This window comes from Adelges cooleyi, unplaced genomic scaffold, assembly GCF_023614345.1.
Source record: "Adelges cooleyi isolate 19-005CV unplaced genomic scaffold, UGA_ACOO_1.1 ACOO_flye_CR_arks_rails_tigmint_CR_PRNA_9, whole genome shotgun sequence".
NCBI lineage: Eukaryota > Metazoa > Arthropoda > Insecta > Hemiptera > Adelgidae > Adelges > Adelges cooleyi.
Genome location: NW_026096579.1, coordinates 13,889,521 through 13,961,609, shown reverse-complemented (window position 1 = coordinate 13,961,609; position 72,089 = coordinate 13,889,521). Strand labels below are relative to the sequence as shown.

Here is a 72,089-nt window from a genome sequence, read left to right as displayed (position 1 = left end):
AGATAGGTTTGACATGATAATGTTTTTTGTTAATCGCTCGAATTGTTCACACGTTTATTGGATTTGTTTACTAATTGACTCACGTTCACATATTTTAGCATCACGGTAAACCTACTTGTTGTTTTAATTATACCTGTTATTTTGAGCGTATGTCGTGTGCACCGGAAGGGGGAACGTTTGAATTTTACAATTATTAGTATGGTTCAACAACATTCGACATTTATTTAAAGTAGACTAAGCCAACCGAACCGTTTGCAATACACGTAGGGTAAATAATAATTACAATACAAGCACTTGGCACATCCTAACCGGACACGATACTGAACATTGTACAACGGGCACTCTACCACTCTACTTGGATTTTAAAAAAAAAATGAAGTTGTTATTCAGCTACGACCGTATGACTTGTGGGTGCGACGAATGCTAAAATTGCTATCGTATAATTAAGGTCTGAGACCTTATTTAATTCAATAGGCTTTTATTATTACTATTTATTAGGATCTTAGTCAGACAGTATGATTCATAAACATTAAACCGCCAACGGCATCACTGATGTCAACCAGTAGAAGGGTCAAGATAAACTGGACGGTGCATTATAGTGCTTACTAAATTATATTAACGCCAGCTAACAGTGTAGGTATTCATTGCCCGTGGGGACGTATGACGTTTTTCTACAATAAATTAGAATTGTATAATAATATTTCGAATCCAAAAACAAGTAAAATCGTAGATAAATACGTTATTACTTCTCTTTTTAAGAATATACATTTAACTATGTATTATATAGAACATATCCGTGGAATAGTGCAAAGGTGTTTTGGGCACTTAATAAACGCAGAAACAAAGCAGAGGACCATCGAGTGGAGATAATACCACAGAATAGATAAAAGCAGAAGAATCAGTTTCGATGTAAACAAAAAAGTGACGACCATTATGTAAAGACCTATTTAGTATTAATTGTTACATCTTTACACAACTAAAAATAATAATGTATAGATGTAACATTAATATTTCATAGACCTATAAATCTTTCATTATAGGTCTATGGTAACATTATAGTAGTGTAGCCTTAAGAAGATGGCCGCCGCCTTTTTGTGTGATAACTATCGTTTAGTCGGGGAACAAAAGATTGAGATACATTGTGTTGCCTAACTGAATTGACTAACGGCGTATTGTTTTTGTGTGTTTCATCATGTCCGCCAGAAATTATATTTTATGTATAAATAGTTTAACATGTTTGTTCAACGTGTAAAAGACCAAACTAATTTGGACGATTGCCTACCAATGGACTAATTGCTAAAATATAGTATTAAGTATATAGGGCTAAAATAACAACAACATGAATTAGCTTGAGTGAAGAAGGTGGTCAAGGGTGGTACTCCTTGACTCGAAGACTAGTTTTTAATTAGTCGTAATATTATTGTTTTATAAATACATTTGATTTTTACTCGTGTTTCAAATAGTAAAAAACTTATTACAACTAATTATGTTGTATAATGATTATGGAATAACCTACAAGTACACGGTAGATTATTACGACATTTAGATCAATACACATTATAGTGTCAAATGTCAATACACGTGCAATATAGTTTGTATCACTAGTTACATCTCTTTGATTACTCGCAGCAGCTCCTAAAGTACATATAATTTATTGTATTTATTTTTGTAATTGCTATTTAATTAGCTTCGATGTAGAGCTTAGAAGTAATTGTAAGTGTTAATATTTATTTTTTTTAATATCTAAACCAACCATATTATATTTTATACCGCTTAGCTATTTTTCTCATGTAGCAATTCGAATGATCAATAAATAGAAATAAATAATAGAATTCGTACCTGAGAGTTACATTATTGGGCCAAAAATTTAAAATGTTCAACCCAACTTTAAAATCGAGTAAAACACCCAAAAAAAGTTTACTTATTTTAGTTTCGATATTTTAACTTAAATGACGGCACGCTATAACATTTTTTTTAAATTGTCGAATTAGTTCCAAATTTGTATAGAATATTCATTAGAAATAGAGTAATCAAAAAAAATTGACAAACCAAAGAAATATCAAAAACTCTTTCTTCCCAGAAGGGTTAGAAACTTTTTTTTTACTTGTTTTTGTCGAGCGAAGTTCTAGGACTAGATCTCTGAAAATTAGACTAACGGTAGATTTAACAAATATAATTTTCTCAAAAATCTGTTATTAAAATGTCTTATTTATTTAAGAAAAATAAAAAAAGGGAGGAGATCACACGTTGGCTGTAATCAACTTCTTGGTTATGTCTATGTGAGAATGAATCAACAGTCAACATGTATCTGCAAAATAGTTTACTTTATTATAACAGTACTAAAATACATTTCAGTAAAACCAACAAAATTGACAAATCAATTTAATTGTCACATGGTATAAGTACTTATATATCAGCGTTGAATCAATTGATGTGGTAATTAGATGCTATTCGCAAATATCTTAAATAATAATAACACAATCTAAACACCGTGTGCATTGCTGACAAATTGTATATCGAGTGACACTTGAACATTGTGAATACCTACCTACCTAGCTGTATTGTATTCGTTTAACATTTGTAATTAATAGTTAATTATTAACAAGTTTTTAACTTTTTTTTTCTAAATCGTAATGCTTTTTAAAGTGAGTTCAAACATCAACGTGATGAACGAAACTAGATATCCGCCGAATAGAAATAAAAAAGCGAACCACAAATCGTACAGTGAATACGCTTTTAAGGTTTTCTGTGTGCTTTGACCCAACGGCTTATAATACTGTTCTTCTAGTTTTCGTATGTCCAATTTCCACTTATCGTTGAGTCCTGCTTCGTGGAGACGTTTCAAGACGTCATTAAGTTCGTCTAAGAATGGAAAATCTAAAGCGACGGCGTAAGTCAGATAGTATTTGAGTGGGCATTCCTAAAAATTAAACATATTTCTATATTAACGAATTGTGTTATTGACCTTGACGGTAATATGTATATATATATTACCTTCAAAAACCAGTATAATATACTGTATAAACTATAATGTATATTATACAATATAATAGTTAATATAATACACAGAGAGATCAATTTAACGCAATACACTCTAGTCTCTAAACTATTATTATGGAAAAAAACATAAAAGTTGGTTTACCTTAAAAAAGCTTGTAATCAGCGATTTTGTTAATTTATTCATATTGAACAAAAATTATTTTATATAATTGTCGTACCTACATTAAACATTGACCTGTATAAAATATGCGTGTTACTGAATTTTTAAGCATAAACATGTGAATTTTACATTTTCAAATTGTGTGCAAAATAACTTGCGTTTGTACACTTTACATCGACTCTAGCACATAAATCACTAAATTATGGACCGACTACAAACACAAACATTTTATGGTATACTCTGAAGATCTCAGTCTGCATGACATCATTTCATAATTCATATACGAGTATGCCTACCTGAACCACGTGTAACTCGATGCTGTTGTTCATGAATTCGGTGACGTAGTTTGTGAAAACTTTGAACCTGAAGCTCATCACGCGCACAGCGAACGAAAACTGATGTGTCAGATAGTCGCTTCTGTCTTTGATGGTTTCGATTTTGTCGGCCAGCGATTTGGTCAACTCGTACGTGGCCAATGATTCCTTGACGCGCGTGATCGACGTGCGTATTTCTATACCGCTTTGGTCGAGCTCCTGTAGGGTGTTGATGTTGTCCCGGACAGGCGCTACGCTGAGTTTAGTCACCATGGACGCCTGGAACAGGCTGACGACAACGAAAAAAGCCGCCGAGCACGTGACGAACAGCAAGCGACCCGTAATGTGTTTGGGCAAATGAGGCGTGCTCATTCCCAACAACACCTGGAAAATCATATTTTCCAAAGGAAAGTAGGTCGTGACCACGGCTTAAATTTACTAGGTTATTGCATCTGGGGGTTACCCCCCTCTATCGAAATTTTCCATGATAAAAATAAAACGCATTTTATAAACATACTATGTATATATTTATCAAAAAAACAATGATGTAGCCTTATGCTGCCATTTAGTGAATTGATAATATAATAAAGTGGGGATACGCAATAACCTAGTATATTTAATCCATGGTCGTGATTTTGTGTATAGATATCTAACTAACCTGAAGAGTGGTCATGGACGGAACGGGTATCTTACGTTCGGTGGACAAACTGCACTTGTTCCAAAATCGAAAAGACACGGTGACGGTCACGTAACAAATAAGCAAGCACACCCAAACTTCGACCGTGAACGTTTTCCAGATCATTTGCATTCTGGACGCGGGTTTGGCGCGGGGCACAACGAAACAGATAAAGTCCAGCCCGGTGATGAACGAGTATCTGTAAGGTTTGTGTTCCACCGGATCGTCTAGGAACCGGCTGTTGATCGCTATATCCGCGCGACCTTTAGCCACTTCACCAATAGATCCCGTGTACGTGCCGTTGAATGTGCTAAATCATAGCGATAACACTTATTAGATTTCTGGTAAGGTCAAGTGTGAAGTTCTTTGCTTTATGATGCTTTTTGTTGCTTGTCTTACATTTTAATAAAGCTCACCTCTTACGCAATCAAAAATGAATGTAAAATATTTTTAAATAGACCTAGAGCAATAAGGACGGAGTGCAGCAGAAAAGTTGGAATAACTAAAATAGATTATGTCTAAACGTTTTAAAATCATTGCAAATATTTCAATGAAAACTGAACAGAGGATGAGTGTAATGGAGATGAGAATGCTAAGATGGACGAGTGGAGTGACTAGAGCGGATATAATAAAAAATGAATACATAAGGAAGAGTTTAGGAGTTGCATACATTTTGGAGAAAATAAGAGAGAATAGGTTGGAGATGGTTCTGTCATGTTATCAGGAGATAAGACAGTGAGAGTTGTTATGTTTGAATGTAGAGGGAAATAGAGGAAGTGGAAGACCGGAGAAAAGATGGATAGACGGAATAGAGAATGGTACGAGGATAGCTGAAATGATTGAACGAGATGTAGAAGATCGAGCTCTATGTAGGTGTAGAACTAGGGTGGCTGACCCCATATAGTTGGGAGTGTAAGGCGAAGATGAAGATAAAGAAGGTTAAGACGATAGGGGCAGCCTTGAGGCCTGATTATTTATATAATACTGTAACACTTATATTTTATCAGGAATCGGCACGAACTTCACTTAGAAACTATTTCGTTTAGTTAGGTACCGGCCAAATCCAGCACGATCTGGCGGCTCGTAGGTGTTGAGAGTAAAATTCATTTTCCGCACAAACATTTGTAATGACTCCCAATCCGGTCCGTACCAGGTACCGTTAAAGAACAAAAGAGTCGGCATTCGGTTGAACATGACCACGTTTAAGGGGTAGCCCTTGGCGTTGTGCATGCCGTAGTTGAGTTTTTGAGATATCCGGTATTTGTGAAACGATTTATCCAATATTTTCAACACTTGTAGCTCGTTCTTGTGTAGCAGAGAAATTTTGTAAACTTTAAACGTCTCCCATAGTTTTTTCACGTACGTCCATATAAACCGCATTCTCACTTTGCGCTCGCTCACTATCAGATATGTTTTTGTAGTGTGCCAAAATCGTCGATCAAGCTCGGTGTGGTTAGTGAAAAAATGTTCGTTTTTAATATAGATAATATAATAGTTACTCTTAGAAAAATCCCCATCCAACGTGTTGTGCACATAAAAAGTGGTATGGAACGCTCTGAAACATTTATTAGTTAGTAATCATATTTTTTTTTTACACGTGGTATAGAGTTTGTTTAAATAATCATATAAATGTATAACTACAGCATAATCAACAAAAACCTCTTAACAAAGTTACACCCATTACAATCACGCGATCTTAAGATAATAATTAGCTTTTTTTATCTTTGTAAACAACAATTTAATTTGTTAATTTGATCAGTTATAAATAAAGACTAATAACTTTGTAACCCTGCCATATAACGACTTAATTTACTATCCGTTATTACACAATTAATCTTTCAGGCACACGCTATAGTGGTAGATGATATTGTCACATATTATAGGAATATGTAATTTAATATATTATGTGTAATATGAGTACACGATTATTGTTAATTACCCGAGTAAGGCCTTGTAAAACGAGGTTACATGTTCATCTTCCAATAAGATCACATGTACTCCGGTCCAGTGGTCACAGTAATGCCGAGCAACCTTTTTTAATACATTTTCATCCACGTTGCTGATGGTGTCGTTCTTGATGCTGGTAGTTTTATTAACAATTACACTTGTGTTAATCGAAATCAATTGATAAAAACAAAATACGAATAGCGAAGCTAGTAAATACATTTCTAAAGGTTTAACTACACTAAACTTACATGTGAGAGGGTTAAATATGGGAATTAATAACGAAGCCATCGTCATTTTGAAGTGTAAACAGTAAACCTAAAAAGTTGTCACACGTCGTTTGTCATTACAGTAATGTCTATCATAAACTCGTTGAATAATTAAGTGGATTCGATTGAAGACAAATTTTAAGGAAAATAATATTGTTATGTCTCTTTGTTTTACCATTTGGCAAGTGCTATTGTGGACATCTTTAAATCTTCAATACAAACTTAAAGTTGCGAATTTGTCTATCGCTATTATATTTTTTGAAGTAGGTATTATGGTTGAATATTTTGATGGACAACCTATCGTCAATTGTTCATAATGTTTGTATTATTTTCTTAAACATTTGGTGTAAGCCCGATTTTTTACAAACATGAATATTATATTATTATCAATTGTAAATATGGCTGTAATACAGTAATCTACAATATTGTACATATTGACTGAGTTAACGTCATAGTGTCATTATAAGTTACATGGGCTTATTAACACAGTTTATGATGTTAGTGTATTTATAGGTCCATGTTAAGAGGACTTTACACGTCGATTTGTATAATATGTAAAACTAGCTATTTCTTCAACAACTGACCTATTTTGTTTGTAGTTGGCGTAAAGTTTTGAAATTTTGGAAATTAATAGAAAACAATACTATGTACACCATAATAATACGTAGTTGCTATCTTTAATAGGACCATTTTTATTAATTGTTTAAATGCATTTTTCTCTGTTTTTAGTAACCTCAATAAGAACGCATTCAATTCAATTATCCAAAATAACCGACAATTTACGTTGTATAATACTGTTTTTTTAAGTGCAGCTAAAATTGTAAGACCACTACAGGTAAAATAAGACAATTAAATAGCTAACGAAGATAATAAAAAAAAATTGTTAGAAACAAACGCTATAAAAGTCGAATTAAAAAAAAATTGTTCACAAAGAGTCGTCGTTACTGTATTAATAAAAGTACATTCAAATTTTACTATTAAATGAAAATTTCAACAGAATTTGCCTATACCGAACGCCTTAAAAACTACAGTAGAAAAATTGGCAGGTTCTTTTACGCTAGGTTGCCAGCCCGTTCAATTTAAGATCACTATAAGGTTCATCGTTTAGACAGGAAGTAGGAACTGTCCAGAAAGTGAAAAAAATCTCCTTCTCCGAGCCTCAAACTGGTTTAGACAATGAACCGGCTTGACAGCAGCTATGTATAGAATAATATAGTCTCAACACGTCAATTATATAAAAATCGGAAATCCCATCTGGGACGATCTGGGAATAAACGTGGAAATTAACTGCACTAACATAGCAATTAAATTAAAAAAATTCAAAATATATGTTTACCTATGGGCGTAACACAGTGATTATCAGAATACATAAGAATATTTTGATGATCGTAACCACTATTCAAGTATACTAACAATTGTACTCACTCTTTACTATAAATGTACAAATGTATAAATGATTAGTAGGTAAAAAAATACCATAACAGGATGTAGACCATGAAAACAAAATTAATAATTCATAATGTTTTAACTATTTCGGCTAGTATTAAAATAAGCTATAATTTTCGTGTAAGAATTTTAAATTTGTTTTGTTTTTATACATAGTACATTTCAGACGGCCTTCATATTACATTTAGTTATTAAATTAAAACTAAAATGATTGGTATTTTTATGGAATGCCCTAGGGGCAAGTTGGACAAGCTAGATTCAAGTTCAAATATAATTAAATAAATGTATTTTACAATTTCATCAGATTATTAATAAAGTATAAATATATATAATATGAGGATCGATAGGAGGCTATGGTATTATAGGACACAAAAAGTGTAACTGTACTATATAAGCTATTTGTAACTTGATGTTACATTTTAAAATACAATTATTTAATTATATATTTGAACATAACCTTTTAAATTATTTAAAATACAAATTTTTATAAAAACTAAGTTTTTTCCGTTAGTTTATAATACACAGATTTTTGTTTTATTTAAAATAAGTCCATATGGACTTCTCATTATTACATTACCAAATGTATGTAACATGTATAACCTTGTAAAGTTTCCTATAGATAAATCCAAATAATCGGTAATAATTATTACCAATAATACTAATACTAATGACAAAGTAAATGTATAAATAAATAAATGTACAAAATAAAAATCTCGACACTCCCCAGTAAGCAGGGACTAACTATAAAGGATTTAATGACATCTTTGATTTGTAAGTGGTGTTGGATATGTACAATCATGAATAATGACATTCAGAATATCTATTATACAATACACAATATACTGTATCAATATTGTGTTCGGCGAACATGTTTGAATTCCCGTTAATATAAGTTTTGTTGGTGGGTAATAACATAATCTTGCGTCACTATCTAATTAAGTTCTATTCGCCACCGACACTCGCAACTTAATTTCAAAATTCATTCTAACATAATATATCAGCAAACAGCATATTATGATGTAAGTAGTAATTAATATGGCACACACTAGTGTCATAGTAACCGCAGAATTATATATAACAAACAAATGTAGATGTTTCATATTCTATATCAAGTTAAACTTTTATGTTTGATAGTCACTTGAGTTCTTCAGAGTACAATACGTGATACCAAGCCAAGTGTCTTTGTGCTCGGTATCGACGATTATTATAGAATTCACTCTTGTTGTCCGTGTCAAAATTTGAATTTCTACCTACTTACATATAGTTGGAATACTCGACAATTTTGCAATATGATCGGGCTCTGAAAAACTATCTATTGCGAATTTACTGACTAAAAAAATGATCTACTTAGTAATAGCATTAAAAATCCATACTATTTGTAGCTAGAATAAACTGTACAAATACACGGGTAATAAAGAAAGCTTATGATTTGAGTAGATGTACGCTATTTAACCTTGACGGTGTAGCGTTAGAATATTATATTATTTTAAAACCCTTCACCGTTCACAACACACAAAAAACATGAATACATAATGGAACAACAACAAATTAACAGTGGATTTTATAATATAAAAACTTCTTTTAACTAAAAATGTATTCAGTATTACTAATTTTTAGTTAAACCACTATTAAATCTCATTGGCTGTATAATATTAAATGTATATTTTAATTAATTGTTTTTCCTATGTTTGCGTAAAGTTAGCACGATGGTATTATTCACTTGGGTAGTATAATTTCGGATAATTATGTACATATATATGATATATCCTATTGACAACCTTGTTTAACACCTGCACATGTGCCTACAATATGCTAAAATCCAGGACACTCAACGTTCTTTTATTTGCAAAAAATACTATTTTTATTAGATAAAACTGGTTTAATACATCAGTTTTATTACAATAATTATTTATGCGGAAAACAAATATAAACTTCTAGATGGATGGTATAAATTATATTGTTTATGTGCGTACATTGAAATTACGGAGTTGTTGACTTAACAATTTTAATTACTTTTTGAAAAAAAACTGTTAAGTTTTATGTAAAAAATATTTTTTCCGTGTAAAAGTTTTGAAAATTATTTTTTTTATGGTTGTGATAACCCTTAGACTTTTAAATGTCTTGGGTGGAAAGAGGTACATATAAGGTAGATAGTAATTTTATTTTTTTCTCGCTTACAATTCAAACATACTTCCCTCGTCGACATTAATATTAAATAATCGGTTATCAAAACGTATCGATCAATCATTGTTTGTATTATATCAATATTATCATTATCATTTAAATAAGTAAATATTAAGGTTATTTTTTGACGTATTTTTCAACTAGGGTTTAAAAAATAGTAGAATTTGTCCCAAATTTGTATGTAATATTTGTTTAGGTATGATGCTACTATATACCAAACAAATATCGAAAATTCTATTCCCCCAAAGTTGTGTAAACTTTTTCTTTATTTCTTTTTTTCGAGTGTAGTTTTAGGACTTATGGTCTAAGTCACTAAGTCAAGACTCTCAGTCATAATAATACCTCAAGGAAGACCTGTGACCACCCCGTTTGGCAATCCTACTAAGCTTGCTAGTTGCTTTTGATTTTGTAATTTTGCAGGAACGACTGTTAAAAATTGAATTATGCTATATCATTCAATGTATTTTATGTAATCGTTGACTATCAATATTTGTACACAATATAAGTAGAAGGTTATTATTAGGTATCTATTGCTAATTGCTATACATAACTCAATTTCTAAAAAAATACAATAATCACATTTTCGTACAATGCCATCTGGCATCTATTCAAAAAAAATACATCATGCGTAGTATACAAAGTTATCAATCAACTACCATATTACACTTCGTTGAATTACTTTGATTTCTTATTACACACCTTGTGAATTCATTCCATTACGTGTATTATACAAAATTGAATAATTTTACTGTGTTTAGATTTAAATATCTTTCTAAACATCTGTTGAAGTTATGTTTTCCATTTGTGAATTCATCATTGAACTACACTTTTTGAATAATTCAAATGTTTATAATATTTACATGGTTTGCAATTACACCTATATTTATAAATTGGCTTTACCAAGATTTCGAAGCCTTTCTTAAGGGCTGTGTTGCTCCGCTGCTGCTTATTGACTGAAGCGATTATCTCCGTGTAGTTGATATACGTAGATATGCCTATGCGAGTTTAATTTAGTTATTATGGTAAATTATATGAGTATACTGTATATTTTATAAGTACATATACTAATTTTCAAAAAAAACTTAAACATTTTTTCCACATAGTTATAAGATCTTTTATTTGAAAATAAATCAGTATAGAAAAAAGTTATATCTACTTACAAGCTAAAATTAAGACTCATTAGTATCCTATTTTTGTTAGAAGTCGAGAAGAAAATATATACATTAAATTGTTTTTCCATTAGTCCACACATAAGCAAATTTGTTAAATTCCACCTCTCTTTAAAAAGGGAAAATTAATAATTAAACTTGAAAGACTTTAAAAGAATTAATTATTGCAAAATACAACTTTTTTTATAAATCAAAAAAGCAAATATATAACGTTAAAAATTTAATATGTATTTTAAATTCAGGACTTTAAACCCGACTTATTTATTTGGATTAGGGTTATTTGGGTAATATGTAATCATATGTTTTTTTTGTTTTATGGATTTTAAGTATAGCATTTTTAAAAGATGACAATATTTAAAAAACCATGATTGAAAACAATTTTAAACACATTTATAATAGCCTAAAATCGTGTTTCTTTACAACTAAAGATTTGGAAAAAAACGAAATATGCTGCACTAGTTCTGAGATCAATTGTAAAGTAAGACATTTCTATTGTTTCATGTTTAAAAAAAAAGTTTAAATTTTATTGCACAGTGTTATAATAATTGGCGATGCACATTTACTTAATTTTATTGAGAATTTCATTGTGGAATACGAATTTTTGTCATCGAATTCTGGGTTGTAAACAATAATGTTGTGTTACCCACATTTAAACTGAGATACCCTCGGGTGTCTACTGTCAGTGTTCAAAAATCTGTACGGCATAATCGCATAAGACATCCAAAACAAAGGAAGCCGTGTAAACAAATATAACTAGAGTAGCATTCAAAGTGGAAGGGGAAAATTACTGAGATGTTACAAAAAAGTTATATTTCACCTCGTTTTCCATTACGAAACAAAGTGGAGAAGGCCAGTGACGCTGATTTTTTTTTAAAAATGTAGTACTCAACCTTATCTACGTGGTACGTGGTAACAAAATAATGTAAAAATAAGTAAAAATCGTGAGGCCGCCGGTCATATTTTTAAAAATCATTTTAGCAGGGGCCCGGCCTTAGCATTGATCAAGGCGCCGTTAGAAGGTAGTTGTATTATGATATTTATTTTTTGTTTGCCAACTTACAATTAGTCGTGTCCCGTGGCGTAAAATTCTTCCTAGTTCCGACTATAATAATTGGAGTCTCGACTGTTATTAGTTAAAATAAAAACTGCGGTCAATTCTTCAATTATTTAACGTCAACAACGTTTTCACCTTTCATAGTTACACTTACATGTCATTTTCAGACCGGGTGTTATGGTCAATCTACACATAGGTTAAAAAAATATTTTAACTCAATACGTTGTTTGTTTAGTTATAACTTTTACATAGTACATACTAGTTACATAGTACTTGTATTAATAATATTTTGTACTCAAATTCAAGGTTGTGTTTCTCGATAGTGTTTAATAATTCGAACATTTAGATTCGTCGAGTAACGTTGAAATAAAAAATATTTTATCACTTAACGAGTCATTTCAAATCTGTACAAACAATAATTTTCCAAAAACTGTGAAGCTGTGTTTCTGACGATTTTTTATGGGGTTCTCTAGATTAAAATAATGAATTACTTTTTTTGAAAATAGTATTTAATGTTTTCTAACTATCTACTTTTGATGCGCTATCTTCAAACATTTAATGAAAATTGTTAGCGCATTTTATGAGTTTTCAGCGTTGTGTCCAAAGATGATAAATTTACGCTAAAGCATAGTTCGAGGAGAGACCAGTCTAATGCCAGATGACTCAATCTTAACTAAAAATGATTTACCTGTTGCTCTTGTTTTTTTTCTACTGTCAATTTTTGTGGCGTGTAATTATGATAACTAAAAAATATCTTCTGGTTTCCGAAGACAACGAAAAATATTGTTCGAACATTACAAATCAAAGTGTGGTGATCACAAAAAATTGTTACGAATCGTTTGCAAAGACCTTGATGAATACCAAAGTTTAATTTTAGTAAAACGCGTGACGTTTATCCTCGTTCCAGTTACAAACTTAGAAACTAGATTATGTAGTAAATTGTTTGTTTTCTGTAATAATTGTAGGAATAATATGGCGATGACAAAAACAGCATCTGTAGACACGACAGATCACATTAGAGCACGACAGTAGCATCTTTAGATGAAGCCTATAAATAGGCGAAAAAGTTATTTGAAGGAAATATAGAATGAAGGAATATGGAAGATAGCTCTGGGAGTATAATTTATGAACAAAAATACATGGAAAAAAGACAGAAGAAAATGCGTTGAAGTTAGACGCTGTGTTATAGTTAAGACCGCGTGTGATCTAGAATTGAAAATAACTTGAATGAAACTTAGATGATGAGGTACCTACTTAATAGAGCATCGGAAAGAATATCATAGTGGAAAGGTAGCAAAGGTTCCAAGATAAATTTGTGATAAAAAAAAGGTAATTGGGTGCTCGTGAGTTTTTTTTTTTGGTAAAAATTTGAAAACACAGAAGACCTTGAAATTAATTGTATAATGACTGCCACAATATACAAATTGTACATTTGGCAAGGTTGCATTTCTTTATTGAGCATTCACTGGTCTTTCCCATATTTCAGGAAGCGTGAAAAATGAGCTCTACAAAGTTTGGTGATGCGACTGACAGCTATATATGATGGTTTTTCGTGCACATAATATCTAAATCATAGTTTTTTTAGAATCTACTGACACACGGGTTTACAACTTGAATGATGTGTATTAGTAATAACAGGCACTTACGTTTGTTTGTTTGTTTGTTTGAAATATTACAACTATGACGAAACGCACAAAGTATCTTTTTAATTACTTGTTAATTATTTTTTTATGTGCATTTTGCCAGCATACAAATTTCTTGTTTTAGTTAGGTACTACACTACCACGCATACAATAAAGGTGTTAAGAACGGAAGAAACCCATCAACACCATTAACGCAGTAGATTATACTACAACCAAATATAATTACTACCCTTGAGCAATTAGACACCAAAAGTCTTGTTCATCGTTGTAACGCATTAATTGCAGGTACTTAAGGTACTTTCTAAGAGAGTAAAATAAACATAATAAATAATTATACATACATAGAAATGTTTTATTTTTTATGAAACTTAAGCAATATAAACATTTATTGATAACGGTCGTCGTTGCAACCAATCGAAAGTTAAACTATTATTCTGGTATACTCATTTAAACATTTATATGCGCCACATTTCTATACCGCAATTAACAATCGCAGAAAAAATATAAAAATGGTGGATTCAATAAAATACCACTATGAGTCAAAAGCTTAAATTAAGAGTTAACTCGAAGAATAAAAAAAACACATAAACGGATAATAGTGGTATAAAATGATTAGGTTTATATTTTATTGAGGAAAATCAAAACACTAAATTTGTAGTATATAAATTAAACTAATGAAGGTACACGTTTAAGCATGCAAGTATATAATATAATATCGTGGTCGTAAAATACATACCTACTATTACTTTGTAATTTGCTAATTAAATTTTATGAACTATTACAAATAAATAACAAGTTAAACTCAATATAGTATTCTATTATAAGCCATGGATCGCCGACAATTTTCTTACTCCTTAACTGATAAGCTATAATACTGGTGTACTAACTGATAAATAGCAAAATTGACTATCCCGAATTTTTAACAAATGGTAACAGCCATAAAGCTCATTCTCGCTCCATCCAATCTTCAGCCTCCATTTTGAAATTCGTCATTCCATTTCGTTTAACCTCCTAAATACCACTCTTATAATATAATATTTAACATAAAATGAAAACAGTCTTTAAAAAAAACAATCAGATTTTCATAATTTAAGTACTTTCAGCTTTATCATCATTTCCATTTCAATGATTTGCTCTGATAACTGAACGGAAAAAAAATACTTATACAATTTGGAAAACATTAAACATTTATTTATTCTTAATCTAAAGCTAAATAATAAATATTTATACTTAGTGTAAATATTAAATACATTTTTATTGTGCATTTCTTATGGGGAAACATTTTGGTATATAGACATTCAAAAATACTTTGCAAAAGTTTTCAGGAAAATACATTTGGGTTTACAAGTGATTCTAAGTATAATAGTACTAAATTAATTTGTGTAGTTAGTTGTTTTTAAAAATATAATTTATCGTCTTTGAAGTGTAAATCATGTTATTACAGCCAATAAAAACGATAAAAATAAATTACAGATGAATTTATTTCTTTTATGCATTTAGTCAATGAAAAAATGTAATTATTACTAATTTAATGGATGTTTTATACTCCGGTCACTTTAAGAAGATACCTTGTTTCGTCGGCGGCTGCAGACAAGTTTTGGTCTGCTGCTCGGGTATAGTGACCGGAGTAGAGTTAATTTTTTTTTAAATATTAAATAGAATTAATTATTACACGCAGAAAATTAGTAAATAAAACCAGTTATTCTCGATTAAAATTGGTGTTACTTTTCCAATTTTCGAGAAAATACAATTAAAAGTTTTCAGCAAAATCTATTCTTCAATATTAGCATTCATACTAACAATCATACCTTGATAGTGAAAGCATCCAGGTATACCATATTTTATCACTTTAGGAAAACATATCGGTGTAATTACACCAAAATTGAATAAAAAGTGACACATTAATTTTTGTCATCTTACCACACATTTGTAAGGTGCACGAAACCCAACCGCTGTCTTAACGTAAATTATACCGGGATATAGGTATGCAACAAATAAGTAACCGTTTTATTGTAGAAGTAAATGTTAAGTATACTTATATATTACACCACTGCCTGGGTTCTAAAGCGTTCTCTGTAGTTAGTCCAGGTAATGGCGGAGTTGGGCGGACACACGAGTAGGGTTAAAGTTAAAAGATATATTATAAAATAGTTAAGTAACACAAAATAAGAACTAATGGTTTGAGATTTATTAGGCCGCGGTCCTTGGGGTATTGTCGTGTGTGTTCGCTGTCTCCCCTGCCGTCTTACGTGCTAATTGGCAGAAAATGCAATTATTGCATATTTGGAGGCGAGTGGTAACGGGCGGCTAAATGTTACCGTTATACAATATCTACATACAATATAATTATTATATAATAGCAATTTTATCCCACCACAGAAATGATTTATATACGCCTGCTATTCCCCTGCTACTCCAGAGCTCCCACAACAAAGTTTATTACTTGTATAAATAATTTTTAAAATGACTTATAAATAATTAGAATTAGTTATAAGAATTAATTGACTCTATCAAATTAGTAGAGAAGTACATTTTTATTAAATTGTGGGCTGTGAAGGTTAAAATATAAATATAATGTTATGGCAATGGGCGAAGTTATACCTCGGTAAATATAATGAATTCCGAAATATTAGATAACATTTTAAATTTATTAGCCGTGACATTGAATTTTTACTCATAACTTGAGAAAAATGTAATAATATATTAACTGTACTCAACGAATTAGTTTTATAATATAGTAGTTTTATATATTTTTGACCGTCAAACAATCATGTTCTGAAACCAAAATCCGTGTTCTGCCCTAAAGGTATTTCTGATCTTATGAAATAGTTTGCGATAGACATTGCTTTTATCGCTTGTAGGATAATTGTTTCCATGTTTCCCAAGTGATCTTGAACAAATGTTTTGTTTTATATAAGGTACCATACGAATGGCAATTGACAACTGAGGTGACCAATGACCATTGCTCCACACCATTCCCCGCAGTATATTGTATTGTTTTTACAATGATGTGTTTTTATTTTTTTCTTGTGTATTTGAACCTACGGTATCTTCTAAACCGCTGCACCGATTTCTCCGTGTAACAACAAGTGTATAGACCAAAAATCTAAAAGATACTTCACTGTGCTAAAAATGTAAAAGGTTCACCCCTTTCCCTATAAACCCGAGAAAAACACGCAAAATCTTTACATATTTTACAATAAATATCTCTAAATATACCTACGTTGACAAACCAAAAACATAACAAGAACTAATCCCCCAAAAATCACATTAATGCCATATTAAATTTCTAGACTCTACGTGTAAATGAATCAACAGTCATCCTAACAGGTATCTGATAAAATTATATTGTTAATTACGTTTTATGGGTAACAACAAGAAAATTGTATTATAAACAGACGATCAACCCCAAACGTATCCACCATAATACTAAAAATGCAGTTATTGTCTTTACAGCAATTTTCATCGAATTACCTAACATAATAATTTTTGAGCTAGTACATTTTTTAGACAAGGCAATTTCAATAAAAAAAACCTGAGGGTGCTTAAGCTCTGTACTTTCCAGATGTTTAAATTTTAATTTAAATTAATAATGTTAATGTTTTTTTGAGCTAGGATATTGTGTAACAATTTCACATTTAACACTTTGTTTGTTATCATTTTAAAAATTATAACAAAAAATAATAAAAATGAATACAATATTACAACTCACAGATATTTTACACAATAGTTATATGCCTTTTATAGTCTGCAAATACGTCTATAACTTTGTTTATGTTAATTAAATTGGTCATATCTTTTTGTATTTATAATATTGACAAATCTATAAACCTGCCTTGTTCTATTGAAACCCTAAACTAAGTATTTATCTTTCTTAGAGCAGAAAACGAGCGTTCACAAATTGCTGAACTATTGGGAAGTGTGACAGCCATCTGATATTGATAAATGATACTGAATAATAAAAAATACTGTTATAGTTTATATTTTACAAAAAGTTTTTGGTTTTTCCAAACATTTTTATAAGCGGTGGTTTTAATACATAAACACGAAAAATATTAGGGTGCTAATTTTAAAATTGGGGATGCTAATAAGTAATTTATACTTCCTAAGCATCTCTGGCGACTATAACTACTTAACGGTCGAAGTTTTATGGAAAACTGGACGAACTAGGTCATTATGGAAAGCTTACGCACATGTGTTTACCATCAGTATACTATTTGTAAACATAATGTAATAGTAACAGATAATTTCTGTAGTAACGTAGAACGGTAATGCCCACTGCCAAATAGCCAGTAAGTCACTTGCCGAACCATTGTCGAGGATGCCCTCCTTGTGCGCAAACGGCTCGTTGTGTCAGTGTGTATATGTGTTTTCCATCCGGTCGGCATGAGCGTGTCATGCGACGACGCGACGGTTGGGTGGGGTGAGCGGACGGAACGGAAAGGCGGCAAACTAGTTTATTCAGCCGAACCGCACGGCGGTCGACGCGACAAACAAACCGTAGATGCTGTACGCGTTGTATCGCAAACGGGTATCCACCGGCTTTTTCCGGATTTCAGTGTCGTGAATTAATTTACAATAAAATACAATTTCAAACGGACAACTCAAAATACTGTGAAACCCGTAAAAAGTTATTGACCGCATTTATACCGTTTTTACCGTCTACCAAAGTTTACTAACCTTTGATACCTACTATAACGTTATACCGTCGACCGAACAGACAGCCGTCGCGACACCATGACCGTACAAACGGCCGACGAACCGGTGCCGTCCATGGGCCGAGTCAAAAGCACCGTGTCATTTGCAGCGATGATTGACGACGACGACGACGACGGCAACGGCAGCAGCACCGAAGAGGAAGAGAACGGCGTGGCCGACGACGGCACCGGCAGGAACAGAATGTTCAGCATGTCGATGGACCGGCCAATCACCAGGATTCCTACCCGGGCCGAGATGAAGACTTTAACGCACAAGGCAAAACGGCCGGCCGTCGACATCGAATTCCACGACTTGACCTATTCCGTGGACACTACAGCAGGTACGCCAAAAAAATGTGTTACATACATTGCGATTATCGTGGCCGAAGATAAATAAATACTCTTAAGATCCACATACCTTTGATCCATCTCGAATTTCGGCCAAATCTGCTACACAATACACTGTTGTGCCTTTTATAAAAAAATAGTAAACTCTGTTTTTTTCCCTCAAAACTCTAATTGAGAGCAAACTCAATGTAATATTCATTGGTCAAAACTTGCTGAGCACGAGAATGACTATTTTAAGCGCCAAAAGTATAGATAGATTAATAACCAACAATACACTAAGTAAACAATATTATCATAATATGTGTAAGGCGTCTGAAATGTTTTGACCAATATTATATCAACGCTTTGTAAGTAGACTAGTGTATTGACGCCAGCGACCCAAGTTGCTCACGGTGGTTGTACAAATTTATACATAGAATAATATGTAATAAACGCTTCTTATTTCAAACTAACTCGAAATATGTATTTTCTCGCACCTAATTGAACTCGATTGTTCGGTTAATCAAAAGAAAGCGCTATAAGAAAACAATAAGAGAATTAGCAGATTATTTGGCAATTACTACACTCTGTGATCAGAAAGAGAAATTAGCAAGAAGCCTGACAGTCGCCTTTTGTACACATTGTTAAGACTAGCTTTCAGCGTGATACCATATTTAATAACACAATAATAAAAAAAAATATTATCATTGCGTAACTCATTTTTTTTTTAGTAGGTATATAATAACGTGTAGACGGTTTCTGAAACCTATTCGCTTCAATGAACGTTTTGCGACAAACAGTTTTGACAAGGTATCCTAACTAGGTAGATAGGCAGATAATCTCAAATGAGTGTAGGACATTGTATATTCTATATACCGAGTTATTTAATTATTTGGTCACGACACAAACAAACGCGCTGTTTGTTAAACATTCAAATTACTAACCCAAGAAAAATGCATCTACAAATGATCCATATGTTTAGTATTAAAACCCGCATTTAACCAGCTATTACGGATTACCCTCTAGCTACATTATTTAAAAAGAATATCAGTCTCTAACGATGTATGTGTATCCTCTAAAAATGTCTAGGTTTTTTTTCACAGATTTATTATGGGTATTGTTTCGCTCAATATTATTGCTATCATACTATAACAATGAAAACTAAGCCTACGACTATCAGTCGACCGATTAAGGTTAAACTGTAACAACACAACAGTGAAAAAATTCAATGAAAGTAAATTGTCCTCGAGACGAATACTGGCTATCGTTATTCCAATACATCGATTTGTTTTAAACTTTAGGGTTTCTTTTAAATTTATTTATCGAAATTTTTAAAAACAGTAAAGAAAAATAAAAATAATGCAATTTTTCTGAATTTAAGCAGAAAATGAGTGTTTTACGTTAAATTGTTCAATCTGTACATAAAATATAAGATTCATTGTAGATTTTAATAGAAACTGAAAATTCTTCGGTTTAAATACTAATGAACAACACAGATGGCAAATAAATTTAAAAGAAATCAGATTAGATATAGGAGAAAACGGTTGTGATAAAAAAAAACTTGTTATTCTGTTTGATCAACTATTACTTTTTAATTTTTACGTTACTTTTTGAACTCGAATAATCGCAGTATTTTTATAATTAGGGATGGGTCGATACCACATTTACCGATAATTCGATATAATATATAAATATTTATATATATCATTGATTTAAAATCGATACCCGATATATTAAAAATCAACATTTTTTGCAAAAACCATGAACCGATATTAAAATAAAACCGATACCCGATAAAACCGGTATTACATATTACCAGCCATTGATTATTAATTTAAATGTATTTATAGTTTATACTCAATGATACTAACATAATCATTATTCGTTATAAGTTATAACTTATATTCTAATTTTTACAATTACAAATGAATAAGTGATTACTAATTAAGTAAAGCAAACTCCACAACGACTAGAATTTAATATAAAAAAACCTACATTATTTCGATAATTGTTTTAAATTATTATCATTGTTTTCGTGAAGTTTTCACCAGTATTAACTAAAGTCTTATAAACATGTTTGATAATGAGTATAACCAGTGACCACTAACCCAGGTTTATGCAAAAACAACCGTATTGCGGTCAAGAAGGTAGCGATGTGTAATAATAAGTAAACGATAAATTGTATAATATAGCAACTATTTTTCTTCTTTATATCAGTTTCCAAAAAAATAAGCTAAATAAGACGCGTTAATGTGAAATTTATCAACCCTTCGAAATTAGCAAAGTATTATGTTTGATTAACCTCATTGGCATGGTGTTTATACAAACAAATAGACTAATGTGCTGAAATAGCGATTTGTTTAATATTATGTTAGGTAAAACCATGATTCATGCATTCCGAATTGTAGAACGGAGAATTGTATAATACACACTTTAAATGAAGTGTATTAATGCGTAGAGAAATGGACATAAATACTACTGACGAACCTACCAAATCCGGGTCGAAGGAGTATAATTACCATTTATTATGACCTTCGTTAACACCAGCCTTTAATGTCATCTTGCAATAAGCATTTTTCGAATGACAGCTAAATACGAACATTTTATACTATTTGTTACCTACTTAACCGGTTTTCAATTAAAATGGGAAAAACACAAATTAATTTTTAAGATCACCCGTGATTTATTAGGCAAAATTGAAGTTATTAATTTATACAAATTTGTATGACTCACCGACAGCTATCGTTATAAATTATGGTATTATTGTTTGGACAAGCTATACCGCATAAATCTATTCTAATAGTTTATGTTGTTTATTCATGACGTGTGTACATCAACATTGACCCGGTTTTTCCTTAATAAAAAACGCATTAGCTTCATAAAAAATTAGCGCGATCATAATGAAATAGGAACCTCAAATATAGTAATTTTAGATCATTTTGCCAAGCGCGAACGGAATTGAAATAATTTACATTGAGATTCGCACAGAGGATAATGTGTTTTATGGTTGATTTATTAAAATAAAAAATAAACACCATCACAAGGGAAACGTATTAACTTGTTTATGTAATGCTTACCCAATAGCTTAGTGGGATTAAATTCTGTTATCACTCAGGTACTCTATTTCTCACTACTGCAACAACCCTAAACGAAAAAAAATCTAAAATAAACAAAAAACAAACTAAATTAGTAAATCAATCTCGAAATAACAAGCACTAGTGGCTAATAAAAATGGCTGCCAAATAACAAATAATAGTTAACGGGAATAAAGTTAGTAATACTATATTAAAATAATTTCAAGTATTTAAAGACATGAAAACATGTAAGTAAATGAAGACTTGTCTTTTTGTAGTAATCTAGTCATTAGAAAAATAAAATGTTTTCATAGTTTTATCAAAAAGTTTTTTTAACATTTTAAAATGAATTTAATGTTTTACAAATATTATTTACAAAATGTTGTTTGATATTATATTTATAGTATTATATTATTGGTAATTATTAGAATATTGTTATTAATACTTAAACAACTTTTTGTAAATTATATATAGTATAGAAAATACAGTTTCTGAGTAAAAAGTTATTTAACGATATTTTCAAATCGATTATTAATATTATCGTAGTGCATAACAGCTAAGAAGTAAATAACATCTTAAGATTTTTCCTTAAAGACAGAGTAGATATATTTTTACTACCTATGGAAGAATAATAAAACCTTGATGGCTCAATTATTTTCAGTTAGTAATTAAATAGAATGTTCGGAAAATTAAGATCTTCAATGTTACATATTAATAACCATAAATACTTCTTAAAATGTCTATGAACGACAATTAATAACATAGTTCGTTTAAAGATTTCGGCGATAAAACTAATTCTTTACGGCTCTCCAAGGACATAGAAATAAAAAATACCTTATGCGCCTCTTGACACGTTCAGAACTAAAAATGTAACTTTTAAATAAATAACTAATAGTTTTCCGTGTATCCTTGTGAGTCTTGTTTATTATTATTACATTTCACTTCAAGTGATACAATTCAATACAGTTCATATTTTTATGAATTCTTTACTCCGTCAATTTTCTTATGTCATTCCTTCCAATCAACCCAAGTAACCCAACCGTGGTCATTGAGGTCTATGAACCTTACTTACCTATTACTAATAAATATAGTGTAATAATTGTCAAAAACTTGAATTTGATTTTGGTGTATTAAAAAAATTGTTTAACAGGTATTCATTGAATTTTTGTTTTTTTGAAAGTGATTTTGTACTACTGGCCATGTTTAAAAAATTAATGACAGCAAGACCTTGAAAAATCAATTAACAAAGCTTGTTTTTTGTACGAAAATCATTACAGCTTGAACACCTATAAATATGTGTGTAACAAAATCAAACGTAATGATTGTACTTTATCTATAATAATATATTTTCCGTGTTCACTGAACTAAGTTTATGAACTTAATTATGCTAACTATTAAATTAACTAGAGCTTGATTTTGAATCACGTTTGACCGGATCAAGATTTATACTATGCGGCTAAGGTCTCATTTTTGGTTGATAATATTTTACACTGCTAAGTATCAACATTATTATATGCCCTTGCTGCATTGTTTTTTGTCATTCGGCAGCCACTGATCGTTGTATTTAAATATTTAGACGATTTCGAAGACAACGAAAACGATAATACATTTTTGCAAAAGTCGTTTGAACTCAACAACTCAAATACCTAGTTACGTTATGTGTTTTAAATGCCTGCATGCAGTGATTTGCACAAAAAGGAAGGATGAAGATATATCCTTCCTTGGACGTTTTTCTTAAATATATATAATATAAAATGTAAACTTGAAAAATATATTTGTGGGCAAAGTGAACATTTTATAAGTTGTTGCCCTTTACATATAACCCTCGTTGAATAAAGCCGAGCACGCTACTGCCTACATGAAGACATTATGTGAACTTTACGACATTATTTGAGTCACGGAAAGGACCTTGAGCCTTGGCATTGGCGTTTTTACAAATTTCAATGCTTAATTAATTCATTTAAAAATAGTATTTGTAAAACGTAAACATAGAACAGTTTCGATACGATTTTAATCTATTTATTAACTTGTTTACACATTTGCGTCATAAATATGAATTTTTACAAACGACATTATTATTTTTAAACTAATGTCTGGAAAACCGAATTACGAGCACAAGACACGTTGCCTGTTATTAGAGGTGGTAGGTACTGCTGACATTATAATAATATTGCTATTATACGATTCAGGTTATTCCTAAATCCGCGTATGCTTATGCCATTCCGTCGATCCTGTTGCCAGCTATGCTTAACCGCCAATACTGCGTACCCAATTCAGGTTTCACAATATATGCGATTGTTTTACTATGTTAGACTTAGTCAAGGACACCGAGAGGATAATAGTGTTGTTTATTTATTTGTGTAATTGTTTTTTTTTTTTGTTACAGGAGAACGGGCAATACTAAAGGGCGTGAATGGCTTCTTCCGCTCGGGGCACCTTACAGCCATCATGGGTCCTTCTGGCGCTGGAAAGAGCTCGCTGATGAATATCCTCGCCGGTTACGTGTAAGTTTCCCGTTCGCATTGAAAGCACAACGGCGGTGACATTAGAAAACCGGTATTATTATTGTATATTTGTTGCAAACGCATCTCTGTAGGCCGTCAGCCGTGCTATTTGTCTCTGAAAACACAAATCGATCGACAGACCTGGGCCAAGGACTAACGTCCGCAGTCGATCAAGACGTATAGAAGATATAATAATATTGTATACTCTCTTAATTGCGTAAACTAGGTATAAGATTTACCGCGGTAGTACCCGCGTCGTCGATAGACAAACGCCCCCGGTAGTTAATAATATAATAATGCTATAAGATATTATGACTAAGCCGGTAAAATATATTAAATCTCGCCGCAATGTAAGTATCAGCGCCGTGTACATTACAACACGGCTAATGCATAATATCCTGCTGCCAAACATTATCAATAATATGTATGTTATTGTACAATAATACAATTATTTTACAAACGTCCAGTTGTACTATTCGGCAACGAAAAAGTGACAAAACCTACAGTAAAACGATTGTCGATTGCAATTAGTAAATCCATTAAAAGAAAACCCCATACAAATGATAGTACCATCTTCTTAAAAATCAGAGTTCATAATTTAATTTTAAAAATTAATATTTTTGAAAAATTCGTACATTTTTACGGTGGTTTTCTCGATTTTGACAGGAAGGAGTGAATTTTTTTAATTTTTGCCCAATAAAAACCCTCCAAGTACGATTTTATACAGCATGCCTTCGCTTGCTACACGAAGAAATCAGCTCAGTGGCATGGGAAATATTATGATCCGTATTTCGAAAAATATACTATTGTATGAACTATAACTTCTCAGTTACGCATCAAAGCTAAAATAATTTTATGTAGGTTAATAACCAAAACAGTTGATGTTGCCGGTAATGAAAAAATAGCAATAAATGCCATTTAAGGAGAGAAAAATAAATATAGTTTATCATTAGGGCGTTCATCGTGTGACAAAAAAACACACATCATTGTAAAACTTATATATACCTTCTCTGTTCCAAATCGAAGCTAAAAGATTCATTCTGGAATTTGATTGTACAAAATTCGAGTTAATACACTATTTTTACGGTTGTAGTTGTTATTTTAAAATGGTATATTAACGAACAATTCTTATTTTTGTACTTAAGTTCGTTATAAGTTATAACACCTAATTAGTAGGTACTTCATTTTATTATTATTAAATTAATTATTTATTATTATGTATTTTAGACGGTCAAATATCAAAGGACAGATTTTAACAAACGGCCACCCGAGAAATATGCATCTATTTAAAAAACTCTCCTCTTACATCATGCAAGAAGATCTACTGCAACCCAGATTAACCGTTTTAGAATCTCTGAGATATGCGGCAAGGTTAAAGATTGGGGAGGAGTTGTCCGATGAAGATAAAAACAAAGCGGTAAGTTTATTGCTGTGTAATTATTATTACCCATTGCAGCCGTTTACTGTATTTTCACTTGCGTAAAACAAATTATTTTTATTCGAATATACCGTGCAAAAAAATTTGTATTTTTTTGCACCTTGTTAACTTTTTAAAAAATATAAACATAATAATTTAACAGTTATTAGTGGCATTGTTATATGCATGGCTTAAAAATCGAAAAAAGGAAACGGTTAGCAGGAAAAAACGATAAATTAAAGTTAAATTCTCACAATATCACGCAAATTTACTATTTTTTTTTTAAGGTCGTAATATATCAATTACCTTGACCTATACTTTATAATATGCATAAATGGTCAAAACCAGTAAACCCGTTATTAAGTAGGTATATACTATATAGGTAAAACTAAAGCTTTAAATCGTATAACTAAAAATTCGATATTCACTTGAGTAGATAAGGTACATAAGGAATATAACGAAAAACTCGGACCACAAAAATTGAAATGGGTAAAAAAGAAATCATATGGATAGATAAAGAATTTGATCATTTCTTTTCGTATACGTAAAACGCATCTATTAAAATTACCGTAATTCGATCGTCAAGTGTTACCAACATAAATTAACTTCGGTACGCATAATGTAAACATATTTTATAAACACCACACGTGACACCGTGTAGAAAGTGTAGACAGAATTGAATTCCACCGGAAATTACATAAATTATACACCTCTTATATATATATAATAATAACTATTATATTCGTACTTATCTAAGCAGAAATGTAGACAGATTCTTAATTTTTTTAAACTAAAGTAATATTGCAAATTACAACTGCTGGCATTTTTGCTAAGCTAGCTCTACTAGTAAACTTTATTAATTGTATGATTTGCCTCAGTCAGGGTGAAGGGGGGCCATCATGCACAAACACTTGCCCTCCTCACACACATTTTTGTTTTTTTTAAATATTATAAAATGGCTAAATATTTACATTTTTTTAGTATTTTCCAGAGTTCTATCGACTTTTGAAACGTAAATGGGAACCTATATATATTATACTTATTATCTGTTTATATTATTATATTTATTTTATAATAAGTAAAGAAAACAATCAGAGTAATTTTATTTATTTATATGCGTTTTGTCAAATCGACGAATGGTTAGCAATAAAAGGGTAAAAATAAGGTTAATATTCAGGGTTAACAAACTTTTTGGAAGTAGAATAATTTGCTGAAAGTGTTGACTTGTCGATAACCAGTTTTGGTAAGTTTAAAATTTAGGACGGGAGATAGGAGTGCGGTTTTAGTAATGTGCGCAGATAAAAATAACTCTACACTCCACCCTTTCTTTAAAAGTAATTATCCAAAAATGGTTATCGACCAGTTCATATTTTCAGCAAATTGTTCTTAATTTAAAAGTTAATTAAATCTGTACGATCCTATTGAAGCGTTCTGGAAAAATTAAAAAACGTAAATACTTAGTAATTGTATAATATTAAAAAAAAAAAACCATAAATAACGTTTTCATAAAGAAAAACTATAAAACTGCAATTATTTAAGGAGAATAATTATGTTTACACTTTTATTATTTTCCCTATGTTTACACGGTAAAACCACGTTAACAGATTACGGTGTAAATGGTGTAATACTATTTAAATTATTTACAAATAAAAAAAGATTTATAGCCAACATGTATAATTATCGTTATAGTAGTATTAAATTTAGGCGCCATTTTTAAGCTGAAATTTGTACAAATCTCGCATAGACGATGACTCGTTTAAAAATGTGCCACTTAGTTAGAAAACGGTGATTAACATCCAAGGTGACCGATTGAGATTTCCAACGTGGTATCATGCGCATTAATTGAATATCATGTTATAGATAGCTTTTAAGTTTAACGACGATAGATTTCCTAAATGTTTATTGTTTAGCTGCCATCAATAACGAAAACATTATCTCGCGATGCGGGTTTTTTACTGTCGGCATTAATACCGGTAGTCTCCGAAAACTAAGTGAGGCCGGAAGTTTACAGAGTAGTGCTGAAGATCGGCGTCGGCGCACATGATTACCGGTTCCTTATTGATGGTGATAAGCCGTTTTCAGAAACAATAATACGTTTCGTTGTTTAATTGTAACCGTGCAGGCCGTGAGTAAGGAACAACAGCTGACATAATATTTTTTATGTTCAAGGTCGACGAGGTGCTGGAACTGTTGGGGGTGTCGGTGTGCCAAAACACATTTGTGGAAAAGTTGTCAGGAGGTCAGCGCAAGCGGCTGTCCGTAGCCTTGGAACTGGTGAACAATCCGCCGGTTATTTTTTTGGACGAGCCAACCACGTAAGTGTCGCGTACGGCCACCGCTAATAATTCGGTTTGTCACATCCCCCGACCGGTTGACCCCTAACGTTGTATGGTTTTTGGTTCACCGTCCCAACGTTGAAAACCACAAGCGATATTGTAACGTATAATAAGATTATATTTCAACTACTTATTATAAATCAGACCCGGTGTTTACAACTTGATCCTTAAAATAATGTCATTAGTGCAATTTACAATAATTGCACTAATGGACTCGACGCTGTGGCGTGTGACCTAGGAAGCCTCGTGCGTGAAAACTGCCAAAACTGTCACATCAAACGTTTCTTTTTTAGGGGCTTGGACATTGTAGCGATAAAACAATGCGTCACGCTACTAGTGGAACTCGCCAAACAAGGAAGGACCGTGGTGTGCACGATACATCAGCCAAGTTCATCATTATTCCATATGTTTGACCACGTGTACATGTTAGCCAGGGGTTCGTGCATTTACAACGGAACGCCCAGGCAACTCGTTCCGTTCCTCGCCCAGATCGGCCACGTGTGCAAACCCACGCACAACCCGGCCGATTTCGGTAAGTCAACACTTAGTAATTAGTACATAGATGTATTAGACTAAGTACACTGTGTATTAGTATTAGTACATAGTGTATTTGATTACGTGCTCGATATGATATCATGTTAATCAATTTACTTGATCGCAACTAGACGCTAATTGAATTAGGAAAACACGATAAACATAACTAAAATGTGTAGTAACATATTTACTATATAAGTATTATCTAAAACTAGACAAACCATTAAACACTTTACAATTAGTGTTGACAATTTGCTAATTTTATTATCTTATACTAGGTATTCTTGCCTTCGCATCTAAGATAAAAACGTATTATACCGGAGCGAAGGTTAAAAATTTGTTAAAAACAAAAAATTGCCGAAAACATAGAGAAAGAAAAGTTTTACTACAAAGACCCGCAAGTCTTTCTTTAAAGTTACTTAATCATCAAAGTTATTTAACCTGAAATTTCACAACTAAAAATTCAATAAGTAAATAAAATGTTTGTATAGCTTATGAACTAATTTTTAGCGGGATGTAACTAGTAATTGGTATGCATACTTGTCTTCAGTTTTATTATTATTATTGTTAGTTTAATGATATAATATAACTTTTATTTTTTTTTTATTTACTTTACTCTGGATAATGTAGTGAGCGTTGCTATCTGTTTAAAAATCTAAAGCCTTGTAATAATATCCGGAAAGATGTATAAATATGTGTTTAACCTTTCGATTCGATTAAAAAAAAAAATGACTCAAATGAACAATTCTCAATGCTACTCATACCAGTATTATGGTAGAATTATTGAATACGTTTAATATACAAGTAAATGCCATTGAAAATGACGGATTTGTGTATAAAATCAGATTTGTACACACTCTTACTGGTAATTTATTCTTTATTAATTCTGTTGTGTGAAATAATTCCAATCGACCATCAAAACAAGCTTTCTTCAGAAATTTGAATAACGGTTAAAGGTTTTTGCCAATAAATAAATCAAATACTACATCCTGTACCTTGAATCTAAAAGTACTGACAACTAATCCAGCCACTTATGACAATTTAGCAAGATGTTATTATCTATAAGGTTACATGGTTTAACATAATTTAGCGTTATGTAAACAATTATTTTCTTTGTAATACATTTAAGTATGGGGTTTGTTGGGTATGGAGGAAGATACTTAAAATATTTAGATTTTAATTTAATTATTAATGTATTATAGTAAATATTGCATTACAACTGTTTTAGTGAAATAGCGCCTTTGGCATTTGTAAATTGTAATATAGGATTATGTTATCCTATATTACAATTATGTTAATAAGCTAATTACTCTATTGTTTAATCCACAAAAGCGTATGTAATTCGTAACCCATTTTATAATACATATTTTATTATTTTCATAGTACGTTATTATTTAATAACTGCAACAATAGTAAAAAACACTACAATAGTAAATGCTCATTGTCAGCAACTATTGTTTTTATACGAAAAAATATGTTTTTTGTGATTCATTATTCAAGGCAATATAGCCCATATTAAGTAGGCTATTCATATTATTTCTTTACATATTATTTGTTTAATGTTGAAGTCTGAAATATGAATGTAACACTATTGACCATGTTTACACAATTATCTATCAGAAATGTATAAACTATCCGCTTAGCATTGCTCAGCCGGTTAACAAACACTTGTGTATTCTCTTATTCTATACTTTTAACTTTTTTAAACGCATTTTATAAACCTATTATTTGTTACAGTATTTGAAGTGTTGGACAACGACACAATTGTCGATTTGAATAGGGAAATTCAAAATGGAAAAATTATACTCTGTGATGACATCAACGATATGGAAACAAAATCACCTACTTCAAAACTCTGTAAGTCACTAATCGGTATAAGTTATAACTGTATGTAAAATTAATCAGGACAACAAATTTATCTTGAAATTTTCTATTCACAAGGTCGCAACGAAACGCTGGCATTATTGCCTCCTGTGTTTGATAATTTAGAGACTGCCGACAAAAAATGTTCTGGACATTCATCATCGTTTTGTACACAATTTACCATATTATTAGATAGGAGAACCAAACAAATTGCAAGAAATTCTGTAAGTCAATTATTAAGTATACATAGTTGTGTTATTGGATAGAACAAATATAAATAATAATGACATGCATTTTTGATCCATATAGGTAGGGTTATATATATCATTTTTTCATCATGCAATCTCTGCATTGCTACTTGGAAGTATTTACTGTGGTATTGGAGTAGATGGCGGTAGACCGTTTGAAAACTTCAAATTTTGCATCAGTGTAATCGTATTCTTTATTTACACTCATGTTATGGGACCCGTTCTCACTTGTAAGTATACATATTATAAATATTTCGTGTTTTAGAAAACAAAATATCTCTTTTATCGTTCTTCGTTTTATCCTACTACTTTTTCTGTTCGGGCTAAAAAGTCAATTATTATTAAGTTATAGAACTATAAACAAGTAAAATTATAATCACTCTTACAACACAATTAAAAAATATAAGCCCCAATTGACGAAACTTTAGAAAGTGTTCATGTTTTAGACTGTATTATTTATATACGATTTGGTACTTTCCTTCTTATTTCAAGCCTTTATATTTACATTCCTAGTTCTTACATTTCGTCTATTTTGTTCTTCTGTCATTCTAACAAGTCAGAGCCTAACATTTACTTACATGCGTCATTATCCCTGACTTTACTATAATTGCATTAGGTAAACACAATTTCTATTTAATTTTAAATGGTATTGTTTTGTCACACATAACTGATTTACTGATCCTAGATACTTGCTTATCTTTTTCTCTGAACATAATAGGTGGATTCTATAAATTTTATTTAACCCTTTTATTTTCAACGTTTTAAATATCCCTATTGTTTTCTATACCTTTCTCCCCTTTTGAAAATGCAAACCATGCAAAATACTTAAAATGGAATACTCTATTTGTCGCATGTTTTCTACTCAGTTAAGTAAATTAAAATTACGGTGTTTTATTTGTTCTGTTAAGTTCCTACCGAAATTAAATTGTTGCGGCGTGAATACTTCAACCATTGGTACGGGCTCAAGTCCTATTATCTAGCATTGACTATAACGTCTCTACCTAGCATGGTGAGTACATGTAATAGATATAAATTTATATTCTGTATTATAATTGGTAACTAGTTTTATTTATGTATATATATAAGCAAGCATGTTATCGTATGTTATACATTTTCTGTAATAAATGTAATAATTCACATATTATAGTTTTTCGTATACATGGAAATTGTATGCGGTCTATTTTTAAGGAGTTTTGTATAGGCAACCCGTAAAAAAAAATAGTGGTTTAAATAAATTTTGACCTTGTCAATTAATTAACCGGTTAATTTGTATACGCTTCAATTATTATTATATTTAATTTATTTTTAATTAAAATCATTTCTTCTATAAGTAAAAGCCATTTTTGTTTATTTTAAACCAAAATTTCAACTACCTAGGATGGTCCAATTTCAATTCAGTAAAAGAGATTCGAGTTCTTTGGTTACTTAACTATGTTATGTAGAAGGCCAATTTTTATTTAAAAATGTTAGTTTCTTGTAATTAAATAAGCTATATTTGCAATTTGTTCTAAATCAAAACCCAACTTATTTTCATGAAAAAAACAAAAAATCTATATCTTACATAATCTAATAAAGTTTCTAAAGAGCTCGTATATCTTAACAGAATCGGACCATCCTGAGTAGTCTGAGTTTCGTCTGGCTTTTTGGTATAAAACGTAAAAAAAAGGACCGCATGCAATCCCCTTAAGCTCATTAGCTCCTAAAACTACTTTAAATCCAATCTTCTTTAGCGTAGCGTCGAAACCATAGCCGTTTAGAAGATATATTTCGGCCACCTTCTCAGTACAATATATTAATAATTTCAACTATTTTCAGTTCCTATTCGGAGGACTGTTTTTAGGAATCGTATACTTTATGACGTCGCAACCACTGGAGATCATAAGAATAAGTCAGTTTGTGGCCGTAGGACTGTTTACGGGTTACATATCGGAAGGACTGGGCATATTAATAGGGTCTTCGGTCGACAACGCGGTAAGAATGACATTGCGATTCAATATTTGTTTGTATTGAAATACTAATTATTATCCATGCACCCTTCCAGACCGGCGCCATATTAACTCCGGCCCTGCTAGCGCCCATGTTGGCGCTAGCCGTTTACGGTATGGGATACGGCCAGGTAATCGAACCTATCATGGAGTCGCTGATGGCCACGAGTTTCCTGAGGTACGCTTTGGTCGCCATATCGGCATCGCTTTACGGCAATGGGCGCGCCGAAATGTCTTGTCTCAAAGACGACTTGTACTGTCACTACAAGGACCCGGAACTGCTGCTGAGGGATTTGGGAATGAGCCACAGATCGATAACCGTCCAGTTCATCGGGCTTGCCATATTCGGACTCGTGTTCAGAGTAGGAGCTTATTACGTGATCAAAATTCGATTGCTCAACAAACCGCTCAAGAATTTGCCGTTGTACTTCAAAAAGCTCATAAGGAGATAATAATAATTATTCGAATAACGCATTCCATCGTCCAACGTAAAACAAACGCCACGTCTGGGAAACGCTCAACGAATGAGTTTGTCCTTGTGGCAGGAACTGTGAAACGCCACGACAGTTCCGAGATTTTAATTAGTTTTTTTAAAAAAAAAAAAAGAAGAAAGATCTTCAAAGTGAAATGTTTGAAATAAATATCAACAACTTATTATTTTTTATTACCATTGTTATATAATCTGTGTATCGCCGTTACGAGATGTACGACATAAATTATTTTTTATTTTAATATTTATATTGTGCGTAATTGTTATTATTGTAAATTATTTTTGTATTTATTTTCCATGTTCAAATAATTATTGTAGTTCGCCATGAACAGTTTGTGCTCCTAAAACAATTATCATTTGACCGTTAATTATTATGCATTACTACAATAACAATACTACACCAGTATTAAGTGTATAAAGTTGTGTACAAACCTCCTGTTTCTTTTTTAACGCTTCGTCTACAACTGGATCCACGTAATTCGGATTATTCAACGGATCTTCGACAACAGACCCGGAATGACGTTCAGCGTCCAGTGGAGCCTAAATATATAATATTAATTACCACAAAAACAAATGGTTTGTGCCTTAATTCTATTCAAATATTGTTTTTAATTGTTTTTTTTTTTAGTTATACAGCTCTGTAATCACATTATTATATTAAATAAAAAATCAAAAATAAACAATTTAAATATTTATTTTATCTCATAAAGTTCAATACAATATTTGAACGTATTATAAAAAATTACATGATGATGATTTAATAGTGTATTTATCAAATCGCTGTAATCTGTAAACTTGGCGGAAAACCCATTGAATATTTAACGGTCGAGGCGATAATTTGTATAAAACTCCTTGCTAAAAAGTAATTTTATCACATTTCGTACAATACTAAATGTAATAAAATGTTATATATTATTTTATCTCTTGAGTACAATATTATAACTATAAGCATAAAACTATAGTATTATAATTGTGAACTTAATATTATACAAATATTAATACTTTTGGGCCCTTATTATAATATATTTCTCTAAACACTGAACTGAATCGGTTCGATAAGTGACCAGATTTTCTACTCCGCGCTTGTTAATTATTTTAAATTATTTTTTTTTGACCCATTACGTTTACGACAAAATGTACATTCGGTTAATTACTTATTGATTAATTGTCTTTTTTGATGAGCTGTCCAGGTATCGATTTTAATTTATTTAAGTCTCGAGCTTTGGGACCTGACCTTTGATTATGTAACATGAAGAGCATAACGAAAAGTCACTTTTTTTAATCTAAAAAAAATATGATTAAAAAGTATTCAGTACGTCAATAAAATTGACTTTTCTGGGGTTTTTTTTCGTACCCTTCACCACTCACATATGATTATTGTTATAATTTGATTACAATACAATGTGTTGTTGTATATTTTTAAAATTCGACTATTTTCGTTGTGAAATTATATTTTTAATAATAATTTAAAATTAATTAAACATATTAAATCAATAAACTAATTTTAAAAAAAATATATATATATATAAAAATAAGAACTGGGAAAAATATGCATAAAAAATTAGAAAAATGTTTATACACCTTAGTTTAAAGTGTATAGGAAACTTAATATGTTGAAGAAAATTACTTTTCATTTAATCAAGTTTGGTTTCATTGGTGTAGGTAGTATAATATGTGTAGATACAGAAAATAATGAACAAAATAGTAAATTATTATAATAATCAATTGGTAAATTCAAATTTTTTTTTTTTTTGAAAATTCAAATTTTTATTACCTGCTTAAAATGTGTAGTAAATAGATGTTTGTACTTTTGCATTGATCTTAAATGTATATTACCATCTAATTGATCTATACTATCAAATGAGTCGGTACCGGCTGGAATAAAAAGCGGTTTGTTCGAATCTTGCACATAATTCTTCCTGAGATGTATATTTAGATTAGTGTATAGAAATAAAATAAGATAAAATAAATTTTCTTACGAGTAAGACGTTCCAAACCCGTAATGTGACAAGACTTCTTTAGCTCTTTTTACTAGAATGGCTTCGTTAGTACTATAAAATAATAATGATGCGCCATAAGTATGTGCTACATAGCGTAATGATTGACACACAATCCGCTTTTTGGCCGGTTCATAGTTCTGAAAAAAAGGTTAATGTTCAACCCCTTAATTTTGTATTATGAAAAGAACCATACCATTTGGGCACTTCACAAGAACATCATATACTTGTAACGAATCAACTTAGCAAGGAGCACTTTGGCATTTTATTTATTTTCAAATGTTAAGCATTGTGTCATGAATATTTAATTATTAATTTTCAATATGTAAAATTTGCTTTACCCGATGTGTAGTACATTTTTGTCAGTACTAAACTAATTTAAGGAACAAAATCATTAATAATGGTTCATTATTATGCCTCTATACTTACAAATTCTAGGTATTGTGAATAATTATTCACCTAACAATTATACGAGTAAGTCGGAATATTATTTTATACTATCAAAATGTGTCTAAATACATTTTTGTATGTTCTACACCTTATTCATATAATCTTATTCAAGAGCATTAAAAAATGAATTGCAATATTAGACAAGTGATTTGTGGGAAAAATATATGTAGACAAATTTTAACGTTTTGCTAAATTTTAGTAGTATAATTTTAAGTATAAATAATTATTAAATAATAGTAATTTAAATTCGTTTTCATTATCACAATTATTTTTGTATGGAAATGAAATTGTTTTACGAAATAGCATAAATTAATTACAACAGACATTAGACAAATAATTGTCAAGTTCATATTTAAATTAAAAACGTGATTTTAATTAAGTTAAAATATGTTTACACGAAGAGGCATTTGTAAAAAAAAAAAACTCAGGTTTGATGTAGCATAATAATAAAGAACATTTATAACAATTTATTATTAACTTACTTGATATACGTCATATTTACTTCCTACTATTATTAAAGGCACTTGTAATGGTGTCATGTATTGTTTATCCTAGAAAGATGATCATTATAGTTAATACAAGTATTACATGGTTTAAACCAAGAGTTAAATATTATTTGATTGAAAAACTAATTTATTATTCGAATAATTCGACAAAATAACAAATAAATTTATTGTAAATTATTTTATCGAAATATTTTATTTTTAATTTATTAGCATAACACAAATATAAATCCTGATGTTATTTTTAGTTTATATGAAGAATAATAAAAATTTTACTTTTCAATCATTTTTACAATGAAATAATTGTTTATAACTAAAAACTATAGCAACCTACGTAATGGATTTGCGAAATTAAATACATAAATTAATGGTGTAATGGAAATAATAACTGAGAGATATCAAGTATTCAACACATAATTTTTAAGTTATACTCGAAACTGTAAAGGTGGTGTTTTGATATTGATGTGTTTTATTTTAGCTTCGATGCTGAGCTAAGAAACTATTGTTTTTATAATAATGTGTTTTTATAAATTTTTTATTTGTGTCTACAGATCAGAAATTGAACCTGAAAATTACTATATAGGACCAAAAATGTCCAAAATGTACACCCCTTAATCTTTAAAATCGAAGAAAAAACCTAAAATATTTAACTTACAGCATGCTATATATTTTTTTTTTTAAATAATCGAAAACATTCCTTAATTATATGAAATATTCTTTAATATAATATTATCGATATACATTGACAAAACAAACGAATATCGAAAACCCTTTTTCCCAAAAGTCGTTAACTTTTTATTTTTTTCACTTATATTTATTCTAATAATGATATTTCGTGCTTAAATATTGGCGAATTAGAAATATTATAATATTTTCATAATTCGAATTATTTTATTCTTTTTTTATTCGTAATTTCACTTAATTTAGCTCATCTCTTCATTTATACTAAAGTATTTCATAACTTCACGTGACTAACATCATTATTCTGGATATCAATTTGATTGAAATTTTCAATTTTGGGTAGACTTTTAAGTTGGCTGAAAACTTCTTCAAGCAAATTATCCAATGTGTTCCATATGGTGTTAAGTTTAGACAAGTCCAACACCAAAACAATACTCAAACACCGCCCTTCCGTTTTACCTATTATGACGGACAACAAGTTTTTGAACACAGCATCACCACCTAATTCCCAGACATGGCAAATGTCTTTTGCCTTAAACAAAAATTGCATTTATAATCATTGTAAAATAAATAATTTAACAATAATTACCGAGTATGATTAATTTATTTTATTTGTAATTGTTTTCAACGATTTTATCGAAAACGCTTATTCTAAAGTTTAGCTCCTTATAGTTAAATTTTACTTCACTAGCGATCAATTTTTCATTTGTAATAATTAAAATATAACGATATTTTTTATAACCGATTAATATATTAGTTCTCATAAGTGATCTAAATAAATCTCAGTATAGTGTTAGTTTACAATTAATTTTGAGACAATATAAAGTATTTCTTCAAACTATCCCATATTTTATTCCCTATATATTTTTTTTAGAATACAAAATTAACGGGTAAACTTTAAACCTTAATTTAAACAATAATTACTGAAAACCTGTTATCGACCGACGATAAGTCATTGTTTTTAATAGAAAGTTTGTCTATTATTAAAATTGTTAAATAAAGATTAAATAAAAAAAAATAAAAAAATTATCATGTCAAAATGGAGAAAAAAGAATAATTATTTTATATATTTATCGATTTCCAAAATCGCATCTAATTAGATAGAGGCTTATCGGTATCTAATCCCCTTATGAAATATTTTTAAAACTTACTAAACTTTTCCCAGATCTTCTAGCAAATGTGTATTCCAAAGCCAAAGTTGGTTTTGGCTTTTCGCTTTTATCAAAAAACCTGTGGATTAATGTTGTTTTACCCTAAAATGTAAAGATGATAATTATTATTATTAGTAAGTATAATACAACATGACAGAACTTGATAGAAATGTTGTTGTAAAATAATTATTTTCGCAAAAATATTTTCAAATTATGTCATAATTACATTAAATTATCAAAAATCTTTCTTAGTGATCGAATTTAAAGTATTATTTTAGACAGTAGTTGTAGAGTTTTTGTAAAACGTAAGCTATGTATCAGTTACAAAAAGTACAACATGTTCATTGGTTCTCTGTTAAGGGGCCACTACACCTATATATTTTTGGTAAAAAACAACTCATTCTACTTCAAACGTACTGACCCTAAGAATACTCCAATTTATAAGTTTTGAAATAATATTTGAATTTATCATAACATTTTCAAGGCATCGATCATTGCATAATTTTAAAATTATTTTTTGTTAATTATTTCAGTTTAAAAAAGTAAAAAATTAAAGTTTTTCACATCGAAATAATTAATTAATCAAAACTTATTTTAAAATTGTGCCACGGCCGATGTTTGAAAATGTTATGAAGAATTCAAATGAGTTTTCAAAACTTAAATCGGAGGATTTTTAAGTAAGTCCTGTTCGAAGTAAACACATACATTTTTCTACAAAAATAGATCCTGTATGCGTTATACAAGTTAAAAAAAATTTAAACACCAAAATAGATTCTTCTTTACTATGGTACTATGTACGTTTGAAAATTTTAGCTAAATGTTAGGTTTTAGTAAACAAATTGCCTATACAATGCGCCCTAGAAAATGCTGGTGTAGTAGCCCCTTGAAAATTAAAATGTAGAACAAAACATATAACTCTGTAGATAACTACACGACTCCGAAAGGAGCGTATAAGCTATATCAGTTCATCAAAAATTTGTAAATAATTAAAAACTAAAAAAAAAACAATCATTTGTATTTCCTTTTTTCATTTGTTTATAAAAAAATATCAAGTGAAGATATAAAAAAAAAAACGCTACTCCATAGATAAAGTTTTTTCTCTGTACATTGTGAAAATCTAAATTTGGGTAATCAAAATTGTTAATATTAGCCTCGCATACTTGTCCCACGCAAAGCAGTTTTAATGGGAAAAATTGTTTAATTTATCCTAAGGTTAGGTTAGGTTAGGAAATTACTATGATAGTTTGACAAAATAAATGACAATAAATAAAGTACCCTCATTACTGTACTAATAAGTTATACAGTATATCTATACATTATAGTTTAGAATCTAAATTAAGATTTTTCGAAAAATTGCCTATACTTTACTCCTTAGAAAAGGCCTGAGTGTCCTCCGTGCAACACATTTATTTATTTTTTTTTTTTCTTCAGCTTCAGAGGCCGTTCAGGCCCATTGCTGCAACACACACTTCCTTCCATCTCTCTCTATCTCTGTACCTCCCTGTAGTTTTCAACTCCTAGCGTTGTTAGATCCTTTGAGACTTTATCAAACCATCGTTGTTTAGGTCTGCCTAAGGGCCTCTTTTCTCGTGGCTTCCAACTTAGGACCTCTTTTGAAATCATGTTAGACCTTAGTATGTGCAACACATTTATTACCCTATAATAAATACTAACTATAGTTACAGATAGCTGATTATTATTAAAAGATATTTTTTTTAGCTAAATAAACATTCCAATTTTTTTCCCATCAGTGGAATATCGACCTTGTAGTGCGATAAGAAATGTACAACCAGATTTTAATTTTTCATACAATTTTTCTTGAAATCGACGTTTTAATGGTTTTCTTCTATCGTGTATAAAAAACACTAGAGAACTAGTAAAGTTATAAATTTAACTCAAGAAAAAATAATGTATTAAATGTCAATATTTAATAGAATTTACCTAAACGTGCCTCCTATAAACGTAATAATAAGCTCCTATCTGGTTTCAATGTTTTCATCAAATCACTAGGTCTATATAATTTATGGTAACAATTTTCAAACAGTGTTTTATCTATGATAAACGTAGATAGCGAATGAACTTTTTTAAATATTAGCTTGATTTTTTGATATTTATACAAATTAAATTGGACTTTTGTATTTAATTATAAAAGCATTATAGCAGGTAATGCTAGTTAAATAACATTTTTAGTAGAAGAGTAAAACAGAAGCTTAAGCTTCCATAAAATGATCTACTAAAACTTGGAAAAAAAATGTAATTATCTAATACTTCTTTTACTTACCGAATTTTTATTTCCCAATACTAGTAAAGTTCTCTCAGTTGGTTTCATATCAAAGTTAGTGTTTTTTAATGTTAAAGCAAGATCAAGTATAGTCTGATGATTTCTAATTAAAATTACAAAAAATAAATAATTTTAGTATAACATATATTAGCCGTTGGTAAGTTCATGTGTAATGTTAAATGTATGGCTTTCACAATTTTTTATTTAAATACAGCTTACAAGAACACCTTTAAATGGGTACAGCGCATTACAATAAAACAATAGCAACACAAATAATATAATTTTTTACAAATTATAATAACATAAAGTATAATTTTCAAACATTTATGTATAAAAACCTAGAAAAAATCAAATAGATTAGGCTTACCTTGGTATTGAAGTCATTTTATTGATAAATCAATGTAGTCAAACTCGAAAAAAGCCGATACATAGAATACTTCAATAATGATAAAGAACAAATATTAGATATAATTTATAACTCGATAGCAGTAATCAGGATGCGAAAGAGTTTTGTGTGGTCATAAACGTTGCCATGGATACTTCTTATAGGGTGTGTTTTGAGACACAATGAGTAACAATAAAAATAATATCAACCCCTTATATAAATTAAGAGTAAATAAACTTGGCCACTATTCAGTTTTTAGTTTGGTAAACTGATTATCCAACAGTAAATTATTCAAAAATATGCATTTTTAATATAGACATCCGGATTTTTTATTTATCTAAACAAATTAGAAGTAGGTAACAGGTATTGTATTTATTATGAATTAATTTCTTTTGTTAAAAAAATAAAGTATAATATGTAGTTTAAACTATAATATAAAACTTAAATTTATCTAGGATATACTACAATGTGTATATATTTTGGAGGAAACCATGTATTTATAACTAAATAAATAAAATTATACTAATTTTAAACCAAGTGTTTATATTATTCATTCATTACTGAAAATTACAATTCAATTTTATTATTTTTACCTTTTAAATTCATACTTTGTTTTGCATATTCTTAGGTTACGAATTTATTAATTTGTATGCCAATTGAAAGTCGAGAAAACTGAACAGTGTCTTATTTTTATGCATAATTATTTTAAATATTTAAATTACTCTGGTCGTTTTTTCCGTTTTTCCAACTTTTCAAAGAAACTTTAGAATTTTTTTTGTTTTTGTAAGCGTTTATGAACCAAATTTGAAATTTACAAATTTTATATAAAACTATCTCAGCTTTCTAATAAAAATATTAGAAAAATTCTCAAACTTAAGCAACACGAAAAAACCATATTTTTAGATTATAAACTCAATTTTAATAACTTTAAAAAAAATCCAAACAAATTTATGAACATGTTTTGTGATATAGTTATCTTATTATGAATTAATTGTTTTAGCTAAAAAAAACGTTTGAATAAAATTGTAAGGGGTATTATTATTATTTTAAGGGATAGTTTTAAAGGGTAACTTTTGAATTTCAAATAGAGTCCTGTATGTTAAACACTGTTTGTATACTTTAAATACACTACAGATGTTATAAAAAAAACTCAATTTTTACGTTTATAAATACCTAATGTTTTTATTTTAAATATTTGATGTAAATAAAAATACAAATTGTGAATTTTATATTTAGAGAATGAAGAATTCAAGAAATAGAATATGATATAATTTAAGTACCTGATGCATAGATCTCAATCGTATTATGTTATCTCAAGTTTAAATGTTTATTATAGGACATGTTTCTGTTTAACTACACTCGCTTTATCCGTAATACAACATACAGCTCTAGAATTTCAGGTTTTTCGCAACAATCTGCATTGTATATACTAGAAAAACGACTAATACAAGTTATACAGTAGTTACTCTCCTTGATAAGACAACAATACAAAAATTGTAAATTGCACGTTTTGAAAGACCTTTACAATAAATTATGGAACTAGAAAAAGTTTTTAACCCACCTTAACCTTAAGAATTACACGAACATATTTAATTGCAAATTGTATAGTTAAATATAATTTTACCCCTTAAAAATCATTTAGTACATTAGTTTATTTGTATCCATACATTTTACTTTGTAGTCATAACTTATAAATAATAATTCTATTTCTCACTTGCTTAACTACTAACTACGACATCATTTTCGATCAAATATAATACAATACTTTGAAAGATTAAATGAATTGTTTATTTATTTAATTATTTACTATAAGAACTAAGAACTTACTGTGATACCTGAATACCGTATCTACTTTATGTGTAAGCACCGTTGCATTAGTGTTTAACAAAATAATTAATTTTTTAATTTTACATTTTTGGTTAGCTACAGTTAAAAATCTCCATAATGATGTTTTCACAATTAATTCTAATTAAATATTTTTATTCAGTGATATAATATTATTCATTCTAATTAAATACATATATACCATGGTCATTTGTTCTCTTGACAATAGATTCCATAATAATTTAGCATTTGAACGTGAACTAATTATGACGATTCAGTGGAGTCTTTAAACATTTAGTAAATCAATGCACTAAATATTATAAGTTTGGTTTCATTGCCGAGCAGATACAATGAGAATCCAGATTAATCCGAATTTTTTTATTAGATTACAGGAAAACGAGATTATAAAATGGATTTTATGGATTACATTTAAAAAGATATGTCGTTACTAAACTCATCTGCTTTACACATTTTTCATGGTAGTTTCTTTTTGGCATTGGTGTAAACTTGCCGGAAGTCGGAAACAATCTGGACAACATATTACTGACTTTGATCATTATCGTGTGTTCATAATAATTACTTAACTGCACTTCACAAATAAAATAACGGCTCTTTCGGCAGGCAGCATTGTTAACTCTTAACTCTTTCGCTAAAGGTTTCATTTTGGAGACAAAGAGACACACCAATATCAAAGAAAATAGAAATCGTCATTAATATCAAACCCTCCAAAGAAGTTTGTGGTATATAGAAGCTTTATTGGTACCATAGCCAAAAAAATATTATAGATATTTGAGAAAAATAGGACCACTAACAAAATATAGATGAAAGGAAATATTAAAATTAACAAAACTATAGGCTCCAGAGATATTCATTTAGAAATAGGCTCAAGAAACGGTTTTGCTTATGGTTTTTAAATATTTTATATTGGGTAATTTTAAAAACGTTCAATTTTATATACACAAAACTACACAAATCAAAAAGTAATTAAGAGCCAATAACTTATCACTTCTACATCCAAAAAATAATAATTACTTGTGGTTTTTTTGTATACTAATCTTTTTTTAATTAACTTTTAATAATTATTATTAAATGTTATCATGAAGATTCAGTAGGTTATAAATAGCAAAATTCTCAGCCACTTACGTATTAATTGTATTAAAATGATTGTTGGTTGTCTTGGTGAAATTATACAATAGGACGACTAAAATACTTAATTTTTTCATATTTTAATTAACGACAGAGCGTTTGCCATAGTTTTAAACCATAGGTAAATTAACAATACCAATAATTTAAGTTGTCACATAACGACATTAGGTACAATTGCAGTATCATTTTTTTTAATATACGGTGTAGAATCATACCTACGAGTACCTACGATATAATGCGATGGAAATTGACCCAGTTTATGTTAATTTACTATTAAATTGCTATTTTTTTACCGGTTTCGTTTTTTTTTTTTAAATTAGATAATATATTTCAAAATGCACGTTGTAGAATTCTAATAACTAAAAATTATTCGTTATTGTTTTAATTTATAAAGAACAATACATTTTGTTATTTCGTATATGTATATATAACGAGGGTAATAAATTTATAAAGAATAATACATTTTGAATGCATTAAAACGTTCGTGGATTAAATTAGAATTGTACTCTGCAAAGAGTCCGAAACGTCGGCATAAAACATATGACGTGGATGTATCCGAAACCTACTCAATTGAACAATACATTTTGTTATTTCTTATATGTAAACATAACGTGGGTAATAAATTGTATAATAGTTACTTTGTTGAAATTGTGCTATTATACTTACATGTTTTTTAGACTTGGGTTACACCTATATTTTATTAATTGGCTTTGCCAACGATTCGGAAGCCTTTTATCTTCCATCTTCAGGAGTAAGTTGCGTGCTGGTTATTCGTTCCGTTGCTGCTTGTAGACTGAAGCAAATAGCAATCGTTTTGTGATAACTTAAATAATTGCTATTGTTAATTTACCTAGGATTTAAAAATATGGCAAACACAGTCGTAAAAGTCGTTGCTCGTGTAATTAAGTATTTCAGTTGTCCTACTGTATAATTTCACTAAGACAAACCAACAATCATTTTAATACAAATAATAGTTAAATGGCTAAGAATTTTGCTTCTAATATGTATTAATATTTTTGTGGAATGCAATTTTACATTAATTTTTTTAAGAGTTACTATAATTATAGAAAATGTGTTATGTTTCTTAATAATTCGAATTCAAGTATTTAAGTGCAACAGTTTTATGGTATTATGACGAAGTAATGGAGGTACAGACAAACCAAATACTGATTTCACAACTTATTCTTGACCGAATCATAAATATATTTAATAATATATAGTTAATTAAAATTATAATAAAAAAGTTAATTAAAAGAAGATAAGTATATGAAATACCTCGAATTATTATTACTTTTTGGGTACAGAAGTGATAAGTTAGCTAGTTATTTGACTCTTAATTAATTTTTGATAAGCATAGTATTATGTAACTAAAATTGTACGTTTTTAAAATTACTCAATATTAAATATTTAAAAACCATAAGCGAAACCTTTTCATGTACCTGTGTGTAAATTAATATTCCTAGATCCTATGCTTTTGTTATTGCTAATATTTTTTTTTTTCAACTATATGTTAGTGGTCCAACTTTATTTAAATTTTTTTTTAGTTACGGCAGTTTTGCTTAGCAGGTTAGTTTATGTATATAATAATAATTGTATTATTATTTGATGATAAATAAACTATTATATTAAAGTATAATAGGTGGAGTTATCTCATTGGTTTTAATTAAATAATTAATGTTTTTTTTTCTAAAATGAAGGTTTTATATTTTAGTTGATGTTTCAGACGATATTTTAACTTAGTTATTTTAGCTGGATATAGTTATTACTTACTTAAACTTATTATTTTAATAAAACATAAAATAATCTATAGGATTCAGATTTCAGCCCGAAATACACTAGATACTAATGTTAATTCTATACTATAATAATTATAGCATTAAATACTGTAGAATACAGATCTTTTAATACTAATAATTATCTTTTATTGTGATTTTATCAACAAAAAAACCCAGCATCATTACAAGTGGTAGAACTGAAGAAGTAATTCGTATGATTCGACTTAGGAATATAAAATGTAGTTAGGTACTTAATTAATTCCTAAATGCACATTACCTGCTCTTGAGTGGTTCATATTTTAATAAGATAATGCAATGTTTTATCAATTTTACACGAGGTGTATTGTTTAGTGGCTAAACATTCCGATTAAGAATTCAAAAACGTCACAATAGTATTATAATAGAATACAAAAACAATAAATAACTCGCTTCCTCGTTGAATGAAACACAGTGTCGTTACACGGCAAAATTTCAGAGGTCAAAGGACACTAAATTACCACATAAAGTGTTGTTTTTAGTACATGTCTTTGCCAATTGTAATGCAATATAATATTATGTCTATGTGTATATAAAATAGCGAATATATACCGAATGGGTTACCCGCTATTAGCTATAGTGTTACATTAAATCAAATTGAAAATAATAATATGCCAACTTGGAATGCCTTCATTCACATAAATACTTACATTTCACATTGGCTGTTATGTGCCGTTTAAGTTTCTGAGTTAATTGTGAAAAATAAATAGCAGATGTGCTAGACCGTATACTCTATGTAGTAATTTTTTTTACTATAGTTAAAAAACCTGTAATTTTTAATCTAAAAATCAACATATATGTGTAGCGTGCAATGTTTCCGACAAGGTCACACGGGTACAAGGTTTGCACAGGAATACAAGTCGTTATGTTATACACAGCCGGCCAAACAGGAAAACTGTATCTGCACTTGTTTAGACCATCAAGAATCTTTGGGAAACCCACTTAAGAATTTCTTCCGGCTTTTCTAATTATCAAGTGGCGTTTATATGCAATTCGGTTTGAAATTTTCACTTTTAATTATTACTATTCTAAGCCAAATACACTGAAAATTCATGTAACCTGTTTTGTATGGTTTCCGTTCATGTAAGTCCCCTGTTTTGAGACAAGAACCAATATATATATAAATAATTGTTTTCGCTAAATCCGATTGTGAATGACTTTAGAGGCGATTTAATTTGGCGTTCTAGATCAAAATCAAAAATCAAATCAGGGGTCAGATTTAAATTCGGCTAAAAAAATTCTAAAACTTGTGTGTGTAATATAATATATTACACACACTGAATTTATATACTAATTTATTATACTGAATTTTGTAGTACAATGTAATCAATCAAGTACAAACTAGCATAATCTGGTAGTTGCGATAACCCAAAAGTACCTATCTGTGTAATATTATTAAAATACAATAATTCTGAAACCGATTCTGAATTCAGTATAATAAAAAATAGAATAAAGACCCAGATTTAAAAAAAATGTTTTCACGTGTTCAGCACACGCTGAACACCACAAAACACTACTTTTTGCAACTTTGGAGGCGATTTAAAAAAAAATCTAGACTTGTTATAAAAAATCCAAGATTCTATTCGGATTCAACAATAAAAACTAGTTCATTTTTGTTCTTGTTCTAAAATCGTGTTATGACTTACTTCCTCATTTGTCTTGACCATATTATTATGTTTCGCCCGACTAATTAAGTCACTACAGATAATGAGTACTTCTTAGAGCTTATAAAAGTCCTAATATTTTGGTGTTAAGTTTTGACTTATTTGCGCATAGTAAACTAATATACACGTAAACAATACATTAGCTGTTTCTGTTTTAACGATGTTGTAAATACTTTGCAAATAATGTAAGTTACTTAAAATTTAGTGTCGATGCTACCTGAACAAACCGACATCACCGATGTCCTTAGACACTGATTGCTGCTATGATATACCTAGCCCTACAATTATGTTCTTTAACTATTTTTCGTTGTTTTCATTTCTGTAAACATTTAGGTCTATACTCAAATCAAACCTTGAGAAATATTACTTCCTTGAATGACTTTTCACGCATTAAATCATATTTTTATTATTATATACTTACTTTTTGAGATACATTGACGAGTACAATTTTATTTATTCACATTATTAACGTTGACTTTTCAGTTGAACCGTTGACTACTGCAGTTAAACTATTTAAACGCTTGAACTCTTTTACGTATTTTTTAATTACTAATGCAATACTTGCAAGTTGCAACTACCTCCGAAAATAGACTCTGCAATGATACTTAATTTATTATCGTATGCACAAATAGCCCAACATTTTTGTGAGAGAATATTGACCAAAAAATTATGTGAACTAAAAAGATATTGTAATATGGTCTAACAAAATTTCATATAAAAACTATATCGATCTGTCAGGTCATCGTGATACACCCTGTATACTCATCTGCAATTTGCCTTATTGTACCAGAATTAAAAAAATAAAAATATTATCTTTCATCATCCGGTAATTCTAAAAACATTTGACATTGATTTTTTTGCGTTATATGAAATCTTTTTTACGATAGCGCACAGTAATTTATTCGATTATTGTTTAACCGTAACTGTTGGAATGTTGGAATAACAATATAACGAATGACGTTTGAAAGTTTGAAATTATGTAGATCAAGAGTGCCCTTAACAAAATATTTTCGAGAACGAGTACGACGGCTCAAAACAAGGTATATGAATAACACGTGTAGGTATTTATGATATAACAGACTTAATAATAAGTGTTGTATACATAATATATACATCATGAACACCGCTTCATTGCCTCAACAAAAATCTCAACCCAAACACGTTTACTGCAAGGCAGAAACGCATATCGTAGGAATCAGCCAGTGAACCTGTTATTTGTCTGGTCAACAACGTAGGTTAAGTACAATTATATATATGTATATATGTCATATTTATAGCTTACATTTTTAATTACATCTACGGTTGAACTTGAGTTGCACACCGTGTACCAGTTTCCGTGTTTAGACTTATCTAATGCTATCTGCATACATTAACATTGACGTTTGTTTTCCTTCAAAACTGTATTTTAGTACCTAGGTAACTATAATAAACAACACTCTGTAATCAACTTAACATACAGGCCATGACCCACGGGCTGCGATTTGCGAGGAAAAGATGTTAAGAAGCCGAATATTATAGCCGAATAACTCCCCAACTAGTAATTATCACGCCTATGATTAATTTTTTTTTTCCCAAATATATTTGCAAAATACAAATATTGTAGCTACACGGTTTGAATCAGTCTACTTGTTCAGAGTAAATGATAAATCGACTTTCATCGGATAAGATACCAATAATAACCATCGTTACCGACCAGAGTGTGCGAGAGGATTGCACAAACACAATTTTAACAGCCTCGGATGGGTGAAAGCAGAGACAGAGGACTGCTCTTTATATACTATACCTATACTATTAATGCAAACAAGTAAAACAATTTCTCTCAGCCGGGCAAGGACTCGCACGCAAAACGTCTGGACACCAAACCGGATTACTTTGTCTAAGATCCGCAAACGGGGGGGGGGGAGAGGGGAGGTTAGGATATTTCAGATTTTTTCTTGTTTTATAAAATTCCTGAAACTTAAGGTCGCTTCAACTAGGCAGTTTCGCATTACTGAATGTTTTTATCTAAACGTTGACCATAACACTACTTGTTTTGAACTTCATTAACTTTAATGCTAAAATTAACTCCAGGTTTTTAAGATTAAAGGAAGGAAAAAACACGACCGGTATTTCCGGCACGTGCGTCACGCGGATAAAACAGCCTACAGGTTATGCGTGCAATAGTCGTTTTCAAGAATAACCAGATCCGACAATATAGGTATATTATATGAAACAGTATATTATGTAGTATCCGACAGTATATGTGTGTATGAAAGTGAGAACGTCCCAGCATATATATATATATATAAAAATAGAGACCATTTTCTGCTAAAAAGAAAACAATATTTTTAAGAAAAGCCGTTAAACTAGAATAAGTGACCGACAACGGAATATTAGTTATTAAATTACCGGTCGAAGCACGATGATATTGTGGAAGGTTGAAATGCCTGCGAAAAATGTAAAAAAAGTATTACTATAGACCTAAACAAAAAATGGTTTTTAATCCCAGCAATATTTTACCTTTTGACTTTGCCTATAACATTATATATTGACGGGTAAAATGCATAAGCGGATCATTAACAGAAGTGTTGCATTCACTTTATAACGCCCAACATTTTCTGATTTTTCAATGTCAATTATTAAAAAAGAGTATTTTTACTTATATTCCGTCCCGAAGCTACCTCATACCTAAATCTGGGCCTGCACACAACACACATCAATCGCCTAATCATTTATATACCTACCATTTAAGACATACAGGGCGTTGGATTGTTTTGTTATTACTTATTGAATACTATGTGTATATATATATAAAGATATATAAGTACTATTACTGCTACCAAGTCGTTGGCGATTCATATAGGTGCAACAGCATTGTTCGGCTAAACAAACACGGTTAATAGCATTTTATTAAATTTATTTAATTTTGCAAATTGATCTTGCAGCAATAATTATTATGACCATTATTGTGATATCGTGTGGAACTACATTTTTTTTTTCAATGCCACTCGTTAAATATGAGCTTGAAACTCGTTCCATTATCATAACGAGTATAAAAAAGGGTAATGATTTGCCGGTTTTCTAAATAACGAAATCATAAATCGACGCATCGTTCAATCAGTTTGTAGGTATATTCTACATAAAAATTGTCAACGATAATAATGATAACTAAGTATTATAAACGACAGACTTCTTTACAGCGGCCAACGCTTAACATGATTGGTCGAACCTCATAACGCCGACAACTGAGAAGTATAGGAATTTGGAAATAATAAACTAATCTATTAAAACGTATGACTTAACGTGTCGGTGGCGTAGCGTTTATTTATGAAATTTTACAACAGAATTATTAGTGGAATAATCGAATTTTTACAATCCCAAATAACTATTATTAACAACAATATTGATAATAATAATGTAATTTAGGGTGTTGCCGTAATAAACGGTAAAAAGCACAGTCAATTTTATTGTACAAAATTAAAATTGTAACAAACCAAAAAAAAAAATATATATGTAAATCGTGTAAGACTTAAAATGAGGTTCTTTTCCTAAGAGATACACCAACTCTCTCTGATCTCTGCGCATTAAATAAATTATAATTATAATAAAATGAAATACAAATATCGACTTTTTAGACTTTAATGTAGAAGCAATATACAAAGTATATATAAAAAAAAAATACAGCCTAACGGGTTTTCCTAAGTAACACGCAAAATATATATATAATAAAAAAAAACGTATTGTGACTTTTTGCAATACCTGCGCGAGTTTTATCCTTCAAAAGAATAAGATACATTTATTTTTTTTATGATATTCTACTATCATCAGTACGCTTTATTATTGTTGTTATTACATTGATTTTGTTTTTTTATTTTTGAAAATCGCATCAATGGTGTTGGCGGCGGCGGCGGCGGTGGTCGGTCGACAGTTGAATACAGGCGGTCAATGTTTCTTTGATTTTTTCGCGCTGCTCTTATTGATGTACGCATTGTAAAAGAACCTAGCGAACAAGACTAGATAGCTGAAGTACATGGCGGAGGACAGCGTGATGTTGAGTTTGGACACCCTGCAAGACTGCGGGCCGCCGGTCTTCAGGTACCCGTACGTGGTGTAGTTGATGAAGCAGCCGACGAACATCTGCAACAGCTGGCTGCCAGTGATGGTCATGGATATCCAAGTTGGCGGCCGGTAGCCCATCGCTCTGGCCGCATAATACGTGTACATCATCGAGTGGACGGAGTAGTTCATGACGATGAACCAGCGGGCGGACGACGTGAACTCCATGTACGAGAACCACGTGTACATCAGAACGGTGATGTGATGGTACCAATGCAAGAAGATCAGCGGCTGTTTCCGGAGCACGATGAAGATGGTGTCGCCCAACTCGGGCAACTTGGACAACACGAACAGCCACGACCAGAAGCCGGACACGGGGTCGTCTTCCACGTAGCTGTACAACAAAAAGAAAAACAAACAACAAATTAGCAGTGTTCGAACATCCATCGACTTAACGACTAATCAGCTGCGTTAAGTTACACGTGGCTCGATAATTTGTTAAAACTCATCGGGGTTGGATGAAGTCTGGTTTTGGCGTTTAATACCGAAAAACACTTACACGATTTTAACTACTTAGGTGCAAATCACGTACTGAAAAAATTGGCTAACTAGTTCTATTTAACATAAAATCGATGTTGTAGTAGGAGCGAGAAATAATACAATTATTAATTAACAAAATATAGTACAGAGGACAACGAACTAGTTAGTGCCTTTTTACTGAATTGAAATCGACCATCCAAGTAATTGAAATTTCGTAAGGCTAAAAGGCTAAAATAACCACAAAGCAGCTATAACTTATTTAATCAATATATATTACTGTATTGCCAAACTGTAATGAACTTTTAAGCTAAGCTGGCGAGGCCACAAAATATTTAAATACTTTCTTACTGTATTTATAGGGGTTTGCAAGAGGTTTAAATAATTTAAAAACAATATATTTATATAACAGCGGGTACATCCTCGTTGGACACTAGACACCCATCCATATTCTATTTAATTATCCAAGGCACGATTTGTAATTTTCTACATTAAATTTCAGTCGGTATGGCAATCAATAAAAAAAATATCATAAGAATACAAGTAGAAACTGTTAGTTTAGTCTTAAACATTCTCTACATGACTTAATAAACAAAGATTCTTTGCACATTTGCTCTAGTCATGAAAGATGTTACAATGATAAATTAGCACGGTAATACTTCTTTTTCCAAGTATAGGGAATAATTTTACTGCGCAGTACTATCGAACGATCAAGCCTGTTTATTTAGTCATGGTATTATCCCCCTTAGTATTATCAAATGTTGTTGAGCTATTTTTTTAAGACAGGGAAAGTAAACACAATCTATAAATAGGTCAATGACTCAAGGTTCAGCAATAAAATATAATTAAAGACAACCGGATAAAAGGTGAAAAGTTTACTTATCGCTATGCTAATAAAAACATGATAGCACAATATAATCTGTAAACTTAATTTCGCTTGTTATCCACGTTATTAATTAAGATAATGTAATATATACTTGTAGCATTTGATCTTTGCTCATTTGTTTAACATAAACATCTATATTAATAATTTTAATTGTGGACTTTTCCCCTTTACAGTTATTATTAGATAATTAGATAATAAAATATTCTAAATATCAAGAAAATTATTCTCTACTAGGCCAGATTACTATTGCGAATTGATATTCATAAAAAAAAGTTCCTTTTTAGTCTTAAAAGTCCTGTCCACGCCTAAGAAACCGTTTCGGAAACATTGGCGCTAATATTGTTTACCTGCGTATGAATTAACTCTGTTAATATGATTTTAGGTGAATATTCTATATCCTTATAAATTGTACTACTTTTTAAAATAATATTACTTTCTAAGTAATAATTATACAAAATAAAATATACTCAATTAAACCCGATAGAAAATAGTCAATCGACAATAATATTTCTGAAGTGCAGTAAAAATTTAACAATTAATACAAACAGTACACTACAAAAATTGGGTTATACCATAATCAAACAGAGAGGTAGTCATCAACAATGTTCGGTACCGTTATCGTTGCGTGTGCATTTATTTTTTGGTACCTATATTTTATCTTTATTAATTACATGTCAGTACTTACAATATTAGTATATCACGATTAAATATATTATTACTATAAATACAGCCGACGATCAGTAACATAAAATATAGAGGCCTACGAGAAGATGTTAACATTTACCTACACGGTTTTAATTATGATATTTAAAAAGAAAAACTTAAGTTAAATTTAAAAAATCAATTTAAATATGGTAATTAAAAACAATTCAATATATCAATGTTTTTTAAATTATTTCGAGTCGTCTAAGTTCCAAAAGCCAACGAGTCAAATATCTGAAGAAATTGAGATAAGTTTAGGTTTTAACTAAATGGAGGGCAAGGAATGGAGTGGTAGAGTAGTTTTGTTTCAAAACCCACTCTATCCTACTGAAAACAAAACTAATGATAAGATCGTTGAAACATGAGTTTGTTAGATCATAATCATAAAGCTCTATCAGATCAAGTTATGAATATATAAATAATAAATGAGTAATAAACTTAAAATTAATTGATGGTTATTTTTTTTTAGCAATACACACAATGGCTACAATCCGTTATCTAATCTATGATATGATGAATCATAGTGTGCAAAATACCATATATGATTATAATTATTCTAAAATAATATACAATTCGATAGTATGCTGATTACAACTGTGTATGTAATACTATTTAAAAAAAAGTATACCTCATACTAGTTACTTGGCCAAAAAGGGATCGTTGGGAAGGAGTTCAGATAACCTTATTGATTACTTGGTTTAATTCTAAAAATAAATTAATGTTAAATGTATTTTTACGCATTTGAGTTATGTGCATGGCCGCCCTTCACTTTTAAGTATTGATGATGACTGGTGGTAAGTGACCACACTTTGGCCCCCAAACGTAGATAATGTCTTAATATACCAATAGAAAACCGGCGGTCATTAAGTATTTGACATGGAAATAGGGAAAATGACTTGTACAAATATGTCCTGCTAGAAAGACATCTTAGCGATGGGAATACGGACAGATTCAATATAAAAATTAAAACAATATTAATGGTATTAAGTGTTGTTTCCTATGGATGCGTCAGAGGTCATTACCGTGTTGAGGAGTTATCGAATATTGGAACATCGATAAATGCGGCAATCGACGGTGTTCCTAATAGTTGATAAGAACACAGGCATTAACACAAGGTTATTACCCAAGTAGTTTTCATTTATTATTATTTATTGTTCCGACTAAATTTTTCTACACACTCCACCACGTCGTGTAATCAAACACCACACGGTTCAAATTAATTACAAAAGTCTATTACCCATATTAAGTAATTCCTTGGGCCGAATAAATTTTGTTTTTAATTCTCTTAATTATTATGAAAATACACCTATCGAAAACTCAAGGCGGTGACGTCAATTAAGGGAAACGTAGAGGGGAGGATTTTCCTAGTGATTCGACCCGACGATATTTTACCAACAGATGTAATTCGACTACACAAAACAAAAAGCAAACAGTCGAGCAATCAAACAGCAAAAAAAAAAAAGTTGGTCAACATTTTCCTGTAATACAGGAAGTCATAAGATATAACATTCGTGACTGCTGATGTGTACACGTTTACTGGTGGTACAACAATACATATAAAAAATAAATATAAAAGTTATTTTTTAATTTTAAGGTTAACAACACTTGAAACCAAAAAAATGCACGTGTAACTATAAACTATACGTCAATGCTGATTACTGAGCGGTTCTACTTTTGGAAAATCATTACCAGTTTTGTATTATCGAATAACTCCGGTATATTTATTATTTGTCAACTCGACAACTAGTGGCAACTTGTGTTCTAATCAAAAATAAGGATTTAAGGATAGAAGACAAGGGCAGTACGCCGAGCATTCAAGAAACTGCTGGATGAACATAATATCATACTGCCACTCTGATTCAAAAAGGAAAAAACTGGAATTACTGATTAGAAAAAAAACCACCGATTATGTTTTTTTGTGGTTGTAATGATACCATCTTTATTTATTTTTCTCAGTCACTCTAAGAAATTGTGGTCGCTTGGTTATCACCGGCGTGCAGCACTATAATCAAAACTATACAAACCGCGCAAAGGATTTCAGCATCGAATTTTTAAAAAATATTCTCCACCAACAACAATCATTCATCAATTGCATATCTCTCGCATCGTCTACCACTAATGTATAGGAAGTTCTTCGGCCCGTGACTAACACCGCCAATATTGGTATTATTTGCCAACAAAAAACAGCTGTCAGCAGGCCAACCTTGAATAGGTCACACAAACTCGTCTACAGCGGGCACTTTGAAAAATTCAATTCCTTGGCTTAGAAATATAACATATTTTATTAATACCCGCAGACATACATAACACTGAAAGATAGCTCAGTTTTTACTGTAGAGTGAGGATATATCTATCCTAAATAGATTGAAATTTTGCTACGACACGGAGTAAATATTTGAAAAATAAATAAATATATTATATAATTTTAACAAAATGCAGAACAACTTTAAATTCTGTTCTGAAATTAAAAAACAGCGTCGCAGCATGCGCACACGTGCTTTGGTAATTGTTTTCGAATTTAGGTTTTTTACTAACGGAATGTAATGCAACACTCCTTAGTCTACGAGTTTAAATGTTTACTTCAAAAATAATATTTATAATAACTTATTATTAATGACTAATGGGTATACCATATTGACCTGTCCAAAGCGTACGAAGTGCGGAATTTTTTCAACAGGCAAATTTAAATTGTGTACAATTTTATTTGAATAATACAACAAATGACAACGGAAAAATTGATATTAAATTATTAAGTCAGACAACTCAAAAAAAAAAATTTTTAATTATAATACAAAGATAACTCTATTAACATATACTATTAATAAGAATTAGAACAAAGTACTTTTATATAGTAGGTCCTACTATTGTCTCATTTGAAAATTAGGTTAATTAAAAACTATACGAATAACTAATTTCATACAAGAATAAATAATTGAATACTGATTGAGATACTTGTTTTTATATTTTAATCTATGAGAATCATTTTAAATATTTATAAAATATAAATAAAAATTTAATATACACAAAGTATAATACAAACCGAAATAATATATACTGTATAATATGTACTATATAGTTACTCTAATGAAATTAAGTCAACGTATATTCTTTGTAAGCAACTTTAGCCTTAAATAACAAACACATTTATTTTAACATAGATAAGGCCGTTAGTCGACACAACTGAAGCTAAACTTGTTAGGTTTTTCTAGATATTTATATTTAATTTATTTGAGAGCTGCCCCACGGACACTGAATGTATGTCATATTTTATTTATTAAATTGTTATAAAATATTAATGCGAAAACATACTTCACGATATACTTGCACAGTTCATTCACCCAAACCATAATGCATTTGAAAATATTCACACATAATATTAGCGGCTATTATCTAAAACATCTTTCGTCCCAAATGCGCATTAAGAACATAAAAAAATGTGTTTTAAGTCACATTTCAATTTATACGAGACGTTTGTGTTTTATTTTGACATTAAAATCTTATGAATGAAAAAACACAAATTTGGAAAGTAAAAAAAAAACCTCGTGTTGGCAGTGGTAATGAACCCTGATAATTTGAAAACGCAACAGTCGCTAAAGGTTAAGATATACCATTAATACTATTTGATCTTATTTGATATTATGATCTCGGTTGTATTGTGTTTCCAATATAAACCTACTCGACGTCGACTACTTAAAAAATGATAAAAAAAACGGCCTGTGTCAACGGGAACATAAGTGTTAGATTTGATAATAATAATTAATCATTGACGACGTTCTTCCATCGTCTTGCCCTAGCCGACGAGTTTGTAGTAAGGTCAACCGATTAGTCCACCATCTTCGACCAAAATAAATATGATTACTTATTATATTATATCTCCGGGATGAAACTTACATTAAACACAACAATTGCGTAAGGATTATACAGTAAAACAATGTTTTCAAATTGATTTAGAACCGCTTAGCCAATAAATAATAGTTGAAATGAAGAATAAGTGCTTGATTACGATATGAAGCGCCATATCGATATCGATTTGTGTTAATTGTTAATGTCAAACATTCCGGTCAATTATGGCTAAGACCTATTTCGACGAGATAAAAATAAGTAGGCTTACGCCGAAGTTGCATTACACCCCTCTTTTCGTTATCATTGAATGACAACTAGGTCAAAATATTATCACTATCTACAGTCTGATTCTCATAGTTAAAAAAATTTTAATTAATTTACACCCTGGGAAATTGAATTCGAATATAAATGCCTATCTTTTATCAACGGTTACTGTTGTTGAATGATTTTATTTTACTACTTCGTTTTCTTGCATCTAAAACACACGTTTTTGTTTTTGTAACGAATTTTATCGTCTTCAAATTTAGAGCATAGTTGATGTACACTATAATGTCGTCGCTACATGCTCGAGAATACGTTCATCGATTTCTATGAATTTGCATTAAGAATATTATGCTGTCATCAGTAAAATTTTGTGCGTTCAAACGTCCGACACAATGGGTTGACTCACGTTGACCTTGAAACGAGCTATTATATTTGAAAGTACATACGACAAGTAATTATTTAAATGCAATATTCGAATCACCTATATAGATTACAAAGCCAAACCGACGATACAGTTATTTATTTATTCATTTTTTTTTTTTTTTTGTGCAATTACCATTTATCAGACACTTGGACTCTTTGTGTCTAACTCGTTTCCTGGTTACCACTGATTGGCTATGAATCTATGAAGTAGACATAAAATAATTGTTCTGTAAAAACGACTCCTATAAATATTGATAAAATTGCATAAACACAAACAACAGATCCCATTAAAATTGTAATAGGTAACAAGTGTATAGAAACATACTATTTGGATTTGATGTAATTATTGTGGCACAGATATAAAGATGTTACTTTCTAAAAAAATGATTGGGCACCATCAAAAATAATTATACATATTAACTACGTTATATAGTGATATTGAAACAGTTTAATGGTTTTCTTGCTATTCATATAAATGTAAAGATTTTATGATGTTTTTTTAGTTGTTATTTTATAATTGGGAGAAATAATTAAAAATGCATTGTAAGTTTATTGCTAATTATGTAAGTTATGTTAATTTATATAAATTATATACAGGTTGATTTTTTTAAAGTGATCTACTCAATATTATAGGGTTAAAGTAGCATTTTACAAAGTTGTTTCAATTTCTCACAGACTTTTATATTTTTAAATCCCTACTATACTAATTATTTTTATATCAACTTTTGAAATGTAAACGTAACGTAAATATTTCACTCATTTTTAAAATAAGAATATTTTACTAAAAAGGTTGACTGGTAAATAACCAGTTTTGGACAACTACTTTTAAAGTTATTAAAGGTTAATAGTTAGGAAGAGAAGGGAAATGTGGTTGAGTAATGCGCACAGACAAAAATAACTATACACACCGCCTTTCCTCCTGATTAAAATAATTATCTAAAACTGGTTATCAACCATCAACAATTTTAGTATATTATTCATCAAAAGTTGACATAAAAAAAATTAGTTTGGGAGGGGGTTAAAAAGAATGTTTGTGAAAAATGTTATACAAAACATTATAAAAATGCCTAAAAAATGAATTTAAATATTCTTTTCAAAATAAAAATACATAAAATAATGTAATTTACATACAAAACATGTGTATGTTTGTACTTTTATCTTTAAATATTACAGCTATGGATATTTTTGGGCACAAGGAATCCATTGGTCACTTTTTTACAAAAATTTGGTTAAGGGCTAAATATAAGTGGCTTTCTTTCGGCAACTTCGTATGAATACACAGTGCTATTTATCGGTAGGTTTTTTTTGTAACCAAGCAACGCTTAAGTCTCCTGGTACTTTTTTTATAATAATAATAAAAATAAAAAAAGTTTATCTTTTAACTAAAATTTAAATATTACAAATGAATTTAAATGATTAATTAAAGATTTTATATCTTTTGGCATTTTAACTTATATTTTTAATATCAATAGAAATAAAAATTACAACAGATATTACGTGATAAGCAAACATAATGTGAACACACTATTTAAATAACATTTTTTTAAACTAATGTTTGGTAAAAACTAACTATTTCCGATTAAAAAATAGATTAAATATTATACAATTCACATAAAATAACTCATATTATCTGTTACGTATCAGCAGTTTATATAAATACATATGGTGGGAATTGTCTACCATACGCGAGTGCTACACCGGCACAACTTGTCATTCGTGTAATTTGGGTTTCATAATAAACATCAGCGAATATTATTACTTATATTAATCTAATTGTATTTTACTTTCATACTAAGGTATAACATTATCTTAAACCCAAATTAGCGTAGGATGTCAGAACCAAAAAATATTGTGATTAATTCCTAATATTGGACCAAATTTTATAAAATGTAAAAGTAAACCCGTTTTAAAGTCACATTCACTTACATTTTGTAATTATAATTTAATAACTATAGGTATATATTATTTAAACCTATCTAAATTAGTTACAAAACAATTACGATAATCATAGACTAAATTAATATTATCACAAATGTATATTAATTTTTACAATCACTTTTAAAATTAAACTTTCTATGTTAAACATAATTATAGTAACAACATTTTCTGATCAAGAAACAAAATAGAAATTAAAAACATTTTTTTTTGCCTTCATTTTTTTTTTTTTTTGCAATGATGCATTTTTGCCAGGAGGGATCAATCAATAGATCACAGTTAAGTTCTACATATTTACCAGTTTTGGCTTATAAGCAATTTTTTGTTGCTTTCAAGCCCAAATTTTAGTTCTTATGGGTTAGCAGCAGAATAAACACATATTCACTTGTTATTCTGACTCGCCACATTAAATTCTGTTATTTTACATAAATATGATAATAAAAAATTAAAAAAACTGTTTTTTTTTTCATGACTAGAGAGTAGATAATTATTTAGTTATATTAAATTAGTTGAATATTCATAATACCTACTTCTTTTTGGTAATATATTTTTATAAGCAGGTTACTATAATTCATAAGAATAATGAATTATTTATGTTGAACTAATAACGTTAACGTTAACGTGTGACTAACCTAACCTAACCGACCACTACCGTTTCTTAATTTTTTTTTTTAAATGAATGCTGCATTTTGTTAAGAAATGTTAAGATACCAAGATACATAAAAAATACATATTAAAATGATATTTTATCAAGTATAAAAGCTTAAAAAAAGTGTATACAATAGGTTTGTTCGTATTGACTAAAAGTGTACACCAATGCGTTCGTTTTGAAATAGTGTAGGTACACTACACTAATTAGTGTACACTTTTTTTTCAGAACGAACAAAGCTTATGCCATGCTATTTTGATTTATCATTGTATCTAGATGTATTAAATTTTGATTAGAGATATGCTATAATGTATTATGCACTTCACTTAGAATGTACGTAATGTAGATCGTATGCAATTTATAATTTCTACTTAAATACGATCATTTTTATTACACTCCTATCTCTGGTAAGTAGCTAATTAAAATGAGATACTAATTGTTTTTACTATTGAGCCAGTTAATAAATAGAGAGATGTAAATCAATAGTATTTAATACAACTCATTTTTATAACTATACTTATATGTATATACATAGTGTACCAAATAGAATCTCTCTAGAAATAATAATATATGACCGTCCTCGCAACTTCCGCAAAAGACTACATTATTGCCGACGATAGTAGACCGTTAGGCATAAATAAAAAATACTTAAATTAAAAGTCGACACAATTGGTATGCTTATGTTACATATTAACGTAGATTGTTGCTTACCTAGTCACACACACCGAATGGTGCAGTCCATATTTGTTAAGAACCCTGAACAGTTCCGGAGCTGTTCTAGCGAAACCCACCAGACTGAAAGTGGCCAACATTGTATTCCACAGAACAAGTAGGCCCTTGAGCCGAAATCCGGCACGGTCCCTCATCATTCGGCGCAAACCGAACACCAGCGCTGCATAAATAGTGCAGTAGTAAAATCCGTTTGTCCAATTATCTGTCATCCATTGCCGTGTCCATTCGTAGTGGAAATTCTCTTCGAAGTCGAACACGTACGAATAGTTGGACGGCTCGGGGTATCGCAGCAGTCGCACCATGATTATCGTTAGCGGTTAGGAATTATTAAGTGTAAACAGAAAGTAAATTAAATAAAACAAACAGTCAAACGATAATTTGCAGCAGGGTGGTCGTTTGCGATTCTCGAAATTCAATTTATTGACGATTTATAAAACTAATAACAATATTGCTAATTATAATTAATAACTAAGCGTTTGCCGGGGCGCGCTCGATATGGAAAAATAATATTATATTAAATACTTAAATAGTATTATAATGAAAGCCTGCAAAGCCAAAACTCAAAAGACGATCACGAGTCACACACGATGCCGACGAACAGCAGCACGAAGATGAAATGAATGCAGTAGCGAGTACCGCAATAGCTATAAGAACGTGGTGCACACCGTTGACGCCTGACGGGTTAGGTCCTACCTATGCGGCATACAGAATACAGACATGCGGTTGTCGGTACGCTACGCCGGGAGTGCGGGCGACGAGGTTCCATACATACGCTCACATATATGCGCGCGCGTCACATGGACGTGGTTACCCCCGCCGCAGTGGCAGTGGTCACACGATAGTGGTACTGATGACGCCGAGATTTAGGGTAATTACCCGGATGCGGGACCGTAGAGAGGAGCGGCCGTTCCAACAAAATATTGATTCGACAAGTGACTTGGTGTTACAGTGCAGCTACATTAGATAAACCTCTTTTTTATACTGCAATTGTATAAATAATTGTTGTGACACACAAGAGTTATCACCACAGATTTATAAACATGTTTATATATCTGTTGTTATAAATCACATTCATTCAGTCGATATTGTTCAGTTCAGTCATTGATTAAATTGTATTTATAATCAATAGTTACTCAATGTTTTTACACTACTCGTGTTGTCACTTAATTTCACGTGTAAATTATAGGAGCTAGCAGTATAATATAATTCTATACATTCGATTTTTTTCTACGTCTGTGGCCAAACTGGAAAACCTAATCACTTGTCGGGTGCTGCAGAGAAAGACTCCTCAATAATATTGTGTATATTACCCATTCATAATAAAAACATTATTATAAGTGTAATATTTATAATAATTATTATAAATATTATTATTAAAAAACATTTTAATTATCTATGATATTACCCTATAAATGACAAACTGAATGAAATTATAGCATAACAGTGTTACCTACTAGCTCGACATATTTTGTCTAAATAAATACAATTATTATCAAATAATGCAAGTATAGTACATTATTATTTTATTATTTGAACGAATTAGGAATTAGGATATCTTCATTCGTGGTTATTCGTAATTAAATTGATGACGAGGACCACTAGCGTTTTTATAAATATTATAATATAATATTGTAGTGCATAAAACGTTTCGTATATTTTATTTCTAACGGGGTTAAGAACTAAGAATAATTTGCAAAAACTGATAAGAGATAACAAATTATTGGAAATTTATATAAATCTATTATATGACTCATACTTCGTAGATTAAATATACATAGGTAGTCCACGGGCAGAGTTGGGCATTAATTAAATATTTTTTTATCTAATTAATTTTAATTATTCAAATGACCGTCGAATAATTTTTTTTATTCGAAAAAATCATCTTAGATTTGGTCGAATAAAAAAATTATTGGAATAAATCATGTTGGATTTGGTGGAATAAAGAGATTATTAGAAATTAGAATAAATTATTTATTATTTGTTATTCGATTAAGAAATGCCCAACTCTGTCCACGGGAATACTATAAAATACGACATGGCCGTTTTCTGCAAAACCTGGAGTACCTTTCCTTTTTTCTCCAAAGATATAATTCAAATTGTTTAATAAGTTTGCTTTGTATCTGGAAATTTAACACATGATTACCCAGGAAGTAAAAAATTCAAACATTTTCAGTAGATAGATTATAATAATGTTTTTGAAGAATGTATTTTATTCAAACAACATTTTGTAGGCAAAAACTTTTGATTAATTATAAAATATTTAAAAGTATGATAAAGACATTTGAATTTTTGTGCTGTCTGGGAATTTTTACATGGATGGCTGTGTAAATTTTTATTTTTTATTGTTTTTCGTGTGAATTTATTACTCATAAATTATCATCATTAATTGTTTTACATTTATTTGATATGTTTTTAGGTTTTTTTTAAAATTCATTTCCATATTTTGATTTATTGTTAAAACTATTATGTTTGCCGTTTTAAATATATATTATTAATTTCTATAAATTTTCGACCACAATACCTATGAATAAAAATAGGAAATTTACCTTTTAAACTTTAACTATTGAATACAAATCTAGTACACGAGTTTATTTATTTTGTCTGGAAATTAATTCCAATAAAATTCATTCAAATCCGCGTTACTCTGATGAGACATATTATTAAGCAATTCATCGATTAATTTAAATTTGAATTCTTTTTGGCATAAAGAATCTCTCCTGTTATGACAATCAATTGAACGCAACGAATACACGGTTATTATATTAATATGTAAGTTTGCGTCTAAATATTATGTGGCATATTTTATCTATGAATTATGTACATATTAAGATTAATAGTCTTTATCAATATTATGTTTACTTCATAAGCACATACGCCTATAGGCTATAGTTTAATCGATGTCCAACTATCACATATTAAAATACACTATGTTTTAAGGAAAAGTTTATTTTAATGGAAATAAGTAAGAGTATAATAATTAAGGGGGTAAAAAAAAGACAATATTTAATAAAAATGTAATAATACTAGTTTAAAAGTATTGCATTAGGTATTTTCAAATTTGTTTTAATATTTTGTGGTGAATAGTTACAAATTACTTTCGTAGGACTCCAAAATTGTTTTACTACGTTGAATAGACATTCTGGAATTTTTTTTTTTTTTAAACCTACTTTAAAATAAATACAAAAGTATCAGGACGTCACACACCCGTTATTTTCTACAAAAAACCCGCATTGCGCGGATTAATTTTACTAAGGCCATAATCAAAACTAAGAAACCAAATTTTTACATAATATAGACAACGACATTGTCTGTGTTCTACCGTCGCCATTTTTTCAATATTTCAACCAGTTGATGAATAATTAATTAATTAAGAAAGGTCATTTTTGACTTTTTTAAAAATGATATAGCGTTGGTTGTATTAGGTATATCGAAAAAATACAGATGATTCCGTCATCTGTATTTTTCGAAAAGTGTTTGTTTAGGTTATTCCAAATTCTAGCTAAAGCATGACACTTTTTCAAACTGTTTATTGAGAAAATAAAATGTATACAATTATGGAAAGACGTGCTTCAGGCTATAGCGCCTGAAAAACATAGATAGGACCAACAACTTAACCTACACTAAAAATTCCATAATATGTTTACTAAACTTATCACTTACAATCGGTTACTGAATGATATCAGTTAGGCACATTTAGACCATGGCAGCTGCGAACAGCAATGGTGGTCTCACATAGCCCAAGTTTGGTATAAGAGTAGTCGTAATTCACTCACAAATCCACAATGGTCAGAAAAGAGTTCAGTTAATGAATAATTAATTAATTAAGAAAGGACTTTTTTAAAAATGATATAGCATTGGTTGTATTAGGTACATCGAAAAAATACGGATGATGGAACACAGATAATTTTGTCATAAATAATATGTATGAATTTCTTTCCTATAACTATATATGAAGCCTGAGAAAAATTAATCCGCGCAAAGCAGTTTTGATGGGAAAAAAATTGTAATTTGTCCTATAGACATGACTGTGATAGTCTAACAAAAAAAAAGGCAATCCACAAAGTATCCTCATTACTGTATTAATAAGTATACATTAAAGTTCAAACTCTAAATTAAAATTTTTCGGAAAATTGCGTACACTTTACTCCTTAAAAGCGCCCTCTTAACTAAAAATCAAAAAATAAATGTTTTATACAAGAATTTAATACTTATTTGTTGTTCCGTTTAATGTAATTAAGAAAATATTTTGTATTATGTGGTTATTAATTGTTTTAGATTTTTGAAGTCTGTGCCAAGTAGTGATGGGAATCGGAAAATCCGGATTTTCACAAAAAAAACGCTTTTTAAGCTACTTAAAAATCATTTAAGTGTTAAATAATTTTACAATATAAAGCTCTATATCTAAGTAACATTTTTTTGATAAATATGTGAAAATAAAACAAAACACCAAAGAGATAAACTGCTTTTGAATTTCGGATTTGTTGAAATCCGAAAATCCGGAATCCGAAATCCGAAAGCATTTTATAGACAAAGTTTTTTTTAAAAATTTTTATCAACAAATTTTACTTAGGTACACATCTTTATATTGTAATAGTACTTAACAATTATATTATTTTCAAATGACTTAAAAAGCGTTTTTTTGAAAAATCCGGATTTTCGGATTCCCATCACTAGAAATTGGTTAAAAATTATATACCTTCCTATGTGCGCTTATCTGTGTTAATTTTTTCCAAATTAGTTCATACCAAAATACAGTGTTCTAATTTGTTATTATAGCAAGGTTATTATATCAATTTTGTGATTTAGGACCACTTTGGAGCTATACCGAACATGACGCAAAAATAATCATTAAAATCGGTTTATAAACAAAAAAGTTATGTCCGAACATAATATACGAAATAGACGCATTGAGAACCTCTTCAATTTTAAGGGCTGTTAAAAATAATTCACGTTTTTGTTATTATATTTTATTTGTATGACATTTTGCTATTTCAGTTTCTTTATTAATATATCAACTATTAGTTAGTTGTTATTATTGAAAAATATAATAGGATTATAGTAAAAGTCGGAATTCGGAAAAAAAACAATAAGGAAACGGCAGGTTTTTCATTCGTCTCAGTCGCAGGATCCAATATCTGAACTATATCGGTTTTACCATTGGTTTTAAAATATACATAAACGGTGCTATACATAAAATAGGTCGCCGTTCTTGTACATAGTATACTTTAATATCAATGATTTTACGTTGAACGACATATTGTATTAATTTTTAGCATGATCAGTGTACCTAAAATTAAAAGATCTAGAACAATAAACACATCATTCAAATCAAACTACTTATTTAAATAGATTTTAATTAAAACTAGAATAGAGGATTTCTCGTTCTGTATAAGAGCCTATATCAATGGATTAAAAGTATTTATAATTATGTTACTTTCCTACAGTGTTGATCATTGTACCCCGTAGGTATTATTAGACACAATGTAGGTAGGTGTAGAAGTTGTAAGTTATTATTTAACAGTTAACACAAATTATGTTGCGATTTTAATAACTCCTTAAGTGTATTTACTATATAATTATAAAAAAGAACTTTGACTCTGAACCCATAGTTTACGTGTTCTTGCTATTATTAAATTTAAATTTAAATGATCTAAATAATTATTATATTAACCTGGACTATGGAATTACAGCTCATTAGGTACAACATAGGTACATTATTTGTTATATAACTATCACATGTATGTGACCAACAAAAAAGTTATCTATTCTAGCTTATATTTTACGATTAAAGCTTAAACAGATAAAAATAATACAATTTTCTTAACACGCACAAATTATTTAAAAATAATTATTAGTTACAACCCAACCAATTTGTTCAACAATTTTATTAATTTTAATTTTGTAATTTACTTAGCTTTGCATTATCTCTATTATTAATATGTATTACAATTCTTTAATAAATTATAGAAAAAATGTTCCTCTTTAAATTAATTACCTATTATACTATTAACTTTTCGTTTTTAAATGGCCATCACATGTTTAGAACTAATAAGCTTTTACAGCTTCACATTTAGCAAAATATTTCAAGTGTTTTTGTTTATAAATATGGCTGGTTTTATTTATTTTTGTGCACAATACAAGGTCACCAACTATATTAATCGTATTCCGTTAAATGGTATAATATTAAACTTGTAGTATAAACTAATTTATAAACAAAGTTCAGTGTGAATACTTTATGGTGTTATAACACAACTGTACCCATGCATAGAAATTAGTGTCAGTCGATATTGCACTTACGAGTTACATAACCTAGTATATAATATATAATAATAATGTATATCATATGACATATATACATTTAATATTGTATATACTAGGCAGTAGGCAGTTTCTTATTAATAGGTATTTATTACTGTTAACTATAATTCAATTTGTCAGTGTTTTGTTAATTACAACGTGTAGATGTATACATCCATTTTTAATGTATTCGGTGAAGACAATTTTTTTTTCAACAAATTTACTTAAAGCAAAAGTTAATTTATACAATTATATCCTAATAATTTAAAAAAAAAAATCTTTATTTTGATATTTATAATCTAAGTGTTGAGTATGCTTTATTGGTAATAGGGTAATTTTTGTTTCTGGCTATCAAAGCTTCCATTAATAATGTTTTTGTAAAAACAACATCTCACTTTCTAAGTACAACTTTCCAACAATATATTTACCATGTATAATCAAAAAGAATCGATTTTACTCCTAATTCTAAATCATATTTATAATAAAAATTCCATATTGTTTAAAAAAATTGGATTTTACGTACCTAAACAAATTTTTGAAAAATGTGTGTCAGTCATTTGTATTGGAAAACAAGTAAAGCTTATAAAAACATAAAATTAAAAGAATTTAATGAGATATTGGCTGAATCATAGTATAGAAGCTAAGTATAAAATATAGTACCTAATATTGCACATATTGCCAAAATCTTTTATCTTCAAATGACAACCTACATAATTATAATAATATTATTTAGGTAGATAATAATGGTAATAAAAAATATTTCATAATGATTATTGATAAACTACAATGATTTGACTGGTTAAAAATAGTTCTACTACGATATTAATCATAGTATTTGAATGAAGTACTGAATCCTACTCATTAGTCATTCAGCAATGTTAAATAAAGTAATATAATTTGGTACTTATACTATATTGTTGACCTATGATTCAAATCCCTATTCCCTTGTTCATAACCGCATATAATAGAGGTTATAGCCATAAATTTGTTAGGTATCAGGTATATACCATTTTAGTAATTATTGAATATTAAACCAAAGATTAATCTGTGATTAAAATAAATAATTATTGCTCTCAAATATAATTGATTATTTTAGAAAACACTATAACATCACTCACTAAACAGCAGTACATAAAGGTCAGATCAGATTATAAGTATACCTAATAATTAATAATTCAAGTTTGTTTATTGTATCCAATTTTTTTAACAATTCAATAAACTTAATTTATGTAATTCTTTTTTATACACAAAAAACATATACTTTGTTAGTAAAGAGTAAATCTAGACCTACTGGTTATAAGACTAATACGAACTTCATAGCCGAGTAACTATCTAAACATTAAACTTTCCACTTTAAAGCTGATGTAATAATAGATATCCACATAATATTTAGATTAGATAATGAGTCATAAGTCATAAGGTATTTCCTCATACATTATGAAAACTGTTACTGTACTTCATATAGACTGCGGCATTTCTTTTACAATAAAGTGTTCTTTTTTATTACTGGACCGATTTCTTTGTGTTATAAAATATTATGCCGTTTATATACAACTAAATGCACACACAGAGAGGTATTCCTTAAAAATGATGCCCCTCCCAACACGTTTATAATTTGTGTGGGTAATTCTTTAGATAATGACAAACACTGTAATTTTTCATTAATAACCAAAATATTCATTAAGCCTTGCTCTCAGGGGTAGACACTAGTCTTAATTTAGTTTTTTTAACTTAAGTTCTGTAAATTAGACCAATGATTGATCTAATGTGCGCCTTAAAAATAAGAACAATACTGCTTAAATTGCTTTTTATTTTTATAATGAATATTTTCACAGACTACATCAAAACATTTTCTTAGTATTTAATTTTTCTACACAATTAAATAAACTGATAGTTTTTAGGTTTATATGAATTTTGATTATAATTAATAGCTATTTCCAAGTTTTTGTATCAGTTTCTTTTATTTTTCATTCATAGTAATGATGCATATATAGATTATAGGTAGTCATTCAAAATAATGTGTTTGAACTTTACAATAAATAAAAAAGGAACCATTTAAATAAATTAGAAGTGTTATTGAAACGTTCATAATAGTTTTAATTGTTCTCAATTAATAATTTAATAATTTTAAGATAATTGTTAAATTTCAAAGTCAATTATGTAAGAATTATAAAGAACTGTAAGTATATTGAAGTACACTTAAAGTTATTTTTAAAAATAATTGGTCCTACGCATAACAAATGTCACGGAACAATTAAAAAAAAAAAAAAAAACAAATTAAGTTCAATAAGTTAAATGATGGATTTTCTCGAATTCTTTTTAACAGATCGATCATGGAACTTATAAAACGGATTTATACGATTTGCGTCTGGAGTTGACTTTAATACACCACATGCAGGTTGTTTGCCGGCATCGTGTGGGTTTTCTGGTTTTGTGACCAATGTCGTTTCATACTCATTGAATTCTGTAAAAAAAAAAGATTAAAAAAATGTATGATAAATTACTAATATATATAATATATATGGTTACATTGAAATTGTTCATAGTTTTAAGGAGCTAAACATTTTTTTTTTCTTACAGCAATACATTATTTTTAGTAGAAATTTGGATTTTTTTGTCACAACAATTTTTTTTTTACATTATCTTTGCTAAAATTGTCGTTTAGACCCTATATTTTGAGCAGAAAAAATATTAAAAAGTTTCTTTTACTTAGATCGCACACTTAGTTTAAATTGTTCGCTAAATAATGGTCACAGCTGTTTTTGCTTTTATAAATATTTTAGTAAAATTTACCTTGTTCAATATTATTTTTCAATTGAAATTCAACCCTTTTTTTAGCAGAATCGGTTTTAATAGACAATCTAGAGCTCTTTCTTGGAGTGTTAAAACCATCAAAAGCTTCACTTCGCTAAGAAACAAAATTAATAATTGTTGCATTGTATAAATAAATTATAGTTCATAAAATTTATCATAAACTTACCACTTTTTCTAGAGCTTTATTTGAAATTTCATCCGGTTTTAACATACTTATATCTTCTCCAGCAATAGTCTTCCTTCTTTTACGCAATGCTGCGGTTGACGATGGATCCTTGGTTTTTCTCTTAGGTGTACTCTCAGCTTGATCTTCGCTTGGTTTTTTTTTTGGTATAATAATCGTTCTTCTTCTTAAAACTCTTTTCTCTGGGGTTGGACTCTTTGGACTTTTGGGACTCATTGCATTTTTAGGGCTCATTGAAATTTTAGGACTTTTAATAACTGAAGTTACTTTACCCGGAGATGTAGATTTGCGCTTTATACAATTTTCATCTTTATTTTTCTCATTTAAACTTTGCAAGTCATAATCATTGTCTATCATTGATTTTGATCCACTATTATTGTGAATAGACTCGGTTTCGATACTTTCTGAAAAGCCAGACCCTGCAGATTTATTAGGAGATTTGGGACTTGACTTTATTTCATCATCTTGTGTTACACTCCAACTACTATTAAAACTCGTGTTAGCTCTGATTTCATCAGATCGCCTTTTGATTTTTTTTAAAACCAAGTCATTAGATTGTTTATTATTTTCATCCAATGTATTATTTCCACTATCAATAACTTTGGGGCTTTTAATAGGCGTTTCTTTCTTATGTTTTGGAGTTGTGTCCTTTACATCATTTTGGTCTAATACATTAGTTACAATTTTTTCTTGGACCGGAGCTGTTTTATTAGGAGAATCATCAGTGACTTCAACATTAAAACCAGCAGGGACCAATACTGGAATTTCGTCTTCAATATCATTAGATTTACTTTCTTCTTTATTTTCGGTTTCTTCAGATACAGTCCATGAACTATTTAAACTTACATTTTCTTTAGATGCATTGTTTTCGACTAGTTTTCTTACTTTCCAAATTGATTTCCCAATTTTTCCATGTTCTATTATGATTTCGCCTAATTTATTAAGTTCTTTTAAACTTTTATGATCATCTAAAACAGTTCTACGGTTTTTTTTCAATTTCCGGTCCACCATTTCCAACTTCTTTACACCTTCTTTGACAAGTTTTGATAAATGCTTCTTTTTATTACGTTTTAGAACTAGACTGTTTAATTTTAAATCTTTTGGTTTAAAAGGTAAAACTCCTTCTTTGAGACGATTGTAATATTTTAGTAGCTTGGTTAACTCTAATAAACTCTTTCTTGTACAATCTACTTCAGTGACATATCTGTGCAATAGTTGGGCTATAGATTTTGGATTAAACTTAATGCGTGGTATTTCAACACTAATATTTCCAGCTCGAGGATCTAGTGGTCCATCGTTGTTTTGATCATTTGAATCGCCATTTTCTATATCACCTTCAACTAATTCTAAATCATTGTACGATCGTCCTGGTTTACCCATCTATAAAAAAAATAATATATAAACTTTATTAAAATAATATAAAAATGAATAGTAAAATAATATAAATACTGAAAATTATCATAAATAAACAAATATTAGTAAATTAATTTCAGTCCACATGGATTAAATTGTGAACCCGTTAACTAATAAAAGTATAACACAAGTTGCAGAATTACAGATT

General features: G+C 29.8%; 6 protein-coding genes across 6 annotated transcripts in view; 1 reads left to right on the top strand and 5 right to left on the bottom strand.

The window, feature by feature from the left end:
- Positions 1 to 273, bottom strand: part of LOC126846471 (regulator of G-protein signaling 7-like) — a 5,758-nt gene extending 5,485 nt beyond the window's left edge. Inside the window, exon 1 of the mRNA XM_050585887.1 lies at positions 134 to 273. Within this exon, the coding sequence (XP_050441844.1) occupies positions 134 to 213 (80 nt within the window). The 5' untranslated portion in view covers positions 214 to 273. The remainder of the gene's footprint in view (positions 1 to 133) is intronic.
- Positions 274 to 2,428: 2,155 nt separating this feature from the next.
- LOC126846292 (ionotropic receptor 21a-like) lies at positions 2,429 to 5,530 on the bottom strand. The gene is made up of 4 exons (XM_050585584.1): positions 5,205 to 5,530; positions 4,133 to 4,460; positions 3,457 to 3,858; positions 2,429 to 2,920 (listed from the first exon to the last, which is right to left on the bottom strand). Exons 1-4 carry the CDS (start codon positions 5,528 to 5,530, stop codon positions 2,624 to 2,626), a joined length of 1,353 nt encoding a protein of 450 aa, XP_050441541.1. The 3' UTR covers positions 2,429 to 2,623.
- Positions 5,531 to 18,287: 12,757 nt separating this feature from the next.
- On the top strand, positions 18,288 to 33,993 carry LOC126846595 (ATP-binding cassette subfamily G member 4-like). The gene is made up of 11 exons (XM_050586205.1): positions 18,288 to 18,897; positions 24,344 to 24,461; positions 25,689 to 25,878; positions 28,048 to 28,193; positions 28,508 to 28,746; positions 30,486 to 30,605; positions 30,690 to 30,835; positions 30,921 to 31,089; positions 31,768 to 31,868; positions 32,675 to 32,830; positions 32,901 to 33,993. The coding sequence occupies exons 1-11, from the start codon at positions 18,597 to 18,599 to the stop codon at positions 33,294 to 33,296; spliced, it is 2,082 nt and encodes a 693-aa protein (XP_050442162.1). The 5' UTR covers positions 18,288 to 18,596; the 3' UTR covers positions 33,297 to 33,993.
- LOC126846290 (cytoplasmic dynein 2 light intermediate chain 1) lies at positions 33,716 to 40,879 on the bottom strand. The gene is made up of 8 exons (XM_050585582.1): positions 40,765 to 40,879; positions 40,398 to 40,500; positions 38,117 to 38,218; positions 37,261 to 37,497; positions 36,264 to 36,332; positions 35,314 to 35,471; positions 35,109 to 35,253; positions 33,716 to 33,874 (listed from the first exon to the last, which is right to left on the bottom strand). Exons 1-8 carry the CDS (start codon positions 40,779 to 40,781, stop codon positions 33,716 to 33,718), a joined length of 990 nt encoding a protein of 329 aa, XP_050441539.1. The 5' UTR covers positions 40,782 to 40,879.
- A 9,625-nt stretch (positions 40,880 to 50,504) lies between these two features.
- Positions 50,505 to 61,976, bottom strand: LOC126846256 (elongation of very long chain fatty acids protein 6). The gene is made up of 2 exons (XM_050585539.1): positions 61,213 to 61,976; positions 50,505 to 51,656 (listed from the first exon to the last, which is right to left on the bottom strand). Exons 1-2 carry the CDS (start codon positions 61,533 to 61,535, stop codon positions 51,149 to 51,151), a joined length of 831 nt encoding a protein of 276 aa, XP_050441496.1. The 5' UTR covers positions 61,536 to 61,976; the 3' UTR covers positions 50,505 to 51,148.
- Positions 61,977 to 69,622: 7,646 nt separating this feature from the next.
- The window catches only part of LOC126846636 (ribosomal RNA processing protein 1 homolog), a 5,256-nt gene continuing 2,789 nt past the window's right edge, over positions 69,623 to 72,089 (bottom strand). The window contains exons 5-7 of the mRNA XM_050586326.1: positions 70,511 to 71,908; positions 70,324 to 70,438; positions 69,623 to 69,994 (exon numbers count right to left, since the gene is read on the bottom strand). Coding sequence (XP_050442283.1) covers positions 69,822 to 69,994; positions 70,324 to 70,438; positions 70,511 to 71,908 — 1,686 coding nt within the window. The 3' untranslated portion in view covers positions 69,623 to 69,821. The remainder of the gene's footprint in view (positions 69,995 to 70,323; positions 70,439 to 70,510; positions 71,909 to 72,089) is intronic.

Excerpts from the sequence above, each read along its gene's own strand:
- LOC126846256 (XM_050585539.1), bottom strand. The coding sequence starts at position 61,535 with ATGGTGCGACTGCTGCGATACCCCGAGCCGTCCAACTATTCGTACGTG. Across the intron at positions 51,657-61,212 it reads CATTCGGTGTGTGTGACTAG|CTACGTGGAAGACGACCCCG; the intron begins GTAAGCAACAAT and ends TTTGTTGTACAG.
- LOC126846292 (XM_050585584.1), bottom strand. The coding sequence starts at position 5,530 with ATGCGGTTTATATGGACGTACGTGAAAAAACTATGGGAGACGTTTAAA. Across the intron at positions 3,859-4,132 it reads CGTCCATGACCACTCTTCAG|GTGTTGTTGGGAATGAGCAC; the intron begins GTTAGTTAGATA and ends ATGATTTTCCAG. Across the intron at positions 2,921-3,456 it reads TCGAGTTACACGTGGTTCAG|GAATGCCCACTCAAATACTA; the intron begins GTAGGCATACTC and ends TTTAATTTTTAG.
- LOC126846290 (XM_050585582.1), bottom strand. Across the intron at positions 38,219-40,397 it reads TATTGGGAAATAAAAATTCG|GGTAAAACAACATTAATCCA; the intron begins GTAAGTAAAAGA and ends TTTACATTTTAG. Across the intron at positions 36,333-37,260 it reads TTGATATCCAGAATAATGAT|GATAAACAATACATGACACC; the intron begins GTTAGTCACGTG and ends TCATCTTTCTAG.
- LOC126846595 (XM_050586205.1), top strand. The coding sequence starts at position 18,597 with ATGACCGTACAAACGGCCGACGAACCGGTGCCGTCCATGGGCCGAGTC. Across the intron at positions 25,879-28,047 it reads ATGAAGATAAAAACAAAGCG|GTCGACGAGGTGCTGGAACT; the intron begins GTAAGTTTATTG and ends TTTATGTTCAAG. Across the intron at positions 31,090-31,767 it reads TATGGGACCCGTTCTCACTT|TTCCTACCGAAATTAAATTG; the intron begins GTAAGTATACAT and ends TGTTCTGTTAAG.